Below are 72,089 nucleotides of genomic sequence, written 5' to 3' on the forward strand. Positions count from 1 at the left end.
TGTCTCGTTTGATCAAATTAAGAAGAGGATAGTGTAACAAATGAATAGATACTTCGAGAAGGATCCTAGGAATCCAGTCTCAGTTTCTACAGAGAAGGTGATTACTACCAACACCAGAAGTAATCCTAGGGAAATCATGGTGGAAAATGCTTATTTTTCCACAACAGCACAAGACAACTCTGAATATCTACTGAGTTAGAATGTTAGATTAAAGAAAAAACTTGTTGTAGTAAAGAAATACATGGAACATCTTATGGCAAGCAATCAACGGTTATCATCACAGAGTTTCAACACTACAGAATGACAGTCATCCATGTTGGAATAACAAGGGCCAATGGAGTACACCCTGACACGGGTATATGATGAGATGATACTTATACAACATGTGGTGGCTCCTCTTGTTCCCATCCAGAAGAAAGCACAACAAGTGGAAAAACTCCTTAAAGTAGCAAATAGAGCGGTCATCCAAATTCAAGAGTAGGTTTCCAAGTATCTGCATGCTCCACAACATTTGGAAGAGAAATACAGGAATGCCACAAAAATGGAACGAGTTCAGTTGAGACACCATCTATATAACTACTCGCATCTTGGAGCATAGTCGATTAGTAATACTACTACCTATAATCAACTACATAATCGTTTTGAGCTTGTAATATAGAAGCATGGGATGCTCACAATAGGAACACTTGAAGCGATTAGAGGTAGAGAAGTCATATTCCAGTAGATTAGGAAATATGTTGAACATATCAAATAGGTAAGATAATTGGAAGGCTTGGAGGTTAACAAATAAATTATTCTACAATACACCTTTGCACTAGTCAAATCTCATATGAAATTTTCATGGCTCTTGAATAATGTACAGTCAAGCTCCAAGAACATAGTGACGAAGGTAGTGGAGGTGAAGATGTGGTATATAAGGGAGTTTCTAGTTCATTTTAAAGCAATCTCAATAGAGTTTAGGTCATGATACACTTACAATACAAGTGAAATACATGAGGAATCAAATTATTTATCCATTTGATGAGCATTTGTCCCATGATCAATTTCATCTTATTAGGACACCGTATTATTTGTAATTTTTTTCATCTAACAAATTATATGTAGTGATGTCCAAGGGACATATGTGGAATGTGAATAGTCACATATGGAATGTAGTAAGTCACAAATAGAATAAAAATATTTATAGAAGTCAAAGAGTCACGAGGAAGCTTCGAGGTCATTTTTATTTGTTATAAATAGGTCCTCATCACTCAAAGAGAGGGCATGGATTCTTGGAGTCTTTCCTTGGCTTCTCTTTTAGTGCATAGGAGATAGATCGTACTTTGGAGAAGCAAGTTGTGGCTTCATCTTCCACTACTAGATATAGTGTTTCATACATGTAACAATGTACATGGGATATTTCACCCTTAATCAGAATCACTATGAGATGAAACTTCTTGATATATGTATCATAGATATTGTAGTATTCTTCTTGTTATGTTCATGATATATGTTTCTTTAATTTCATACTAAGTTAATGAGCTAACTAATTTCTTAGCTATGACTATTATTCAATGAGTGTTGTGATGATTTAATGATTGTTGTTTATTATGTGGACAAATCTATAGGTATTCAACAAGTTTTTCTCTTCCTTCCTATTCCCCCTTTAGGATAGTACTCTTACTTTTCCATCGAGAGGCTAATTTTCCATTAACAATCATAAATATTCCCTCGTGCACCTTACATTGGGTGTCTCATAAAGCTCACATACTTGCAGCCCCAAAGAGGTATTGTGTTCTATTGTGCATAGTAGTAACCAAGGCATATCTTTGAAACTTTTCCAACAATGGCAGAACATTAGACCAGATGCGACTCCTACACCAAATAGTGTGTGGTTTAATTGGGACTTTGCATCGGGGATATCCCCTTACAATGTTGGTGGCATCTAGCACTGTCAACATTGTTGGCACTAGGAGAGACAAATGAAAAGATGAGCCTTTAAAGTAAATTTGTGTCTCCTACATCTAATGATTTCATCGCAAATCATAATCCTAAGGTGTTATTTTGAAACTTTAGATCTTTCAATACCCATGGAATTTCTACATAATTTGTCACATTTTAAATTCGATGAAAATGGTACAAAAACCATTCTTGTTTATGTAATTGAGTTTTTCATTTTTTTTTCAAGTGGCGTTTATTATGAAGAAATCCTCACTTGATTGTTTATGCTTACATTTTATGGTCGTGTGAAGAATTGGTGTTATTATCTACCCGTTGCGTCTATATTATCTTTTAAACAATTGGTTAACAAGCTTCGTCATGTCTTCAAAAAATATGAGTATCATGATGTTATTGATGAGATTGATAAACTTAGAATGGAATTGAATGAGTCTCTTGAACATTTCATTGACCGATTCCTAAATCTTTTTTAGGAATTCCCAGATGAGGATGTGGACTAGTAGTTCTTGGATGATAAGTTTCATTTCTTAGTCTAGATGTCAGGAAAATATTTTGAATTAGACTCATATCCTCCTGATCAAGAAGGATTTCAGCATCCTAAGGAAGAATCAGATGTGCCTTTTGTCCCATGTCCTCCTCCTTTCGATGTTTCATATGTTGGACCTCAAATAATCCTTAAACTGGAAGATCAATTTATTTATGAAGAATTAATTTTTCTTTCACATATTTCCGTTGATGGTGATTCGTTTGATCTTACCAATAAACCATATTCAAATCTTGATATCTCATTAGTTCATATTTTACCTGTTAATCAAGTTGAACCCTTGGAAAAGAATGGCCCTGATGATTTCCCTTTCTCTAAAATATACGAGATAGATTATTCAAGTAACACGGATGAATCTTTGTTTGTAGAGGAAGATTTAGATTTGCAAGAATTCCAATGGGAGCCTAATGTGATCATCAAATATTTTCTTTCAGGCATAACTCCTTTTGATTAAGAAGATGACATGCTTATCATTCATGATTTTTGGGGGAATCTCGAAAATCAATCTCATTAACCTCAATTTTTTAAGTCTCAGAATATGCATAATAGCCCTTTTTTGAGTAAATTGATCATGTTTCCATGAAATTCAAAGTCAAGACAAGTGAGTAGGATACTTTAGCATACGGTGATGGTTATCTCAGGTTCCTATGACCTCAATGATATTTTTATTTCAATCAGTTCATGATCCTTTTTGCACAATTTTGTCACTAATTTCATCACATAGGATGTCATCTCTCCCCTGAGGGATGCCCATTTTCTTCACATAATTTTTTTAAACTCCATGGGATAAAGTTTAATTTGATTATTAGCTTCCATCACTACATCCCGCCTCGGGAAAATATTTAAACCTTGATGTGGAAACAAAGAAGGGTTTTAATGAATCTTCTTCATCATCCATCAAATAATATCACTCGCATGAAATCATGGATTGTGGTCAACCTACTAATGTTACTTATGATGTGGATTTTCCTTCAATTAGATTTTACTGTCATAGTTTCCCCAAATGTTGTTTCCATGATCCGATTGGAGATTCTTTAGAAGAATATTTTCAGTTCGGACCCATGTCTTATGGTCTCTACTTGTATGCGCTTCATTGATTCTTGTATTACCATAGGTATGGTAATTATTGCTATTGTGGAATCTTCTATTTGATAGAGTAGTTGAGTTTATTGCACTGTTGTGATTGCACATCTTGTTTCCTTGTGTTAATGTGTATTTTTTATTTTTTTATTCTTTTCACTGAACTACACACTATCTTGGTTTCACACGATCACATCCATCCACCCAAAGGTCTCAAGCTACTTCTATGGTTGCATTGGAAGTTCTAGCAGACATGACCCAACCATTATATGTTGCATTTTTCTAGATACATTGCATTCATGTTTATTGTTTCATCTTCCCTTTTTTTTTTTGGTTCTTGAATAAAGTTGGTTTGAGCTTTGAGATGATGTGGCTAAAAGTTTGTGTAAGGCAATTTATAATACCTTACAACTCTTGCCTTATTTGTTACCCTCTTCTTTTTTTTGGTTTACATCTTTCAAGTCAATCATGGAAAATATGATCCTTCAGCTAGGAAGTTGTACGAAAACCTTGATACCCATATCCATTTAGGATTTTTATTTTTGCACTCGGTCCTATTATGAATAGTGTTCTTTCTTCTCTATCTAAGTAGAGTAAGATAAGGGGAATTTTTTTTGAATCAAAGCATAAGAGGTCTTAAATCTGTCTCTAAAGGAGTAACCTCTTTTGCTCTAAATAAGATGGGATCTCCCTTCCACCCATTGAAAAATAATAAGTTGCTAAGCACAGTCTTATTGAGAAATAATAAAAATAAAATGGTGAAAGAGGAGAAAGGCTTCCTACATAGGTTGGTGAAGCAAGCTACTTTTTCTAGGTACTATCTAAGCTCACTGGAAGTGAAGCAACATTTTTGTTCCTGAAGTGACTCTGTCGGGGCATTGTTGTGAACACCCAACCCAAGGTTTTGGTATGAGCCACATTGTAAAAAGGATGAAAATACTTTGGAATGTTTGAAATAATAGAGAAAATGGGGATTGAGTCATGGGACAGAGATTCCAGAGCTGGGGATTGAGAATTTCTTCTTGGGATGCTATGGTTTCTTGTGGAAAGAAGAAACCTGAACTTCAGGACAATCATTAAAGGTTGGTTGGTGCATGAAGTAAAGTGATTGGTTCCTAAAATTAAATGGGATGAAGAAAAGTACTCAGGCCCATGGCTGCTTGAGAAAAGAAAATGCAAAAAAGAGGACATAATTTATGAAGGGCTGCAACAATAAAGGAATGGGTAGTAGCATTGACAAAAAAAAGGAGGAAGCATTCAAGAAAAGGGGACGAGATCTCTAGAGGGAGGTCATTATTCAGAGGAGGAGAAATTCAGGGGGGCAAACAAACAGGGAAGATAGAGAGGGAAGAGAACTCTTGAACTCATGAAGGAGAGAATTATTCATAGAGGAAGAGGAAAAAAGACTCGAACATGGAGGAGGGAATTATAGAGTGGTATGAGCAAACGAGAGCCCTAAGATGAAAGAGCATTGAGCAGAACTAGAGAGGAAGAACTCAAGTTTAGGAATTAGACCAAGCCAAGGATAAGAAACTAACCTTCAACAATAGCTTCCAGCAAGTAGTGATGAAGAGAAGAGAAGAGAATAGAATATAAGAGAAGAGAAGAGAATAGAAGAGAAGAGAAGAGAAGGTGATTGGTTCTCTTTCCCTAGACGTTGTGGGTTGAGTGCTAGTCACTAGAGCCTTGTAATAGCTTGCGATCCATGGAGGTTGTGGGCTGTGATATGATTCATAGAACCCTATAAGAAATTGGGTCCCTAGAGGCTGTAGGTTGAGACAAGAGGTCTCTGGAGCCCTGTAACAGTCTCGGTCCCTAGAGGTTGTGGGTGGAATGAAATCTCTAGAGCTTTGTATTCCATGGATGCTGTGGGTTGAGCCAAATACTTTGGATCCCTATAATAGCTTGGGAAGAGACCATCCTTAAGCTGAGATAGAGACAAGCGTGAGTCACATCTCCTGGTTACTTCCCTGACTGTTACAGTGGTTTCTGGACTCCCTAGGAGGGGGTGAAACATTTTATGCGCATGAGGGGGTGAGGTTGGTCATCTATGAACTTCCCATGTAGGAAATAAATATATAAACAACCGTGGGAATTGAGGGAGGACGTCCTCTAGAGCCCCTAACATTTATGGCAACTTGAATGTGGTCCCAACAGCAAGAACCCCCCTCCCCCCAAGACTCTAGAATATGGCTCGGGGTTGACAATTGTAAGTAGCAGTGGCTGCAACTGTCTATGGTGGGTTGGAGAGTCGTAGTCCCAGACTAAATTTCCCTACAAATAACAAGATAAGTATTTGTAAATACCGCTTACAAATTAATGGATTATGATGCGTTATCATTTGTAATAGATATAGGTGAAGAGGGACTCTAATTTTATTTTGTGTATATACCTGTGATGTAATTGTGAAGCAATATTTCCCTAATTTGTATGTTGATTATGGCTATGAATATGTATGCGTACATGTGTGTTGTTCTTACATGTAAAAGTGAATAACTTAATAGCCTAAATAATGGTAATCAAAGAGAATCTAAAGTTCTGGAGTGGAATAAGAGGCCCATAATAGTGTTGCCTGAGCTATAGAGTAGAGGTAGAATCTTATTGAAAATGAAATTCTCATCTGTGTTGGAAATAATACAATAGCTAAAATTAATGAAAACAATGATCTATATCAGGCCCAAACCATGAACAGTTAAAAAAAGTGATTTTTGAGACCCTTTGTATTAATATACAATTTATATGAAAGACTCGGTGTTGGCCAGAGTCGGTTACTGTATACATCAGGTATATGTTTACAAGGTCATGTGTCAACACTAAAACAGTATGTGAAGGATTAATGGAGTGTTCCTAGGGTTGGATGTGCCCAATTGTCATATTACCATGGTCTCTAGGTTTTCTCATGCATAAACCTCCATTCTCACCACGTGAACTTTTCCTATAAGGACTACGGGTCCCCACCAATAGCCAAATTCTCTAGCAACCCATGAATCATACCAAGGAGTTGCTTAAATAGTTCATGTGGAATCTGGAATATTTGGCATGTAGAAGAAAATGTGTAAGAATATTGGAAGCTCACGCCAGGCTTCTGGCTAATAAGAGATGCAAGAGTGCCTACGCCGCTATGTGAGGAATTCCCTACCCAAAAGTAGGGAAGGCCCATGGTGTAGCAATCCCTCAATGTAGATATCACCCAAGCTTAGAAAGGGTAATGTCATGGAACGTCTTAGTCTAACTTCGATAGGGTAGTTAGGTCTTGAAGTCTATCCAGAGGCCGAAGAGATCCTAGACACTAAGCCCTAATCGAAATAACCAACTTGAGGAAGTTTTCACGATGGTAGATTGGGTCTCTATGGAGAGCACAAAGATTGCTACCAAAGGACCAGTGAGAAAGCACCAGTGAGAAGAAACATTTTGTTAAAGAATATCATTTTTATATCAGTGACAATCATATGCATGATACACATTTTGTACAACATTACCTTCATAATATTAACAACTCATTGAAAGGTCGTGGAATAAAATTAAATGAACATTGGATATCATCTGATTGATGCGTAGGTCAATTCAAATCTTCATGATCATTATACTGGTTGTTCCGTCTTCATATGAAAACCAACATTAAGCATTGTTGAAATTTCTTTGAGACTGGTCACGGAAAAGGAGAACACAATGGCATAGGGGCACACATAAAACGAGAACTTTGAAGATATCAAATGGACCACTCTACAAATTGACTTGTCTCAGCTGATCAACTTATTCAATGGTGCATTGTTGCACTAAGCCATGAGACAAACCCATCAAGGGAGGTACATAGGTATGTATATATATATATATATATATATATATATATATATATATATATATATATATATATATATATATATATATAGATATGATTTTATTAGCTTTATATCTATATTTTAATTATTATCTATACTTTATATATTAAATATATTCATTAATATGTTATTCAAACTATATAATTTATAATTTTTTAAAATTAAAAATTAATAAAAATTATCATATATTAAAAATATATACAAGTTTATATATATATATATATATATATATATATATATATATATATATCTAAACTTGTATATATTTTTAATATATGATAATTTTTATTAATTTTTAATTTTAAAAAATTATAAATTATATAGTTTGAATAACATATTAATGAATATATTTAATATATAAAGTATAGATAATAATTAAAATATAGATATAAGTAAGCATAAATAATAATTAAAATATAGATATAAAGCTAATAAAATCAAGAAAATGTTGATAACTAATTTCTTGTTAATTATTATCTGAATTTCCACTCTTTTTTTATTGTGGAGATGTTTTTGCTGTAGTTGCACCCATTAACAACATAGAAAATTTCAAGTATTATTTGATGCGGTACACTGAACAAAAGATGAAGTTATTGGAGGACTATGATGATAACAATTTTATATATGAAAGATGGTCTATTATACTGAAAGGATATTTTTTGTAAGAAACTCATCAAAATGAGAGTCATGCTTACTTTCAATACTATCAATCTAATTCCATAAGTTGTGAATAAGTCACTTGGTGTGTGCAATGCACATAAAGTTGAGAGACGTTCAATTAAGAAAAAATCAAAATATTAAAAATGGAGAATGTCGAAATTTTACCATGAACAAATCATTGAGGATGGCATTCCATTAGAATTTCTTTAATTGAACCGACCAACAATATCTTGTCCTTGTATTCATCTTTGAAAAATTGTTCAAGTACATTGTGAGCCTTTCTTTTTGTGCACTCTTAAGTTGCCCATTGTAGCTAGTACTAGGTATTACAAATTTGTTTTCATTAATTTCATGGCTTTGTTGCTAAGTTAAAAGGAAATTGAAATATCCCAAATAATAATATAATTTAAGGATGTAGAAGATCACAATCTTTTCATTTATTATTGATCATACACCTATCATCTTTGCAGTGTATATTTCCTTTTTTATGTCAACATTTTATCTTTTCAAATATTTTTAGTGCTATCTTAGTAGCATTATTTACTTTATTAAAATCACATTACCATCAGTTTCAAATGTTTTGTATCTCTTGTACATATTGATAGCTAAAAAAAATTCATTTTATTGTGTTTTTCCTATACATGCAGTGCATACACCATCTATATGTGCATTGCATAAACTGTGTTATATGCACCTATTAAAACTAGTGATGCATGCTCCACACATAGTATTTAATATTTGAAATTTTCATTTACTTAAAACAAAAGCTAGGCCCATATTGAGATTAATGAAACTTTTGACATTAGTGTAACTTCAATTGATTCAACATTGCAATTTTTAATTCTCGATCTCTAAGATTTCTAAAATTTCATGAAAAATACAATAGTAAGAGAATTTAAGACAAAGAAGGTACTTTAGAATGTATGTTTTTTAATGGAATTGATAGTATGTTTTCTTTGAACAATTTTATATTAAAGTTTAATGTATCAATAGACATTCGTAGTAGCTCTTATATACGCGATGATGATATATTCATTAATGCAAAATGTACTAATAAATGAAAATTTACTTTCATTGCTTCACATTCATGAACTTAAATTAAACATTTTAAGCATCAAACCCATCATCATGCAAAATATTCCATGTTTTGTAATTTGGAATTTTACTATTCATTAAAAAACTTGACAAAACAACTTCACAAAGCCTAAGAATCAACCCAAATCCATATTATCTTCTACTAACATTATACGAATAATCATGCAACATGTACCAACTAAATTGAAATTTACTCTCATTGCTTTATATTCATGAACTTAAATGTAAACCACTTAAGCATCAAACAATGCATCATGAAAAATGTACCATGTTTTATAATGCTATTATATAGTATGTTTGCTTTGAACAAATTATACTAAAATTTAAGTATCAACGCACACCCATAGTATCTCTTCTATACAATATGATGATTTATTAATAAATGCAAAATTTATACCATGTTTCATAATGCAATTTTAAGTTATGCTTGGTTTAGACATCTACACCATGGCAAGATTCATGAATGCAAACTGTACCAACTAAATGAAAATTTACTTTCATTGCTTCATATTCATGAACTTAAATGTAAAACCTTTAAGCATCAAACCATGCATCATGCAAAATGTACCACGTTTTACAATACAATTTTATAGTATGCTTTCTTTGAGCAAATTTATATAAAAAGTTAAGTATCAAACCACATCCATAGTAGCTCTTCTATACAAGATGATGATCTATTTATGAATGCAAAATGTATACCATGTTTTATAATGGAATTTTAAGTTATGATTCTTTTAGACATCTATAGCATGGTAAGATTCATGAATGAAAAATGCACCATGTTTTGTAATTTTCAATTTTATTATTCATTAAACAAATTGACAAAAAAACTTCACAAAACCTAAGAGTCAACTCAAATCCATACTATCTTCTACTAACATTATAAGAATCATCATGCAAAATGTACCAAATAAATGTAAATTTACTGTCATTGCTTGATATTCATGAACTTAAATGTAAAATGTTTAAGAATCAAACCATGCATCATGCAAAATGTACCATGTTTTATAATACAATTTTATAGTATGTCTTCCTTGAACAACTTTATATTAAAATTTAAGTATCAACGCACATCGATAGTAGCTCTTATATACAAGATGATGAACTATTCATGAATGAAAACTGTATACCATGTTTTATAATGAAATTTTATCTTATGGTTGTTTTAGACATCCACACAATGCTAATATTCATGAATACAAAATGTGCCATGTTTTGTAATTCACAATTTTACTATTCATTAAAAAACTTGACAAAATAACTTCACTAAACCTAAGAATGAACCCAAATCTCTATTATTTCCTACTAACATTATAAGAATCATCATGCGAAATGTACAAACTAAGTTCAAATTTACTTTCATTGCTTCATATTCATGAACTTAAATGTAAAACCTTTAAGCATCAAACCATGCATCATGCAATATGTACCATGTTCTATAATGAAATTTTATAGTATGTTTTCTTTGAACAACTTTATATTAAAAGTGAAGTATCAAGCCACATCCATAGTAGCTTTTATATACAAGATGATGACCTATTCATGAATGCAAAATATATACCATGTCTTATAATGCAATTTTAAGTTATGATTGTTTTATAAATATACACCATGATAAGATTCATGAATGCAAAATGTACCATGTTTTGTAATTTTCAATTTTAATATTCATTAAACTACCTTACAAAACGACTTCACAAGACCTAAGAATCAACCCAAATCCATATTCTCTTAGATTATAAGAATCATCATGAAAAGTGTATAAACTCCAAAATTAGAATATTAAAGATCAATTCATAATAAAGAGTTTTATTTAAACTATGTCCAAAATTTATATCCTTATAGTAGAAAATATAATAAAAAGTTTTAAAATAAAAATATGCATCAAAGAGATCAGTTCATAATAAATAATTATACTTTAAATATGTCGAAAATTTATATTATAATAAAAAGGTTGTCAAATGAAAATTTTCATCAAAGAGAATCTCATTGAAATATACAATCTATCAACATCCTTGTGTTATCATCATTCTAATGAGTGCCTTGCACAACATTTTTAATATGCATATATACATAATATTGTGTACTTTTAAATTAAATGTTAATGTATTAAAATTAAATGAGAATTTTATCATCAAAATAAAATTACAGAAGGTTTCAAATTCCATGAAATACCCTGTGGTGTTCTCCCTCCATTTCACCCTCGTGGAAGCCCTGTACAATAGATGTACATGTATATATAAAAAATTAAAAATTGCACATGAAAATTCTTGAACTCGTAATATTAAAAAAAATGTAACAACTTTTTAAAATTATGTAGACAATCTAATCCTCATAGCTGATTCAAGTTACAAACTCCATGCAAGACCTCGTGGTGTTCCCACTACATTACAACCTCATGGATGCCATGTACAATACATATACATGTATATATTAAAAATTTAAAATTTCACATGAAAATGCATAAACTCGAAATATTAAAAAAAATTGTAACAACTTTTGCAAATTGTCTAGACGATCCAATCCTCATAGCTTACTCAACTTCCAAATTCCATGCAATACCTCATGTTTATCTCTCTGCATTGTGCCCTCATGGATGCCCTGTACAATACATGTACATGTATATATTCAAAATTTAAAACTGCACATGAAAATGCATAAACTCGTAATATTAAAAAAATCACAACAAGTTTTTCAAATCGTATAGGTGATCCTATCCATATAGATGAATCCATCACTAACTTCCCCAAAGAATGGAAACCATCTCTACAAACCTAAAATTCAAAAACTTTAAAAATATAAGATAGAGATCTCATTTTTTAATGAAACTTGATTCAATTTATAACAAAACAAAATTGAAATATTCAATACTTCAGAAAAGCCAATATTTGACACATCTCCTAATAGGGAGGAAGAGAGTCAGTTTCTGTCGAAAATTCTAGATGGAATGGAAATATGTTAAAATTTAATTATACGTAATTATTTATTTTACAAATATGTCTTCACAATACCGATATATAAAATTAAATTAATACTATCAACACATTCTTAATAAAAAAATAAAATCTATTAAAATATCTTCATTTGAACTTAAACCTGGCACTATCATATTACCAAAATTTTCATTCAAAAAATGAGTTAACTGAAAATGGTGAACATATGATATATTTGTGTTAGATTATATTTGAAAATTTTCACAAAATGTATCTAAATCAATATTGTTTTTATATGACTAGTGGAATCGGTTACGCGTTGGCTCTCATATTCACATGACACGGAGCCGATAACCGGCGACTTCCCCTATAACCTCCAAATGCAACCACACCGCCTCCAAGAGCGACACATGGGTAAGTCGAGGATTGAAGCTATGACCTGCACAACACCACGAATGCCTTAGAAATGTGTTCACTGGCCAACAAGTCGTGCCCTTGGGGGCATATATTAATCAAACTTAACACATACATTTCATTACAATAAAATATCCAACCCAAAAATTGACACATAGTGGTCCCATTGCCTCTTCCACATGACCAGTTATGTCTTGCCAACCATCATGACAAAACATTATATACGATTTAACCTACTAAATATTCATATTATCTTTCTCGACCTTTGATTTAAATACGAAATTAGCATGGGCATTAGCTTGTTCTCTTTGTTGATTTAGACCGACATCAATTCTAGTCAATGCAGTTTGTGTGTTGTCTATAATGGTATCCCTGGCTTCTTAAGCAATTTGAGAAGTGGCATCCATCTATGACCACAAAGTTACTGTACATGGAGTTTAGCTACCAAAGGAGGTGGTGGTCGAGGAAAATTAGTATCCCTTAATGCACCTTTACGTTCATATGTCCGACCTCTCCGAGTACCATAAAATTAAAAGGGATGGTTAGTATAATCAAGTTTCATACCAAAAGAAAATTATGCATAAAATAATTTTGTAGAATAACGTGGAACCTTGTCATTCAATGGCATATTGCCATACGCTTCAAGGAATCTATCATACAAATGGTGGGCTATTTTAGGGTGCTTAAAATATTGCACCTTGAGCATCTTTCTTTTCATCCCTTCTTTGAAATTAAACATAGTTTTGGCATGTTCTTTTGTAACCCTCCTACTTATCTTGACCCATTTATTGGGTCTCGTCATTATTTCCTTTCTACACCTCATTATTTATAAATACATTAGTTTTTGGCCCAAGGTTCTTGTAAATATCAGGAAATTTACTTAGAGAGTGAAAAACTATTTCTAAGCTTTGACGAATTTCTATAAGGAATTCCAAACTCCCAAGATATTTCTTCAATTTTGAATAATTAGTTGTGCACCTTCGTAACATACACTGTTGGATGTTTGTTTCCCAAGGAATCCCATCAGGAATATGAGATGGACAAGTGGTAGCTGGAGTATGGTCTTCTTCTTTAATTTCGATGCTTCGCCTATGTTGACTTCGGTCATTGTTTTCATCACCTACTTCTATATAATTACATAAATATTAAAAACATGTCAATGTATTTATACACATGCAAAATAGACATGTACAGACAATTTGTTTACATGCATAATTTTCTTTCAACATAATTTTATTATTATATAATTTACCAAAATGAGTAGGATCATGATGATCTGTTTGAGATTCATGACTACCCAGAGATAGTTGAGCACCATCACACCCAAGTACATGAGTTGATTGATTTTTTTTACCACAATGAGAATGTTGAACACCCCCACGTGACGACCTACTAAGAGATGCTTCTAAGAAAATAAAAATTATAAATTACTTAAGTTAAATTAACAAAAATCTATTCAATATGAATGTACATATGATTCTACCTATTTATCATTTAAGTAAATACACATAAACATCTCTCTCTCTCTCTCTCTCTCTCTCTCTCTATATATATATATATATATATATATATATATATATATGTATGTATGTATATGTATGTATATATATGTATGTATATATATGTATGTATATGTATGTATATATGTATATATATATATGTATATATATGTATATATATATATATATATATATATATATATATATATATATATGTATGTATGTATATATATATATATATGTATATATATATGTATGTATATATATATATATATATATATCTATATATATATATATACATACATATATACATACATACATACATACATACATACATACATACATACATACATACATACATACATACATACATATATATATATATATATATATATATATATATATATATATATATATATATCCTAAAATATTTCAAGTTACATCATGCATTTAAAAATCTTTAAAATTACTATTTAAAAAGATCAAGAATTCAAAAAATTAATAAGACAAATAAATGTAACTATCTAATGGTTTCTTCAAAATTATTGGGTGTAAATTCTTCATTTCAAATATACTCAAGACTAAAAACACAAATGTTGAAGTGCACATCTTGAGAATTAAATACAATTTTTTTTTAAAATATGCCAGGTCCTAATAGTTCACCTATTAATTCACCAAGTTGTGAATACGCAGTGGGGGCACACTTAGTATAGTATTGAAAGAAACACATGGCCATTAAAGAAACCACATTGATAACTAAAAGCACACACACATATCAAAGATATCTTACAATGTCCATCAACAAATTTTGATGGAGTGCTTCTTGCCACCAATTCACCTTTCACACTCAAATATTGAATTGACATTACCCCATACAATAGATCACTAGACATCATATTAACATTTTAACAATGACTTATGCTAAATGATTTAAACTGACTAGCAATAATTTTTGTTTCTCCACGCAAATGTTTTCACTTCTCTTTTTTGACTTGGTACATGTCTATTATCTAGTTGCACACAAGTCCAGAATTGGTGAAGACTAAAATTCCATTGGATCCACACTCCCTAGCTATTCCTAAGCCTTCCATATAATATTCTTCATTGTTTGTTTTCCTTCCAGGTACATTCCTTTTCGTTTCTATGAATTTCTTCATTTCAATATTGTATAGCATATAAGTAATCATTGCTTGTCTTGGATTGGGATAACAAGAAAATTCTAACCATAATGTCCATTTTTCAACCATGTTTAATGGGTTTCCTGATCCATGTAAAAAAAAAATTCAATAATATTCCTTTTCGCAAATGCCTTAGATTATGGGAGAAAGGTGAAAAATAAATATCTATCATTATGGAATGATGGAATATTACAATATTTGTTGTGATGAACTACCCCAATGGAATAATAATGGCAGTTTACAAATCAATGCCCTTGGGAAATCATCATAACAAATGGTGTCATGTTGGAATACTTAGGAATATAATCTAAAAGTTTTGATTAGGTTGGTTCATTTCATCAAGAATAAATCTCAACCTCTAATAGTGCACAAATTCCAAACATCATTTTATATTTTAAGTTTCTTTTTTTCCGAGGAAAAAAACCGAACTTTTTTATAAGGAATAAAAAAGTTACAATCAGATGAGTGAACATTCAGCAAAATTCTGCATGAGAAGGAGAACAAACTCCTCTGTGTAAAAACATCAGCACACCTAAATCAGCTATGATTCTCCTGTACCCGGCCTGAACAGCCAAACCAAAAAACCATAATCATGTCTGTCTCAAGGAACCTGGGTCTCCTTTCAAAGGAAAACAACCCATAGTGTATGCACAAAAGCAAAGATCTATACACGCTCTTATAAAAAAACAGAGCAAACAGAAAGAAAGAAACACAGTTCTTCATATGCTGCGAGTATCAGCTAAAATAACAAAGTCCACTGATAAGCTAGAGCATATATGGATGGAGGCAAAAAGCTTTAAGTGTATGGAGGAAGATCCGACACACGGATTTGGTCCTGGTTCTGTTATGTTATTCTCCACGAGCCCACAGCTATTTTATATTTTAAGTTTCATATTACACATATTTTTATATTCTATGTTTCATATTGCAACACATATCGAGCATCTTTCAAATTCAATAGCAAGTATGAGTAACTAGATCCCAAACATGAATAATAATTTAGTGAGACACCATTAAAATCCTAGTTTAGAATGTGCCATTCATTAAATTATTCCTCATTGAACATAAATTTAAAAATATGTATCCTCTTTATTTGAGATATTTTCTCTCTTCAATGGAATATTTATTTATGTTCACATGGAAGTTAAATATCCTTCACAAGAATCCTAGTATTTTATATTTGACAATTGGATATGATGACTAACACAAACACACCCTCATCCTAACATTTTGTGTGATCCTATTTCATGAAGTGAAATAGGATTAATTACATCTCAACTTGGGTGACCACTAATGGATCCAACACCATAAAAAAAGGCCTTTTAATATTATAGATACCACCAAATAAGTTTCTAGGATAACAAATCCCATGATTTCATTTTTTTTCCTTATCACTTTATGCAACAATTACTAATGTAAGCCACTAGAAAATTAGTAAATAAATACCATATATGTATTGTTAACATAGCGTAATATACCTTTCCTTAAATGGTTGTCCATATTATTGTCTCATCACTTATTATTTTCCATCTTCTTTTCCCATCACCAGGTTCACCATATGGATATGAAAAATGATTTTCTATGTGAAGATCTTGATGATGGGATCTGTATGCAGCAACCATAGGGGTATGCCAAATATCCTTTATTATTATGTGAATTAAAGAAATTATTATATGGACTTAAGTGGGTGCATTGATTTTGGTATGAAAAATGGATTCTTAGTGTCTTTCCAATGGTTTCATTAGATGCATATCAGGTTCTAATGTGTATATATTGAACCCATATTTGATTTTCTCCTGTTGATAGTTCTATATATAGAAGATTACTCATTATAGGGAAGGATATCAAGTGAGATATATTACCTCCTAAGGGGTAACTAGTTGAAGAGCCACCCCAAAGGGAGTATGCTATTGAAATAATTGGAATTTATTTACATACATATGATCTTCACTCATCCAAAACACTCACTCATTTTATTTATATATATAGAAGCTTACTCATTATAGGGAAGGATATCAAGTGAGATATATTACCACCTAAGTGGTAATTACTTGAGGAGCCACCCCAAAAGGGTGTATGATATTGAAGTAATTGGAATTTCTTTACTCATATGATCTTCACTCGTCCAACACACCTACTCATTGTTCTTCTCAAACACTCATCCTGGATCAACTACGATGTATCACATTTCTTCTTAGTTCCCAGATAGAAAAATTCAACAATTGGATGGTGTACCATGACTTCATTAATGTAAGTGGATGGTGTTATTGCTTTAGTGAGTGGTGACAATGGTCCTTATCGAAGTAGGTCTTAATGACATTTCATAATCCTTTATTTATTCCTTTGTCTTTTCATACTTCGTAGAACATAATATTTTGATATAAATGCCATATCAAATTCCCAGGTTGAATCAGTAGGTGGATTTTAGAGGTAGTTCTTTGTATTCCCTTTATACATAACACTCTCCACCTTACCCTTTCACCTCCATTCCATTATAGAAAAATGATATGTGCCCCTTCATGCTTGGCTTCTTAAAGGTCATTATTAAAAGGTGTACGTAATAATGAAAGCTTGGAAAACCTAATTGAAATGAAAAGGCCATTATCATCTATAGAATATATAAATGGGAAAAGAGGTGAATATATAATATCAAATTAAATCAGATTGATGATAGATTTGAAATTGGTAAGAGTTGAAATTAGTAAGAAACAAATCTTATGATTTATAATAATTTGGAGTATCATGATGCAACCAACATATAATACGTATGATAAAATAAATATAATAAAATGATAAAGAGTCAAAATCATATTGATTATAGATGGTGGAGAAATGAAAGTCCAATTTTAATTAATATGAAACAATTTATCCCAAATAAAAAAATTAATGCAAAGCAAACAATAACAAATTAGCTTTCACAAGAATAACATTCAAACACATGCTACACTGCATTGATTTTTTATGATGAGAAAAATATTTTTCATCATCAAATAAATCAATTTGTATTGGTCCGCCTCTACGATAAAAATATTAATGTGATCTTTAACCCATTCTAAGGCCTCTAATACTCTAATAGTTATGCCCATGACTCTCCATATCCCTAAGACTGAAATCGTTATTAGTACTTCCATGCCTAATGAGATTCCTTCACTAGTCAATGAAGCTTATACTTATCATGAGAATACCAATCCTTGAAATTATATATATTGCCATGTTCAACAAGTTTGGATTATACCGAAGGTTAGCCTATCAATGGATATTTTGCATCATGCCATGTATGATTTTGTTACAAAAATTGCCACATTTAAAAAGTTTATTCCCACATTCAAATCCATAAAAAACTAATTTGTAAGGGATTTCATCTTCTATATAAGTCATTCAATACTTTTCTATGAGGAAATAAGGGTTGATTGTCGATCATGCCACTAAGTACACTGACATCCATAAATCCTATATTTATCTTCAATATTAAGTCAAAAAACATTTCACTTTTCATATGCATAAGATCATTGGTTTGCTTTCCTAAATCCATGGATTAGATCATCAACCAAGTTTTCTACATATTGGATGTTATTAATGTATATGACAAGTGAATAAGGAAACAATCTAAATTGGAGATTTATTATGGCTTATTACTTAAATAACCAATTGTGTCAATTCATGCTACTGATCCTACCACATTCTATATCTAGTCTTATCGAGTCCTACAATGAAGTCCCATCACCTTCTAGTACCCTAAATTATGTGCTACATGGGATAACCATCACTCAAATCTGGTTGAAAAGGATATGCCCAGATTCAAGCGTAACAACAAGTCAAGGTCCCATTCTTTTATTTTATTTATTCTTGAAAGGGCTCAAGATCCCATTTTTTTATTTCACTTAATCTTGAAAAATATCTTGAAGGACTTTCGATGTTTTTTTTTTAAAGATCTTAGTTTTTATTATATTCAAGGTCCGGTTTTTTTATTTCACTTAATCTTGAAAAATATCTTGAAGGACTTTCAGTGTTTGGTTCAAGATCCTAGTTTTTCTTATATCTGGATATCTTTTCCTTTTTGCTTAATCTCACTAAACTTCCCTCTATGAAGGCATGGTAGTACAAAATAAAATTGTATGGAAATAAACAAATATAATGTTGAATAATCAACAAAAACCCAAAAGTCTTCATTGCATAGTTGTGATGTGGTCAATACTCTAACTATACCAATCTTGAAGCCAAATAAACAAATTTAACATTAAGCGGTCAACAAAAACCCAAAAATATTCATTGCATGGTAGTTGTCCTATGGTCAATGCTTTAATACTCACAACCTTTTAGCCAATGTAAAACTAGAATTCTTACCAATAATTTCACTTATATAATTGACATATATGAGAAATTAGGTTTCACTATCATCCTCTCAATGCTATAATAACCAACATATACGGTATATTGGAGAATGTGGAATCAAGATCAGGCACAAAGAGATAGACCAAAATTACATTATTTAGTTTTTATATCACCTTTATATATGTGTCATCTTGTCTACTTCTTTTTGTTTTTATATACTCTCTCTAATTATCTATAAACCTGTAATATATTTACTATATATTTAAACCATTAACTAATAAGTCACTGAAACCATGTCCATACATAGGAACCAATGTACCAACTAATATGAAAATCTTTGTCTTAAACTTAGTTTTAACATCTCGGTATGTAGCCCAATCTCCTCCTCTAAAATATCTTCATATAGGAGGAAGGACAATATTAAAGGAAAGGTACTCCTTATACTAAAGAAAAGTATCATTTTCTCATGAATATAGTTTCTCTCCCTTGTGTTCATTTGTCCTTTGGGAATCTTAACTGCACTTGTTGTTAACGAAACCATATGTACTCTCTAATGACTATCAAATGCAAAACTAAGAAAAAGTCCCACTTACACAATTCTTATTGATTAGATAATGGTTCAACAATATTTGTTTATATCTATGAAGAATTGTTGCAATGGTTTAGAATGCAAGTACTTTGTAATGAACCTTACTTCTTGATACCTTGTAAGGTGTTTCTATGGATTTTGACTTGTTATGATTTTATTTTTTGAAATGTTCCTTACGATTTTTAACATATAGAAGATGTTTTTCCTTCATTTTTCTTACACTTCTCATTGACATCAACAATCATGTTGGAGAAAAGGCCACTTTGATTGAAGGAAAAATCAAGAAGACTTCACAACCATAGGATCATGAGCAGGTTGATGTAGATGACGAGTATGATGATGGTATTGATGATGTTGACATTTGTGCAGGAGATAAGAGTTCTAATAATAACCACAAACACCGTAGTGATTTGTCATGGAGGAAAATTAATCATTTTCAAAGTAATGATAAAATGAATTTACTTGAGACCCAAAGTAACTCACATAAAGTGAATTTAAGTGGGGGAATAATGAAAAAACTTTTAGACAATAGTTCCAGAAGTGATTTTCATCAGAAATTTTCTTTTCACAATGGCCACACACTAGGTTATAATGAACAACATTTAGAAAATGCTCAAAATACTTTTGGTACGGATATAAAACCAAAAGAATGGCTGGAAAGTGACTTGAAAAAAGAATTTTCTTTATTCATTCATGGTTTACAACTATATATTGAAGATGTTAATCTCAGAGTATTGTCAGAGGGCTCAACAAACATACATAGTGACAATTCTTCTTGGAAAGTGGATGCTCATAAGAGGAACACATATTTGTCACAAAATGTCATAAATGTCCAATAATTTCAGGTGTATGTTGTAAGGTTGTGTGCATGGGCAAGACTTCCATTTCCAAATTGTACCAAAATATCAGTCACAAATAACCTGAAGACGAGGGTTGTTAGAAGCAATGGAAATTGACAATCCTTGCTCCATCTCATGAGGCATATTTGATTTGGAACCTCCCAATAAAATTTTAACATTTTGTGCAATAGGAGGAGAATATGTTGCAATGAAGACTGATCATGACCCCTCTTTTGTTGGTAAAGCCAAGTCATCAAGGAAATTCTTTAACAGTTATGTTAGAGTAAAATATGCAACCCAAAGGGACATTGTTATAATATGAAGGATAGGTAAATATTTAATGTAGAACTATCCAAATTTATTTTTTAGCCCTTATGTCATGACTCATCCATGATTTTAACCATATCTTGAAGAATTTGAGAAATTTTACTTGGCTTCACAGAGAGATATGGTACAAGGCAAATTGCAATTTCATTATGGGAATTTGGTAAGGAAATATACAACTCTTTCTGATTGACTAAAATAGCAGACTGCATGATATTCTTTATGTTCCAATACAAGGTCCACTAAATTCACTACAAAACAATGATTACTCCTTTTTTTGGGTTATTCCTAACTGAATATGTCAAGGAATCCAATATTGTTCAAGGAAAATATGTTCATGCAAATGCTAAAGGTCGAGGAATTTTGTTTATAGGAACCCATGTGAATAAGTATGGAACATTAAAAATGTTCGGTAAGAAAAATGGGGAGAAATTTAAACCATGTGTGGCAATAAGATGAAAACAATATAGGATCAACTTGTAAGATAAAGTAAATGAAAGGCCATAAACCAACACATTTTGTTATCTTTTAGAAATTGAGTACACAATATACAAAATTCTTTGAAACACCAATGAACTTCATTCTAAGCCCAAATAATGCATCCAAGCACTACAAATTGATTACAATAAAGAAGATATATTATCATTTTTGTTGAAAGGTAAATACAATAAAGGCATAGAATATATATATATATATATATATATATATATATATATATATATATATATATATATATATATATCTATATATATATATATATATATATCTATATATATATATATATATATCTATATATATATATATATATATATATATAAAGAGAGAGAGAGAGAGAGAGAGAGAGAGAGAGAGAGAGAGAGAGAGAGAATCTGCAATGTTGATCTTTAAATCACACAATTTCTCCTGTTCCTCACAATGAAGAATGCTTTTGTGAACTATCGATTATTCCAACAGAAATTAACGTGTGTATTGATGTACTATTATGAAGGTTTCTATGTTTCTTCAATTTGGTGGGTTCACAAACAAGTAGTGAGAAGAGAAAAAAACTAGTCAATATCGCCATGATGATTATGCTACGTGTAAGTCTCCTATTAATTACCTAGTTTTTGGTTGTTGTGTGGTTAGCTTGACAAGAGTATGAAAGACAGATAGTATTCCTCTAGCACAGATGAGGTGCACGAACTCCTCCGGTGTCCAACAATCCTGCAAAAACGAAAAAAATCAATAGAAAAAATAAACTAAAAACAAGAACTCAAAAAAACAACAATAAAAAAAAACAATTGACCCTTCACAAATTCGTCCAATGCAACAACAAACCTATCGCAACATTTCCAAAACAACTGCGAATGAATGAAAATACAAGTGTCAAATGAACAACTATAGAAAGGTATGCAATGGTCTCATGACCCACATATACACATATAAGTCTTTTTGACTACAAAAATTTTTGGGCTGAAAAAATTGTTCCGCCGAAAAACTTTGTTTGGTTGAAAAATATAGTCATCGAATTTTTACCCTAGTGACAAAAAAATTGTTGCACGGTTGATGTTAATTTAAATAGCCAATTTTTTGCCAGACGTTAAATTTAACTTTTCGGCTGTAAAATGAAAAACTTTTAAATAGTTCGACCTAAAAAGTACAATTTTGAATTTTCGTGAGCAATTCCAACAAAAGCATAACCCAACTTCACATTTTCACCTAGGTGGTTTTTTCGATTTAAAGTGGCAGTTATGATGCTCATAAGGATGTGGTACAAGGTATGTGTGCAAGGACATGACGACATTTCCTTTTCCTCCTTGAATTGTTTTGGATTGATAATATTTTGTTCCAGTTTCTATATTTTGGAGTGGCATAGAAATTTGTTCTACTCGTTGGTGAGTGACTGGTTATGCCACATTGTTCAAATAATTTTTCCAAAATTTATCAAGGAATTCATTCCACATTTGTTGGTTTTGTGTTTTGTTTTTGTCAAGTATGTTCTATCATTTTACTTTCCTAGGTTCTTGAGGGTAGATTCTCGTTTACTATGTTTTTTTAGGTCCCAATGACTTAGAGAGTCTACAATTATTTGGGTTATTTTTATTTTTCTTCTTTGTGCTCTATTTCAAAAGGGTTTAGTGTTTGAGTTTAGCTTTATGGGATATTTAGTCAAAATTTCACATTCTGGTATGAGTTGGAAACATTAAGCGTTCTTGATATTGTTGGAGCTCCCTGGAATTAAGTCCATGGATTAAGCAGTTTCATTTTTTGTGGTTGGGTTCTGTCATGTTTCGGAGTTGTGCGATGATCGATAATCTTCTCAAATTCACTCTTATGGTGTGGCATTGGGTGATGATTTAGTAGTTCTGACGTTAGGTGTTCAGGTTGTTGTATCTCTTCCTTTTCTCTGGTTTTATAGGTAGACGTTCTTTTAGTCCTTGTTCTCATTTTTCTCAGTGTTCATTGGTTACTATGTTCATGCCTCCTAAAAGGTAATGTGTAGTAGGAGGGGTGGTGAAGGAAATGTAGCAAATAAAAAGAGTCGTCATTTTTCCCGTGACTCTACCTTCTTTAATGTTATTCCTCTAGAAGTTAGTCAAAAAGAAAATAGACAAGGGACTGTCCTTGTCTCTAAAATTCTGAGTTGGTGGGGGAAGATATGAAATGGTTTAATTCACTGGTCTTACACTAGTAAATGGCTACCCTACTACACCTTATTTATAAGGACAACCAAGTGGAGCACTATAATATATTCTCCTCATTGGAGGATATCAACCTTACTCCTCATCAGAGGATATCAAGCGTATGATGTGCAATCAAAGATTCTATTTGGATAATTTGGACTCTCGCTTGACTCATGTGGAAGGCTTCATAGTGAGTGATTCTACCTCTGGAGACCTCACAGATCAATGTGTTGATAGTGGACAAGCTCCTACAATACATTTTTGTGATCAAGATTAACGATGGTTAGTTTCCTGAAGTTTTGTCATAAATTTTTAATATGCATCCTTAAGTCCCTTGCTACTCTACTTATAGGTAGTTCAATGGTGACATTGGTATTGAATTTTGGTATGGGTAGTTTGTTTCTAGTTCGGAGTAGGATGGTTATAGTTCTCATTGTTTTTTTGGTGATATCGTCTCAATGCTTCTCTCTGGAGTGTGATGCTTGTCCTTATTTTTGTGGAAAACTATATGTTTTTTATGCATATGGTTCTTTTCTCTGTTGTTATTGTCTCATGTGCTCTTTGCAAAATAGTTCTTCTTTACTCTATTGTGCTATGAATTATGGATTGGTCTTCCTCTAGTTCGTGAGAGGTGTATTGGTCACAAGGAATGTTGTGAGTCTTTTGATGTTGGAGGCATTCCATAGTTTCAATGTTTACACTTTTGTCATGCTCGAAGTATTGCACATTGTTTCAATGTTTGAAATTTTGGCCATTTATTACTTCCTTTGGTTATTGTACCTCTAGCCCTAGGCGCCTTATGTATACATCGTGGTGGCCAAACGGAGAAAAGGTTTCACATGGTTTCTTTTGAAGTAGTTGTTATGAAAGACTGAGGCAAGGCATGGAGTGTGTGTCATATCGGTCTCTAGTTGTCTCTCCTTTAATTTCATTATAAAGGTTGATTGTTTCTCCTTTCTGATAGTCGTTATCCTACAACTGTCTTGCGTATTAATGTTGAAATTTTCATGTATACACTCATAGTAAGGTTAGTTTTGGAATATATTACAATGATAAGCATTATAGGGGTAAGGGTTTTTTTGTTCTTTTATATTGTTGAGAGAATCTCAATACGCATGATGTACTTTATGTAAACTCTATTTTAATTAAAAATACTAATTATTACCATTCAAAAAAAATTACAAATAAATATTAAAAAAAATTACTAAATAAATTATACACCAATTTAATCATCTTTATTAGGAGTGTATGTATATAATAACAAATATATATAGCAAGTGGTTAGGGCAAGAATAAGGAAGAGAAGATGAATAATGATATTATGAGTGTATGTATATAACAAATATATATAGCAAGTAGTTACGGGAAGAAAACAGGAAGAGAACAAAGAAAACGCCGAATCGAGCTTCAAGAGACGACTTTATTATTTGGTCATTGGGATTCGTTCAATAGAATGACTTGGGCTCCTAAAATTGAATCCGGATAACTTTCCGGACAAGTCTTCTGCACATTGCTGCCTGTAAAACTCCATGTAAAGTCAGATATTGACTTTGAAATTTTGTATCTAGCTTTCGTATTAAAACCACTCTATTTTGTGGCTCGACTTTATAGACTCTTCCGTCCCGTCAACAATCCCCAGCGTCGACTGAGATTAAAAAAAAGGTTTCTATTCTTCATTGTAGAAACGCTGGTTGTGAAACTAAATTGAATTACGAATAGAGTTGTGGCCTTTCTTCTTCTGTGTTGCCTGTCAAGGAGAAGTGTATGAGCTAAACCAGCATTTGAACGACTTGCTGACGTTGAAGTATAACCTTTGACATTTTCAAACCTTATCACTTCATATTAACGGTAACTCTGTAGACTGTACCTAAAACTCCTTCCTCTCCTGCGGGCGGCAAATAATGGAGCTATTAGTTGATTAATAGGTGGGGCCGCATAGGCCACACATCCTATAATATATTTAGTTAAAATGACATATACTGCCCGGCCCATTAACCTACTCATGCGACTGAGAGATTGACTTTGAAATTATGTATTTAACTTTCGTATTAAAACTTTTGACTCACTTTGGTAGCTCCACTTTATAGCCTCCTCCGCCCTGTGACCAATTCCCAACGTTGAATGGCGATAAAAAAGAGGTTGTATCCTTCCATTACATTTACAAAAATAGAAACGCTGTTTCTGAAACTAAATCGGGAGTCCTTTCTTTTTCAGTGTTGCCTGTTAAGGAAAAATGTCTATCTGATTACGATCAGCTAAAGCAGCAGCATTTGAACGACTTGCTGATGTTGACGTATAGCCTTTGACACCTTCAAACTAAATTGAATCACGAATAAAGTTGCCTCTAAAGCCAAAATAAAGATCAGCTACACAGACATTTGAAAAATGTGTACCTAAGAAAGAAGAGCTAAACGAGAATTTGAACGAATGGCCGATGTTAACGTATATCTTTTGACAGCTTCAAACCTTATCACCCCTCAATAACAATAACCCTTTGGGCTGTACCTAAACCTGCCTCAACACAGACCGCATGAACTATAGGCCGTTAACCACCTTCGTATCTTTTTCAATTTTCTACTACTTTTATAACTAATTTTTCTTTCTTTCATAAAATACAATTTTGATATTACACTACTCTTACCATTCAAAAAGTTAAATAGGTTGGTATCTTTCTTTTTGAGCAATGAGGTTAATTTGCAATTCAATAATATTTAGTTTTACAGGTAAGATGTAAATTAAATGTTAAAAAATCATGATCTTAATGAGATACTTCTAACTTAGTTTAGTTCTAGATTTCTTCTTTTATAGATATATTTGATTTTTAAATAAAATTTGAAATTGTTTTTAATTTTAATTTTTTTACCCTAGATGCAGGTGACTGAAGTGATTTTAAACTTGATAGGACTGGGGTGGGGCGAGGCGGCTCGACACCTGCCCACCCAGTACAAGGTGTTAAATATTGGCGATAGGAGTTACGCCTGGCATGCGCGCGAGCAGGTGTATTACATCCCCTCGTCAGGTGATTTGGGCTCATTCTCTCTGCCCACTGCAACGGATCCTCCCTCCACACGCTGCTACTTGCAAGAGATGACGACGTTCATCAATGAAGAAGTTATGAATGTGGTTTTTCGTGACAGGTTGGGCAAGTTTAAGGAGTGGCAATGCCCTGCGCTCAAGCTCACTCCTTGCGAATTGTTTGTTTGGGATCATCCCATCGCCTCTGTTCGAATTCTGGTTCTCTTGGAAGTTTCTGAGCCTTCGATAAGGAAGCTCTGTCTGGCCCTTCAAGGGCAGCTCCTCTGGCACATTTCTTTCCATGGGAGGGCTCTGGGTCTAAGTCTGAAGATTCTTGGGTTGGTTTATTATCTCGTTTTCCCTGTCCTGGCCGCCGGCTCTTATGGAATGCGTCTGAGTAATCCTTTTACTGTCTGCGTCCCTCTGTTCCACAATTCCGCCTTCCATCCGGTCTTCAAGTTGGGAGGGAGGGAGATTGGTCTAGGCAATCCATCTGGTATTCTAAGGCATTCTCCCGGGTCCCCGCGTATTAGTTGTTCTGAGCTCCAGGCGCACTGCAACCTTCCCATTACCCCTTCTTCAATGGCTCGTCTACGTCAGAGAATGGGGTGCCGCAGAGGGCAACCCCGACGCGCTCCAACTGGTTCTTCCTCGGACTCGCCCGCCCCCACCAGTGAACTCTTCACTGGTCGTTATCCGGGAACTCGAAGTGGGCGCGGGAGACGGCAGGCTTCCAGCCATTATCGTGGGCCTCCATCCTCGACAGGCTCAACCATTTTCACATTCAACAGCTCTCTGCATCGGCCTCAGATAACTGCCCACATTTCCGTGTTCTTCTATGAAACAACTCAGCTGGAAGGTTCTGATTCCCATCCGGGGGGCTCGGGAGTAGTTGCTGGTCCTTCCTCTGCAATTCAATTCGGCATTGGAGTGGCGCCGTTGCAGGCTTAGGAAGCCCCAGGATGTAGCACACAGGATGTTGAGATGGTGCCAGCGGATCCCGGACCCTCCAATCAGTTAGCTCCTCCTGTTGATGATGTGCCAGAGTTCAGTTGGTGCCAAATCGTGGAAGAAACGCGTGTTGACTAGTTTGTTCTCGCTGATGTGGGTTTGTCTTTTGGTTTTTGTTATGGTTTATTTCGGGCATGTCGACTATAGTTTTGGTGTAGGAAGGCAGAGGTCTGCCTATGTTTTTTGCTGTTTGGGTTCATGTGGTTATCTAGATAAGCTTCATCCCAATCCCCTGCGTGGGTTCTGCTACTGGTTTCACATCTACTTTCTTGGGAATTTTGGCTCCTTTCAGAGCTTTGCACTGACTACGGTCCTTATGTAAATATTTTTCCTCTTTTTTAATAGATTTAGCCTTACTCAGATAAAAAAAAAAAAAAAAAAAATTTTAATTTTTTAAAATACAAGGTAGTTAATTAATTAAAGAAAATTAAAAGTTCCAAAAAATAAAGTGAACATTATTTCTCATTGTAATTTTTTAAATAATGAAAATAGATAAAGGAGGAGATCATCTAGGAGAACACTGATAATACTAAAAATAATATTACTTCCAAATTTAAGGATAGGCTACGGGATAAGGAGCTAGACAGGAAAAGGAAGGTAATGTATTATAAAGAGGGGATCAACTGCATTAGGGCTATGAAGAAAATGAACATTGCAAAGATTAGAAGTAATTCTCATGAGCTTCAAAGTGAAACAGTTGGTCTATTCTAAAACATTTCGGGATGAAAGAATATGTGACATTTATCATACTAAGAGGGTTGAAGTTGAAAAACATTTTCTTTTGGATTGTCTAGCTCTTACATACATCTGTTTTCATTTCAAACACATTTGCCACACTGCCAATCTTCTTGACTTGCTAAGTGAGTAAGAAAAACTCTAGTAACGTTCCAACACTTCTTTATTTTCTTTCTTGATCATCGAAATAAAATATTAAAGAGTCTGACATCATCTCTATCGAGATCAGATAAACCACATTGATCTTAATGAACATTAATCATTATCATAACTTTATTTGAAAATTATTTAATTATTTAAATAAAATTTAAAATTAATTTTAATTAAATAAATTTTTATTTTTCAAAATAAATAAAATTAAGACAACATATTATATACATATAAATATATAATTATAATTTTTTTTTCTATTTTATTTCCAAAATTCTTGTCACATTGTTAATCTTCTTTATTTGTTAAATTGGTGAGTAAAACTACAATAACTTATAAATGTTTCTTATTTTTTTATTATAAAAATAAAATATTAAAAACTATCGATTCATTATTTTTTTTTATCAAATAAACAACATTAATTTTAATAGACATTAATCATTACAAAATTATTTATAATATATACCATTAATGTTGACCAACATGGTATCTATGGATTCGGTTCGGCTAAATCCCACACGGTTTTTTGTTCCGGTCAATAAATACTTTAAGAATCAGTAAGTGTATTTATTTTTAAAATGTTTAATGTTTTCGATACGCGCTTGGTTGTTTAATTATTATTATTATTTGGTATTGTTTAATTATTATTATTATTTTTTGTATTTTTGTTTTTTAAGATTTTTAGTTAAATTTTAATTTTTGTTATTTAAAAATCTGTTTTAATTATGTATGGACTTAACATTATAAAAAATACACATAAGTATTCAGATTGTGAAAAATTTACAACTCAATTTTTTTTTTAAAATTTCTATTTAATTATAGACAAATTAAACTGAAAAAATTATTAGGAAAACCTCCAAAAACTTATAACAAATAAAATATAACTTTTAATTTTTATGAATTGAATAATTTTTTCGTTTTATAATAGATTATCATATGAAAACTCATATATATATATATATATATATATATATATATATATATATATCACTTAAATTAAGGAGGAGAAGATTTTCAAACACTTTCCTACAACTCAATTGTAACTATTTTGTCTATATTTAATTTTTTTTTATTCATTTTATATCAATGTTGAACAAATACTAATAAATTCCCTTTCATATTGTCAATCAATTTGATATAATGGAGGTGTGGTATGTCAATATGCATCACTACTTAGGGTTAATACTCGCTAATACACATTGTAATGTAATATATTATATAGCCTTCAACCATTGGTCCGTTTGGAGTTTGGGCATGATATTTGTTGATAAAATGACTTTAATACTCTCAAGTCCATCTCCACTAACCACATTGAACTTGCATGAATGGGTTCATAAATTTCAATCTCTTCAACTACATGTGTGAAGTGATTCTCTTGTGGATTGAAAAATCCTCGAAGTACACAATTTTATATTTCACACATTAAAGAAGGAATTTCTTGCCTCTAATACTTGATATCTTTGTTATATATTTGACCCTATGTTAGTCATCGACACATGCCAAAAAATCACATCTTTAGAAATAATAATATAGAGCGCAAGTAAATCAAATGTCGATAAACTACCCAATAACATTTTAATTATAACCTTTACTTGCCTTATGCATATCTTATTAAATGTTACTACCAACTTTATTTCGGAGAGCTATAGATAGAACATACCAGAACAAGGGTGATAGATACATAGAAGCATAGTCCCTGCCTCTTTGTGTGGGGTCTACATTTTTTCATTATTTGAGAACCCTTCATTTTCATAATTGTTTCCACAAGTCGCACCTCTACACAATGAAAGCTACCTTGAGATATATACACTTTGCAATCATTAGAGAAATTCCTCCGAACTGCTAAAGATATGTTTGGAAGAGGTGTATATGGAGGAAAATAGGTGTGTGAAGTAAGGACACATATTTTATTCTGCACTTACTGCTTTCTAGTTGGACTCTAATGTTAGCTCCTTAGATTTTAGTTGAAGCTCTTGTGCTTTCGAGCTCCTGTAGGTCTTATTGGTTGACATCCTGCACTTAGCCTTGTTTCAAGTCTCCTCTCATATGCCAACAAGTATTATAGAAAATTTAATTGCTTTTTGTAACTAATATAGCTTCTTTTGTCTTTCTAGCCTGCCTTGTGTTGCTAGGAAGTGCTAAAGCCTCTTTCAAGGATGTTAGACTAGAATTGTGAGACGTTGAAAGGAGTTTATAATATAGTCACGTGTTAATGCAACTTACGTTTTATCGTACAATTCCTGCATTCAATCTTAATCTTGCTGCATGAATGCATTGTCAGAGTAAGAATGCTACCAAAGTGAAATGAGCACAATATGTCAGATAATAGCTAGAAAGAATCACATAGCCCTACAGGGGAGGGGAAGGTGGAACCATAAATAATGGTGTGTTTCATTATATACCTCATCATCGGATCATAGCTTACGATTATGAACATGTTGTCACAGTGACAACGACCCTCCGAAATTTTTGCCCGAGTCAATTTTGGAGCCTACATAAACCATCGTTTCAATCCCCTTTGTGTTGGCATGTTTTTTTATTTTTTATTTTTGTGTTTTCTCCTAGTGTCGCATCTTCCTAAATTAATCTATCTTAAGTGTTGTCACCTGACCTTAGAAGTGTTTAAGTTATATAGTTCATGCTTAGGTGAACTCATGACTTATCTTGACTTAGAAACTTGCCTTTTCTCTATGGAAACACTGGAAAGACACTCAAAAGCATAGAAAAATCAAACAAAAGCAAGAAAATCACCTTGAAAGGAAAAATTATCAGGTGATTTCTTCCTCTTCTGCAAAATCAAATAAAACAAAACTTAGGACTGTGTTGACACTTTGCAAGAATAAAATTTGGGGTTTAAACAACAAGTTTATCCAATTTCTCTTCGAACATAAATTAGTCTTCATATGTAATAGAACATAATGAACATGACACACATCATCCATAAAGACATAATGAATACGAAGACAAAGGTTTGTTGATGGAGTTCACCCCTGTTGGGCTACATCTTTGGGCCTATTAACATGACTAGACCACTATATATTCAATATCAATGAAGTACATAAAAATTTGTTGTAGGTAAATAAGTGGATATTACCCCTACTAGGTAATGTTCTCCTACAAATAAATCACACAATGCAAACAAATCAAAACATCTCCTTCAAAGATGACATACTTCAACTGAAATGAGCTAAAACAATCATGTGCGTGATTCAATTCCACATTGAAACATATAATCAAAACTTCATGATAAAATAAGTTGAACTTGATTTGAGCCCTACTAGTTATAGCTGTTGTAGTAGCCTTTTGGAAGTGAGAATACCCCTACAAGGTCTTCTCCATGCCCAAAAAAATCTCAGAACTTCTTTCAAACCCTGACTGATCCATACACCTTTAGTATCAACCTACACAAATTCCATGTAGATGTACTCGAATTAGAAAATAGAGCTTACCAATGGATTCATAACATCCAAAAACCCCTAAGCAGCCTCTTTCTGAGTTCAATTTCAATCAAAAATCCAAAACTTATGAGCACTCAAGCTATCTCATGAATTTTTATGTTAACCATCCTACAATTCGACCTGAAACTGGCATGCAAAATTGGCCTACAATCATGTCCGATAGGGGAAATTGTCGGGCTCTTAAAATGTCTTCTAACCCTCGAAATTCTGAAATTTTTGGTCATATGGGGGCATGTGCCTAGGGGATGAGGCTAACTGCCTGCCCCCGTCAACTAGCCCCAAACGGTCTTGACACCTGGTCATGTTAAGGTGTGTTTATAGATTGGAAACCCAGGGCTAGGGCTAAAATTTCTGCGTGCCCAAATTCCTGAAGGGCTTGTCCATGCGAGGGTCAATGTGACCTGGGACTAGCCCCTCGCTGTGTGCCCTTAGGGGTTGGCCTCCTCCACTCCTCTGCAAAGGTTATATGGTGCACCATATGTTTAAGGCATAGGGCCTATACTCTGCCCATCCAATACTCTCTCACCTGCGGTCATGTGTGGCCCATGTGCCCTAGAGCTGGCTTCTGCTCCACACCCTAGGGGTTGGCCCCACTCCAAACTTTGGCTACAGTTCCATTGCACTATGTTAAATGCATTGTGACCATGGCTTGGCGCTAGGGCTAATCCCCGAGCCCTTGCCTCCCTTCATCGGTCATGTGGTCTGGGGTGTGGCCATGGGATAGGGTTTATCCCTGGCCCTTTTCCCAAATAACATTTTCTCATTAGTTTAAATGTATGCCCATAACATATATGGTATGAAGCATGTCTAGTGGTGCATTGGTAATGTGGCTTGATGCTTGGGCAAAGGTCTCATGTTCAAATCCTGTTAGGCCTAGTCCGACTAATAACAAATTTTACTCCAATGTGAGTAGGTGACATGACAACTAGCCATTGGTGCATGTGGCCCTCCACCATTGGTCCAACTTAGAAAACCAAAACCCAATCTGATCACTAGAAAATTTTGACGAACTGGGAGAGGCCAAATGATAGCCTTCCACTGGTCCATAAAAACCCCAAAACAAACAGAGTTAATCATGAAATCTGCTAGTTTTTTACCTGTTTGGGAAATCGATTAGCAGATGATAACTTGAGCTCCTGGAATTGGATAGAGGTGAAATGAATGTCATTGGATTCAGAATGACAGACACTTCGATTTGGCACCAGTTTCAGCAAGTTCTAGGAACTTTAATTTTTGAACATAAATTTGATCACCTGATCACACCTCCCAAATAGGAAGTTTTGGACCCCAAAAGTTTACTTCCCTAGTCAATATAAAGAGGCTGGAACTCAAAAATACCCAAAAACTCAATCCAAACTACAAAATTTTCAATTGGTGCGCTTCAAGCCCCAATCAAGACACTTGAGTTATCATTCTCATGAATACATGTTCTCCTGTTAAGAATTGAGCCAAAATTCTTATCGTTGTTGCAGGAACAATACCGATGTGTGAAATATGAACATTCTCTTGAAGCTCATCTTTTCACATCTCGAAAAACACTACATCTTGAAGTTTAAATAATTGAAGAAAAAATGACTCCATCTTGGAAATAAAAAACAAAATAAATTTGCTTTAACATCTTCAATTTGAGCTTGTACACGAAAAGTACATTCCTAGAAAATTTTCCATGATATGATGACCTTGCCTATAATACATATTCATCTTATACAATCTTGAAAGCAAATATTCAATTCACATAAGTTTCAAAATTGAATACCTGTATCAATGAACATGTGACAATTTGTAGACAACTTTGAATGACAATTTTGTACATTCACAAAAGTCCTTGAACACGTGGACTTATAGCAAGTCAATACATACATCAATGAGACCATATACTTGTTCCACATAGTGACAATAATTTCCACTTTTAAAAAGTACCTAAATAGGTAATGACAACAAGTATTTAAAAAAAAAATTAAAACTTTACAATAAGTGTATCCAAATGTTTGCTCTCCTATGCTTATGGGTTCTCTTCTTGCATCTTCTTGTCTTGAAGGTCACTTAGGATTGTGGAGAGTCCTCTTTGCTACCCTTTTCTTTCCTTGCATTATGCAACATAATCTCTTTACCTTTCTTTGAACAAAGTTATGGATGCAACTTCCAACATCGTTCAGTTTCATGTCTGTGCACTTTGCTGAGCACAAAAGAAACTTTTCTTATCTGGTGATATAGAAGTTCTCTCATGCAAAATAAATTCATTATGCTAGATGCCAAAAATTTGGTTCATTTGTTTAACCATTATCATATGTTCCTCACATACAACCACACAATGGTCAAAATCTCACAAAATGTATAAGGATACTGATTCCACATGTATTCAAAATTTCCATGCATTGAAAAACACTCTTGTGAGTTATACCTGTCTTTAGAGTTGTAGCTTTGATGGTTATCACAAGGTGGTGACATCTTATGCTCAGATGTTTGATGTACCTCAAGCTGTTTAGAGCATTCTCCAAACTCTTTTTGGCTATACCCCAATCCCTCATACTTTGGTCTTTCCTCAACCATAATCGGATTGGTAATACCTTAACCATTTTGACCAAGACCTCCACCTTCATATCCTATCTTGGAAAGAAACTTCATACCTATTCCCTTGGTATGTTTCTCGAATGTTGCAAAAGAGTTGTTATGCATGAAAATGAAATTAGTCGAATTTCAAATACTGATTACCTATTTAAATTTGTCATTCATCTTGTCAACTTTCGATGATGACAATGATGGCCAACTTGTAGATGACTCTAGCCACCCACGCTTGTCCACTAGCATATGGTGTGCTTCTTGAACATGTTTGCAAAAGCACATGCTATATCTTCCACATATGGTCCAAAACCACTATTTTAACCATGACCACACACTGGCCTCACTCTGAGGTTTCCCTTGCTGGTGCAGGAGTAAACATTTATGTAACTTTCTCATCAAGAACTTTCTGCAATACAAAATGCATGTGTCTCTTCTCCTCTTCAACTATCTCCAACACCCATATCAATTCTATGTTCTCCATCCAAAGAGCCAAATTATGTTCCGCCAACTATTGGATATTCTTTTTGTTGCCCATCTTGTAACTTGGTCAATTGGTGCTCTGATACCAAAATGATATGAAATTGGATTAGATGATTTCTTTCTCCTCTCCAAAAACAAATAAAAAAAAAACAAAACTTAGGACCATGTCGACGTTTTGCAAGCATAAAATGGGTCTTGAAACAAGAAGTTTATGCAATGTCTCTTTAAACATAAATTAGCCTTCATATGTAACTGAACATAATGAGCATAACACACATAATCTATGAAGACATAACGAAGAACAAGAAAAATGTTTGTTGATGGAGTTCACCCCTCCTCGGCTACATCTTTGGGCTTGTTAACATGAGTAGACCAATCATATATTTGGCATCAATGAAGTACATAAACATTTGTTGCAGGTAAATAAGTGGCTATCACCGCTACAAGGTAATGTTCTACTACAAAGAACTCACACCACGGAAGAAACTCAAAACATATCCCTCAAAAATGATATACTTCAACTAAAATAAGCTAAAAACATCACGTGCATGTTTCAATTCCACATTGAAACATATAATTAAAACTTCATGATAAGAGAAGTTGAACTTGGGTTGAACCCCACTGGTTATAGTTGCTTTCGTAGCCTTCTAGAAGTGAGAATACCCCTATAAGGTCTTCTCCATGCCCAAAAACTTCGCAAAATTGCTTCCAAACCTTCACTGCTGCATACACCTTTAGTCTAAAAACTACAAAAATACCTTATAGATATGCTCAAATAAGAAAATAGAGGTTATCAGTAGATTCAGAACATCCAAAAACCCCTAAGCAACCTCTTTCTAATCTTAGTTTGGAAAAAAAATCCAAAAGTTATGAGCTCTCAAGCTCTCTCATGAACTTTTATGTTAACCATCCTACAATTGAACCTAAACTTGGCTTGAGTGCCCGACACTTGAAACCAGCACAGAAAAATGGCCTCCAATAATGCCCAATGAGTGAAATTATCGGACACTTAAAATGTCCACTAACCTTCGAAATTCTGAAATTTATGGTCGTATGGGGGCACGTGCCTAGGGGTTGGGGCTAACTGCCCGGCCCAATTGGTCAGCTCCCAAAAGTATTGAAAACTGGGCATGTTATGGAGTGTTTAGTGCTTGGAAACTTGGGACTAGGACCAAAATATATGTGCATTAAAACTACTGGAGGGATCGATCATGTGAGGGTCTATGTGACCTGGGGATGACCCCCGACTACATGCACTTAGGGGCTGGCACCCTCCGCTCCTCCATCAAGGTTATATGGTGTGTCATATGTCTAAGGGATAGGTCCTATAATCCAACCATGCAATACGCTCCCTCCTGCGGTCATGTGTGGCCCCTGTGGCCCGGTGCTAGCTTCCGCTCCGCACCCTATGTGTTGGGCCCTACTCCAAACTTCAACTACGGTTCCCTTACACTATGTTGTGTGGGTTGCGACCATGGCTTGGGGTTGGGGCTAAGCCCTAAGCCCTAGTCTCCCTCTGCTCCTCATGTTGTGTGGGGTGTGGCCATGGGCTAGGGCTTAACCCTGGCCCTTTGCCCCAACAACATTTTCGCATTAGTTTAAATGTATGTCGAGAATGTATATGGTAAGAAACATATGTGGTGGTGCATTTCTAATGTGGCTTGATGCTTGAGAAATGGTCTCATGTTTGAATCCGGTGAGGCCTAGTCCAACTCATAACAAATTTTACTCGATTGTGAGGAGGCCATGCAGTAACTAGCCATTCGCACACGTGGCCCTCCACCATTGGTCCAACTGAAAACAACAACAATCAATTTGATCACTGCAAAATTTTTACCAACATGGAGAGGCCAAGTGGAAACCTACTGCTCTTCCATAAAAACCCAAAAGAGAAGAGTAGCAAACACCTAATTTGCCATTTTTTTTATCTCTTTGGGAAATCGATTAACAGATGATAACTTGAGCTCCTGGGGTCAGATTGAGTTGAAACAAATGTCGTTGGATTCAGAATGATGGACCAACCTCAACACATGTGACATTATCAGATCATGGTGTCGAGCACCTACCAAGTTTCACTATCGCCCATCTATAGTCTATCCAACTAAGATTCTTAGAGACATATATTAGTATCTGATAGCCATGTTTTATCTATTGCATCGACACAAGAAATCTGAGGTGTTTGAAAATAATTTGATATATATATATATTGAATGTGGTGGTAACCCAGGGTAAATCTTTCAAATCAGGAAGATAAACTATCATTTGAATTGCAATGTGATTTCAGGCAGGAAAAAACATCTTTGAAGGCGAACCAGGCACTTGAATTCTACATGTCTGCATTTCTTCTAGATGGAATATGTGCATCATATTATTTATTCACATTTTACTAGAACTAGAATCTCAAGAACAAGTTCCCAGTGTACTTCCACTCCAGAGTGTTATCAGAATCAAACTTCAAAGGCACATATGAGAAATTGGTTGAGCACTTATTTTTAATTATTTTTCAAATGATATTCAAGATCAATCCTCCTTGTATGACAAATCAAGTGAAGGAGTTACTACGAGATATCACTGATTGATTTGCAGCTCCCAAGGGTACATGCATCAAATATTTTGGTTGTCATATATCTCCTCATCTCATGCCGCGATATGTTACTTGTAAGGTGGTCATGCAAGAAGTAGAAAATGAGTTGGGCAGGATTGTCAGGAATTCTTCACAAGAGGAAGAAACCCCCTTGCCCCAACTTCCCATTAAGGATCAGATTATATGAGTTGAAGAGACACAAGGTGAGAGGAGTAGATGTGCAATAGATGGAATGCTTGCACTTCACCACTAGAGAATTTCATGGTTATGATCCCAAGAGAGTGTGCAAGAAACATTTAAAAGGATCGGTTTCAATACGAGGTATTCATCAATGTCCACAATAGAAGATGTGAAGGTAAAGAACTTGTATATTGCAATTAGAAAGACACATCCAAAAGCTTATACCAATTCACCCCAGGACCTATCAGCTCAAGATATGCAAGTAAAGGAGGAAGAATAGATAACCCCTCAAGCAAGGAATGTAGGTCCTAAGAAGAGGATGAGATATGATTCATCAGGAGAGAGAAGTAGGAAGTTGAAAGCTGATTCTTTGAACATAGGATCTATTTAAGAACAATAGGAGATGATAGAATCAAAAGAATAAGAGGATAAGAGGAAGAAGAATGAGTTGCTAGCAAAGCAAGAAGTAGAAGAAAAACATAAGAGAAGGATAGAAGAAGAAGAACAAAGGAAGTCCCAGGAGGAAGAAGTAGCATAGAGGCTAGAAGAACAATAGTTAACTCAAGACATAGAAGAGGAATAGTTGAAGGAAGAAGATACCATGCAGCCAGTGGAGGATGAACTAGATACTCTAGAAGAACATCCCCTCACAGGTGCTAATCCCACACTTGGGGAGAACATGGTTACTGATCAAATGAGAAAATGACCTATTACCCGTTTCTTGAGGTAGAAAAAAATCACCCGATTTTGAAAAGTGGTGATGCACAATACACCTTTCTTTTTTAGCATATTTTTGGCACTTTAAATTTTCTTATGTATCAAGTATGAACATTTTTTTTAAACATTACTGATTTTCATCTTGATTTTGAAAAGTGTCGATGCAGCATCAACACATTTTTTAAAGAGTTTATTTTTGACAATTTAATTTTTTTTATGTATCAAGTATGAACACTTTTTTTAAATGTTAATGATTTTCATCTTGATTTTGAATAGTGTTGATGTAGCATCAACCCTTTTTGTTTAGATGGCTTATTTTTTACATTTTAAATTTTCCAATGTATTAAGTGTCGATATTTTTTATAAATGTTTGTTATTTTCATGTTTGTAATAAACCATAAAAAAAAAAATTTAAAAACATGACAAAAAAACTCAAATAATAAAAAAAAATATTTAAAAAAACCAAAAACACACCCATATAAATGTAAAGTTAAAACAAATTAAATTGTAAAATTAAACAAAGAATAAATAAAATAAAACTACAAAAAAAACATATAATTTAAAGAAAAAAATTGAAAATTAAAAAAAAAAAAAAAAAAAACACACACACAACTATCAGGAATTTTTTAAGCTTAAAAACGTAAAATATACCCACATAAAAATAATAATAATAAATAAAAGCTTAAACAAATATATATATATATATATATATATATATATATATATATATATATATATATATATAAGAGGATTAAATTTAAAAAAGTTAAATTAAAAAACTAAAAAAAAATCATAAAACTTATAAAATAAAAAAAAAAAAAATGAAAATTGAAAAATACCAAAAATTAAAGATATTTAAATTAAAAATAAATAGAATCAAAACCAAACATTTAAAAATAAAATTGAAAAAAAAAAACAAAATATAAAATAAAAGAACAAAATAATTCAAAAAAAAGTTTAAAAAAAAACACAAAAATATCATAAAAATTATAAAATGAAAATAAAAAAAGTTAAAACAAAAAAATGAAAAAAAAAATTGAAAATTGAAAAATACCAAAAATTAAAAGGCACGAAAAATCAAATCAAAAGGAAACAATTAAAAAAAAATAAAAAATAAAAATTAAAAGGAAAAAAAATATATATCTAAAACAAAAAGCATTATTAAAAAATAAAATAAAAAAGAGTTAAAAATAAAAAATAAAAATTTAATAAAAAAATATTTCGGGCCACACATGGGCAGGGTTGGCTGCGACTGTGGGCGGGGAGGTGGGGTGCATGCAGCCACCTCCTCGCTGGCCCCTGTGGCCAACCCTGCCCACGGGTGGCCTGAATTTTTTTTATTTTTATTTTTATTTTTTATTTTTTCCTTTTTTAACTTTTTTTTAATTTTCTTTTTAATTTTTTTTAATTGATTTATTTTTATTCGGTTTTTTTTTAATTTTTAATTTTTTTAATTTTTTCAATTGTTCTTTTATTTTAATTTTTACTTGTTTTGTTTTGATTATTTTTTTAATTGTTCTTTATTTTTTTAATTTATTTTATTTTTAGTTATGTAATTTTTTTTGTTAATTTAATTTAATTTTTTTTTTGTTAAATTATGTCTTCTTTTTATTGTTGTTATTTTATGATATTTTCTATTTAATTTTTTAATTTTTTTTAATATTTTGTCAAATTTTTTATATTTATAAGTTAATTTTATTAATTTTTACATTTTTTTTTACTTCTTTTTGGTCTTTTTGTTTTTTAAGGATATATATATATATATATATATATGTCATGTTTTTAAAATCATTGTGTATAAGTATAAATAATAACTAAAATATAGATATAAATTTATTAAATCAAGAAAATGTGGATAACTAATTTCTTGTTAATTATTATCTAAATTTACACTTTTTTTATTGTCCATGATATGTTTTTGTTGTAGTGACACCATTAACAACATATAAAATGTCAAATATTATTTGATGTGGTGCACTGAACAAAAGATGAATTTATTGGAGGACTATGATGATAACAATTTTATATATGAAAGAAGGTGTGTTATATTGAAAGAATATTTTTTTCCAAGAAAATCATCAAAATGAGAGTCATGTTTACTTTTAATACTATGAACCCGATGCCACAAGTTGTCAATAAGTCACTTGGTGTGTGCAGTGCGCATAAAGTTGATATATGTTCAATTAAGAAAAAATTGAAATTGATAAAATGGAGAATGCCAAAAGCTGACCGTGAATGGATAATTGAGGATGGAATTCCATTAGAATTTCTTAATTAAACTAGCCAACAATATCTTGTCCTTGTATTCATCTTTGAGAAAGAGTTCAAGTACTTTGTCAGCCTTTATTTTTGTGCACGCTTAAGTTGTTCATTCTAGCTAGTACTAGGTATTACAAAATTGTTTTCATTAATCTGGTAGCTTTGTTGTTAAGTTAAAAGGAAATTCAAATATCCAAAATAATAATATAATGTATGGATATAGTAGACCACAATATTTTTGTTTATTATTGATTATACACCTATCATATTTGCACTGCATTCTTCTTTTTTAGGTCATCATTTTATCTTTTCAAATATTTTTAGTGCTATCTCAGTAACATTATTTACTTTATCAGAATCCCATTAGCATCAATTTCAAATGTGTTGTATCTCTTGTACATCTTGATAGCTCAAAAAAATGCATTTTATTGTGTTTTTCCTATACATGTGGTGCATACACCATTTATATGGGCATTGCATAAACTCCATTATATGAGCCTATCAAAATTAGCAATGCATGGTCCACACATAGTATTTAATAATTGAAAATTTCATTTACTTTAAAACAAAAGTTAGGCCGATATTGAGATTAGTGCAACTTTTTAGATTAATGTGACTTCAGTTGATTCAACGTTGCAACTTTTAATTTTCGATTTTAAGCTTTCTAAAATTTCAGGAAAAATACAATAGTAAGAGAATGGAAGGCAAAGAAGGTACTTTAGAATGTGTGTTTTTAATGCAATTTTATAGTATGTTTGTTTTGAACAATTTTATATTAAAATTAAAGTATCAATAGACATCCATAGTAGATCTTACATACAATATTATAATCTATTCATGAATGCGAAATGTACCATGTTTTTTAATTTCTGATTTTTCTATTCATTAAACAACTTGACAAAACAACTTCAAAAAACCTAATAATCAACCCAAATCCATTTTATCAGCTACTAACATTATTAGAATCATCATGAAAAATGTACCAATAAATGAAAATTTACTTTCGTTGCTTAATTTTCATGAACTTAAATTAAAAAATTTAAGCATCAAACCAATCATCATGCAAAATGTACCATGATTTATAATGAAATTTTATAGTATGTTTTATTTGAACAACTTTATATTAAAATTTCAGTATCAACCCACATCCATAGTAGCTCTTTTATACAAGATTATTATATATTCATGAATAAAAAAGGTATACCATGTTTTATAATGCAATTTTAAGATATGATTGTTTTAGACATCTACACCATGGTAATATTCATGAATGAAAAATGTACCATGTTTTGTAATTTGTAATTTTACTATTCATTGAACAGCATGACAAAACAGCTTCACAAAGACTAAGAATCAACCCAAATCCATATTATCTTCTACTAACATTATAAGAATCATTATGAAAAATGTCCAAACTAAATGCAACTTTACTTTCATTGCTTCATACTCATGAACTTAAATGTAAAACACTTAAGCATCAAACAAAGCATCATGAAAAATGTACCTTGTTTTATAATGCAATTATATAGTACTATGTTTGCTTTGAACAAATTTATACTAAAATTTAATTGTCAACCCACACCCATAGTAGCTCTTCTATACAATATGATAATCTATTAATAAATGAAAAATGTATACCATGTTTTATAATGCAATTTTAAGTTATGATTGTTTTAGACATCTGACGCAGGGTTACCCCTGCTTTACCCATAATATGCATATAGACCTATGCATAAACCATTTTCTTCCCAGGAATTTATATGACCTTCCAGTCAAAGGTTCATTATAAATAACAATGGTTTAAGGCCCCCTTAATTAGAATTCATGTGGAATGATTTATTTATTAACCACATAGTCTAGCCCTTCCAATCCTTTCTATTAGGACTTAATACATCCTCATAAACCTTTATTAATTCCTATGGCTGCACATATATCCAAACCCTACTTTATAACTTTGGGTTATAATTGGAAAACCATTAAAACCCTTCTATTGGCGCTTTAATCCATTACAATTCTCCTATAAGAGAATACACATAAAAACATACATAACATACCTTTTTCCACCTTTCCTCAGCCTTTGCACATTTCCCAAGAATTTCCTTTATCGCAATCGCTCATCGCAGTTTACCATGCTCATATGACTCCTATCACCACTTTTGCATCTGATATGTGACTATCGGAATCGTTTAACACCACTTTTACATTAAAATTCTGGGACCCCACTTTAACCATAATACATAGAATTACATTGAAATTCCACTCCGAAACACATAAGCATATCTCAAATATTATACATCCACATTCATATATAGTCAGTTTCACCCTTCCATATCAAACCTTCCACTGCGCTCCTCCTCCTCTGATCTCCGATCGTCGATGCCTCCGATCTATCGCTATCGGCTATTGCTTGATCCTTTCACTTAACTCTTCCACTTTAAAACTCCCATCCAACATGTATTTCAGACCTGATGGGGTTCTAGGTTACATTTGATAAGGTCTTGGGTTCAGCTATGCATCACATGTTGCAATCGCACTTCACTTCCTCCCTTTGAAAGATTGTGACGCGATCCAGATTTTTCCACTCTTGCAATTTAATCCTGGTCGTTGATCTATGAGATATAACAGTTGCTGTGCATTGACACTTTACTCCTTCGCTACTCTGTTTACTTATGTTCTTACGCTATTCATTCAGTGTTCCACTATGTTTTCATGTTTCTTTAGGATTTTGGTCCCTCGGTTGTTCCGTTGCGCACTTCCTCATGAGCTTTGACTTTGATCCCTCTATGGATTCAACAATCCATTATGATCCTCCTCTTCATGTATTTCTCTGTGTATTTGCTGAACTTTTCCTGCAACTCTTTGTTACATAGAATGTGCTAATTCATTCATTCATCATTCAATATTCGGTAACACACTTATACAAATTGGAATTTGAATCTCTATGCATTTATATATCAACAAACAATTACATAATGAGACTCTCTGTCTCTCCTTGGCTTGCTCTTCTAATTTAGTGGCCTCTGTTCATTATCTGCCCGTAGGCTTACAAACACTAGCTAAACGTCTAACTCTCTCTCTCTCTCTCTTTCTCTATCTCAAGGATAATTTTAGGGGCGAATGCTCGCCCTTTGGCAAAATTAAGGGGTTTTAAATTTTTAGTGGGCGAATATTTTGTATCATAGTACATTTCTACAAATCACCTCAAATAGCCCACCTTATTTTAAGGGAGAGGGTAAAAAAGGTAAATTTAGCCCTTGAAATTAGGACTTACAACCTTCCATTCGCCCATTTTCAAGAATAGGTTTTATTTAAGTGAATCCATTCGCCCATTTTCAAGAATAGGTTTTATTTAAGTGAATCCTATGGGCCAAATACCATATTTATAAAAGAGGTATGGTAAATTAATAAAAATATAAATAAATGAGAGGTATGGTAAATAAATAAATTTTTTTTTATATTTACTCCATAAGTCACCTTATATACATGTAACGTTGTAAACAAATAAAAATATAAGTAAAGTGGAGGTATGGTAAATAAATAAAACGTCTTTTTATACTTACTCAAATGGTATGGTAAATAAATAAAAATATAAATAAACTAGACGTATCGTAAATAAATAAAACCTCTTTTTATATTTAGTCCATAACCCTCGTTCTATTTATGAAGGCTCAAGAAAGAGGTTTTATTTAAGTGAATCCTATGGGCCAAATACCATATTTGTAAAAGAGGTATGGTAAATTAATAAAAATATAAATAAACGAGAGGTATGGTAAACAAATAAAACATTTTTTTATATTTACTCCATAAGTCACCTTATATTTACGAACACTCAAAAAATAGGTTATATTTAGGTGAAACCTATGGCCAAAATACTATGGGACAAATACCATGGACTAGATTGTTATTAATACCATGCAAAAAACCATTATTAACCCTAATATTAGAATTAATAAAAATAAAAATGGCACATGGTATTGACCCATGGTATTCACCAAAATGGCACATGGTATTGACCCATGGTATTCACCTGGAATGTAGCCTATTTAAATGGGGGAATTAAACCAGCATGTAGCCTATGCTAAGATTCACTAGGACTTTACAAAGTTTTATTATTTAGTGAAAGACTCGCCAAGATCTTACAAGATTTTATAATTGAGTAAAATATTCGCCATGCCTGGTAAGAGATTCGCCAAAAAATTATATATACATATTATATTATTGATAAAATCGCCTTCCATTTTTCCTATATACCATGGAGATTCGCCCATTTATTATATTTATAAATTTAGGGGGGGTTCTTAAAATTTTCCCTGCTCTATCTACCTGTCTCTATTCCTTTTAGGCTTACATTTATACAGAAAGGGATTCTAAAACCCATTCCTAGTTTAGATCCATAAGCTTCTCAACAAAATCCTAAAATCTCTTTCTCATCCCTAAGGATTCTCTCAAATCCACAAAATCATGAACTGACTCCTAATCTAAGATTTACAATCAATTCTCAATCCTCTCATCACTCAACTATCCTAAATCTCTCATGTTCTCCTACATTCGAGAACATTTACAATTATGCCTCACAATATTCAATTAATTCCTATTCTCATTAAAATCACTCAAAACATTAAATAATTACATTAATTCAATACTTAGGAAACCAACTTCCTTGAAACACAAGACCCCCTATGTCTACTAGAATACAATGATAATGTTGAGTTGAATGCTCCTGCATCAACATCAACACTATGGTAAGATTCATGATTGCAAAATGTACCATGTTTTGTAATTTGCAATTTTACTTTAATTAAACTGCTTGATAAAAAAACTTCACAAAACCTAAGAATCGACCCAAATCCATATTTCTACTAAAATTATAAAAATCATCAAGCAAAATTTACCAACTAAATGCAAATTTACTCTCATTGCTTCATAGCCATGAACTTAAATATAAAACCTTTAAGCATCAAACCATGCATCATGTGAAATGTACCATGTTTTATAGTGCAATCCTATAGTAGGTTTTCTTTGAAATTTTTTATATAAAAAAGTTAAGTATCAACCCACATCCATATTAGCTCTTCTATAGAAGATGATGATCTATTCATGAATGTAAAATGTATACCATGTTTTATAATGAAATTTTAATTTATGATTTTTTTAGATATTTATACCATGGTAAGATTCATGAATGAAAAATGTACCATGTTTTTAAACTTGCAATTTTACTATTCATTAAACAAATTGACAAAAAAACTTCAGAAAACCTAAGAGTCAACCAAAATCTATATTATCTTCTACTAACATTATAAGAATCATCATGCAAAATGTACCAAATAAATGCAAATTTACATTCATTGCTTCATATTCATGAAGTTAAATGTAAAACCTTTAAGCATCAAACCATGCATCATGCAAAATGTACAATCATTGTCTTATAATGCAATTTTATAGTATGTTTTGCCTTGAAAAGATTTATATTAAAATTTAAGTATCAACACACATCAATAGTAGCTCTTATATACAAGATGATGAACTATTCATGAATGCAAAATGTATACCATGTTTTATAATGCCATTTATCTTATTATTTTTTTAGACATCTACACCATGGTAAGATTCACGAATACAAAATGTACCATGTTCTGTAATTTGAAATTTTACTACTCATTAAGCAACTTGAAAAAACCTAAGAATAAACCCAAGTCCCTATTATTTCCTACTAACATTATAAACATCACGAGAAATTTACAAAGTAAATTCAAATTTACTTTCATTGCTTCATATTCATGAAATTAAATGTAAAACCTTTAAGCATCAAACCATGAATCATGCAATATGTACCATGTTTTATACTGCAATTTTATAGTATATTTTCTTTGAACAAATTTAAACTTAAGTATCAAGTCGCATCCAAAGTAGCACTTATATACAAGATCATGAAATATTCATGAATGAAAAATATATACCATGTTTTATAATGCAATTTTGAGTTATGATTGTTTTATAAATCTACACCATGATAAGATTCATGAATGCAAAATGTACTATGTTTTGTAATTTTCGATTTTACTATTCTGTAAACTACCCTACAAAAGAACTTCACAAGACCTAATAATAAACCCAAATCCATATTCTCTTCTACTAACATTATAAGAATCATCATGAAAAATGTATAAACTCCAAAATTAGCATATTAAAGATCAATTCATAATAAAGAGTTTTAGTTAAAATATGTCCAAAATTTATATGATTATAAAATAAAATATAATAAAAAGTTGTCAAATAAATTTATGCATCAAAGAGATCAATTCATAATAAAGAGTTTTACTTTAAATATGTCCAAAATTTATATTATGATAAAAATAAATATAATAAAAATGTTGTCACATGAAAATTTGCATCAAAGAGAATCTCATTGAAATATACTATCTATCAACATCCTCGTGATATCTTCATCCTCATGGGTGCCCTTCATAGCATGTGTAATATGAATATATACATACGATTGTGTACTTTTAAATTAAATGTTAATGTATTAAAATTAAATGAGAATTTTATCATCAAAATAAAATTACAAAAAGTTTCAAATTCCATGCAATACCCTATGGTGTTCTCCCTCCATGTATCCCTCATGGAAGTGATATAAATAAATGTACATGTATATATTAAAAATTTAAAATTGCACATGAAAGTGCATGAACTTGTAATATTAAAATAATTGTAACAAATTCTTAAACTTTGGTAGACAATCCAATCCCCGTAGCTAACTCAAGTTCTAAACCCCACGAAATACCTCGTGGTGTTTCCACTGCATTACACCCCCATGGATGCGTTGCATAATACATGTACATGTATATATTAAAAATTTAAAATTTCACATGAAAATGAAAAAACTTGCAATATTAAAAGAAATTGTAACAACTTTTGCAAATTGTCTAGATGATCCAATCCCTGTAGCTGACTCAAGTTCCAAATTCAATGAAATACCTCATGGTTATCCATCTAGATTGTGCCCTCATGGATTCCATGTACAATACATGTACACGTATATATTAAAAATTTAAAACTGCACATGAAAATGCATAAACTCACAATATTAAAAAATTTGTAACAAAATTTTCAAATCATATAGGCACTCCTATCCCAATAGATGACTCAATCACCAACTTCCTTGGAGAAGGTAAATTGTCTCCACAAACCTAAAATTCAAAAATTTTAAAACTATAACATATAGATCTCATTTTTTAATGAAACATGCTTCAACTTATAACAAACCAAAATTGAAACATTGAATACTTGTGACAAACCAATATTTGACACATCTCCTAATAGGGAGGAAGAGAGTCATGTTGTGATGAAAATTCTAGATGGAGTGGAAATATGTTAACATTTAATTATACGTAATTATTTCTTTTACAAATATGTCTTCACAATACCGATATATAAAATTAAATTAATAATATCAACACATTATTTAAGAAAAAACTAAAATCTATCAAAATATCTTCATTTGAACCTGAAGTTGGCACCGTCATATTACCAAAATTTTCATTCAACAGATGAGTTAACTGCAAACTGTGAACATATGATATATTCGTGTTAGATTATATTTGAATTTTTTTACAAAATGTATGTGAATCAATTATAATTATTATTATTAATTTTTTTATGACTAGTGAAATTGGTTATGCGTCGACTCTCATACTCACGTGACATGGGGATGATCCCTGATGACTACCCCTATAACCTCCATATGTAACTACACCGCCCCCAAGAACAACACATAGGTAAGTATAGGTTTGAACCTGTGACCTACACAACACCATGAATGCCTTAGCAATGCATTCATTGGTCGACAAGTCAGATCCTTGGGTGTATATATCAATCAAAATTAACACATACATTACATTACATTAAAATATCCACCCTAAAAATTAACACATATTGATCCCATTACCTCTTCCTCATGACCAATTACGTCTTGCCAACTATCATGATGAGCCTTTGAATATGATTTAACCTATTCAATATTCATATTATCTATCTCCATCTTTGATTTAAATACAAAATTAGCTCATGCTCTTTGTCGATTTAGACCGACATCAATCCAAGTCAATGTAGTGTGTATCTTTTCTATAATGGAATCCCTTGCTTTTGGACCAATTTGGGAAGTGGCATCCATCTCTGACTGCAAAGTTAGCAGACATGGAGGTTGAGGTACCAAAGGAGGCAGAGGACGATGAAAATTAGCATCCCATAATGCACCTTTATGTTCATATGTCCAACCTCTACGAGTACCATGAAATTCAGATGGATGGTCAGTATAATCAGGTTTCATACCAAAAACGAATTATGCATAAAATAATTTTTCAAAATAATGTTGAACCTTGCCATTCCATGCAACTTTCTATACACTACAAGGAACCTATCATACAAATGGTGGGCTATTTTAGGGTTCTTGAAATATTGCACTTTGAGCATCTTTCTTTTCCTCCTTTGAAATTAAACATAGATTTGGTATGTTATTTTGTAACCCTCCTACTTATCTTGACCCATTTATTGGGACTCATCATTGTTTCCTTTCTACACCTCATCATATCTATGAATCCATTAGTTGTTTGCCCAAGGTTCTTGTAAATATCAAGAAATTTACTTAGAGAGTGAAAAACTATTTCTAAGCTTTGACAAATCTCTGCAGGGAATTCCAAACTCCCAAGATATTTCTTCAATTTTTAATAATTAGTTGTGCACCTTTGCTACGTACACTATTGGATGTTTATTTCCCAAGGAAGCTCATCAAGAATATTAGATGGATAGGTGGTAGCTGGCAAATGGTCTTCTTCTCGAATTTCCCTGCTTCTCCTATGTTGACTTTGGTCAATGTTTTCACCCCCTTCTTCAATATAATTACATAAATATTAAAACATTTCAATGTATTAATACAAATGAAAAATATACATACACATACTATTTATTTACATGCACAATTTTCTTTTAACAAAAATAAAGAAAAAAATAAAAATAAAATTATATAATTTACAAAAATGAGGAGGATCATGGTGATCTAATTGAGATTCACGACCACCCAGAGATGGTTGAGCACCATCATGCCCAAGTAAATGAGTTGATTGATATTTTTTGCCACAGTGAGAATGTTGAGCACCCTCACATGATGACCTAGTGAGAGATGCTTCTAAAAAAATAGAAATTATAAATTAATTAAGTTAAATTGACAAATATTCAATATGAATATACATATGATTCTACATATTTATAATTTATGTAAATACACATAAACATATATATACCATACCATGATGATGTGAACGATAGTCCTCCATTGATTGATCTGATACTCTCATTGACCTATCGAGAGAGGCTCCTAAAAAAGATGAGATTTATTATAAATTAATAAAGTTAAATTGGAAAAAATAATTCAATATGTATGTAAACATGATTCTATGAATATCATTTAAGTTTGCACATAACCATATATATACCATGATGATTATGTAATGGATGATGACCCTCCCCTGATTCATATGATACTATCCTTGATCCACGACCAATCTCATCGGTATGCATAGAAAGTCATCCTCTAGTCGATTTTCGAGACTAAGTTGATTCTCTATCTTGTTTATGCCTCAAAAAATCAAGTGGTGACTACTCATGTGATGATCCAAACCCTTAATCCATATATACATATATACATACATTTACATCATGCATTTAAAAATATTTAAAATTACTATTCAAAAAGATCAAGATTTAAAATTATTAGTAAGACAAATAAATGTAGCTCTCTTATGGTTTCTCCAAAATTATTTGGTATAAATTATTCATTTGAAATATACTCAAGACTAAAAACACAAATGTTGAAGTGCACATCTTGAGAATTAAATACAATTTTTTTTAAACATGTCAGTTCCTGGTAGTTCACCTAATAATTCACCAAGTTGTGAATACGCAGTGCGGGCACACTTTGTCACTAAAGAAATCACATTTATAACTAAAAGACACGCACATATCAGAGATATATGACAATTCCCAACAATAACTTTTGAGGGAGTGCTTCTTGACACCAATTCATCTTTCACAAAAAAATATTGAATTGATATTGCCCCATACAATACATCACTAGACCTCCCATTAACATTTTAACAATGAAATGCTAAATGATTTAAATTGACTAGCAATATTTTTTTCTTCTCTACCAGTTGTTTTCAGTTCCCTTTTTTGACATGTCTTTCATATGGTTGCACAGAAGTTTAGAATTGGTGAAGACTTCAATTCCGTTGGATCCATACTCCCTAGTTGTTCCTAAACCTTCTATCAGTGCAATATAATATGTTTCATTGCTTTTTTTCCTTCCAGGTCCATTCCTTTTGCTTTGGAGAAATTTCTTCATTGAAATATTGTATAGAACATAAGTAATCACTTCTTGTCTTGGATTGGGAGAAGAAGAAAATTCTAAGCATAATGTCCTTTTTTTAACCATGTTTAATATGTTTTCTGATCCCTATAAAAAACAAATTCAATAAAATGAATAATATATTCATTTTTACAAATGCCTTAGATTATGGGAAAATGGTGAAAAATAAATATCTATTGTGATGGAATATTACAAGATTTGTTGTGATGAATTGCCTCGATGGAACAATAATGGCAGTTTACAAATCAATGCCCTTGGGAAATTGTCTTAACAAATGAACTCATGTTATAATACTTAGGAATATAATCCAAAACGTTTAATTAGGTTGGTTAATTTCATCAAGAATAAATCCAACATCTAATATTGCACAAATTCCAAACATCATTTTATATTTTAAGTTTCATATTGAACATCATTTTATAGTCTTAGTTTCATATTGTAACACATATCGAGCATCCTTCCAATTCAATAACAAGTATGAGTAACTATATCCCAAACACGAATAAGAATTTAATGAGATGTCATTAAAATCATAGTTTAGAATGCATTATTCATTAAATTATTCCTCATTGAACATAAATTTAAAAATATGTATCCTCTTTATCTGAGATATTTTCTCCCCTCAACAAAATATTTATTTATCTCCACATGGAAGTTAAATATCCTTCACAAGAAGCATAGAATTTTATATTTGATGCTTAGATATGATGACTAACACAAACACACCCTCATCCTAACATTTTGTGTGATCCCTATTTCATGAAGTGAAATAGGATTAATTATATCTCAACTTGGGTAACTACTCGTGGATCCAAAGCCACAAAAAAAGGCCTTTTAATATTATAAATACCACCAAATAATTTTCTAGGATAACCAATCCCATGATGTCAATTTTTGTCCTTCCCACCTTACAAAATGATTACTAATGTAAGCCACTACAAAATTATTAAATAAATACCATGTATGTATTATTAACATAGTGTAATATACCTTTCCTTAAATGGTTGTCCATATTCTTGTTCCATCACTTATGATTGTCCATATTATTTTCCCATCACTAGGTTCACCACATGAATCTCAAAAACGTTTTTCTATGTGGAGATCTTGGTGATGGGATCTATATGGAGCAACCATAGGGGTATCACAAATACCCTTTATTATTATGTGAATTGAAGAAATCATTACATGGGCTTAAGTGGGTGCATTGAGTTTGGTATGCGAAATGGATTCTTACCTTCTTTTTGAAGGTTTCCTTAGATGCATATAAGATCCTAATGTGTATATGTTGAAGAACATTTGATTTTCTCATGTTGATAGTTCTATATATAGAATCTTACTCATTATAAGGAAGGATATCAAGTGAGATATATTACCTCCTAAGGGGTGACTACTTGAAGAGCCACCCCAAAGGGTGTATGCTATTGGAATAATTGGAATTTATTTACTTGCATGTGATCTTCACTCATCCAAAACTCTCACTCATTTTATATATATATATATATATATATATATATATATATATATATATATATATATATATATATATATATATATATATATATATATATATACACACACCCCTATAGATATATATATAGGTTTTTCTCATTATATGGAAGGATATCAAGTGAGATATATTACCTCCTAAGGGGTAACTACTTGAAGAGCCACCCCAAAGGGTGTATGCTATTGAAATAATTGGAATTCCTTTACTTACATATGATCTTCACTCTTCCAAAACACTCACTCATTTTTCTTCTCAAACACTCATCCAGGCTCAACTATGATGTATCACATGTCTTCTCACTTCTTAGATAGCAGAATGCAACTATTTGATGGTGTACCATGACTTAATTAATCTAGGTGGATGGTGTTATGGCTTTAGTGAGTGGTGACAATGGTCCTTATCAAAGTGGGACTTTATGACACTTCATAATCCTCTATTTTATTCTTTTGCCTTGCCATACTTTGTAGAACATAATTTTCTCATATAAATGAAATATCAAATTGCCAGGTTGTATCACTAGGTGGATTTTAGAGGTAGTGATCCATATCGCCTTCATACATAACACTCTCCACCTTACCCTTTCACCTCCATTCCATTATTGAAAAATGATATGTCCCCCTTCATGCTTGGCTTCTTAAAAGTCATTATTAAAAGGTCTACATAATAACGAAAGCATGAAAAAACCTAATTGAAATGAAAAGACCATGATCATATATAGAATATTTAAAGGGGAAAAGCCTTGAATATATAATATCAAATTGAATCAGATTGATGATAGAGTTGAAATCAGTAAGAGTTGAAATCTAAGAAATAAATATTATGATTTATAATAATTTGAAGTAGTATGATGCAACCAACATATAGTAGGTTTGATCAAATAAATATAATAAAATTATTGGCATTATGATGCACGTGTTGTCATTGATGAAAACTCACTTGTAACAGAACAAGTATATGGTAACTAGATGAATCTACAGGTCATATCAGAGCTGACAAAATTATGGAATAGAATGATGGTCAAAGGTTTACAGCTCAGAATTAGAAGTTTGATACAGGGAGATTCTTGGTGTTGTCATTGATGGCAACCTACCTGATGAGTTCTCCTTGATGACAACCTATTTGATGAATGTACTACTTGGTAAAGGTATAAATAGGATGTGACAGAATGTATGGCAGTAGTGTTTACAAATGTCACAAAATGTAGGGTAGTTCAAAGGAATCAGTTCAGAAATAATAAAGGGAAACTCAATGTAACATGTCTATTAAGAGGTAACAGAGTAATGGAATAGAAGAATAGGATGATGGGACAAAGGATTACTGATTAGAATCAAGAAAGTAATGAAAGAGAATGTTTTAAGTTGTATACATTGTTTACCCTAGTCCAAATAGTGTATACACGCATGTACACATAATAAAAGGAGTGTATACATATACACACGGTTTCATAGAAAGAAAATTGTGTATGGGATGAAAATTAAGGTTAATTAAGATTAAAGAATACCAAGGGTCCATACCATGGTATTAGCCCATAATATCGAGTGGAATAACATTTACTTGATCCCGTCTAAGAATACCATAGGTTGTAAGTGTTGTTTTGGTACATGGTATTGACAAAGGCTCTAAGTATATAAGGAAGAGAAGATCAAAGGACTATGTGTGCAAATGAAAGGGTTTTTCATGAATACATCCATCTGAAGTATATTTGATGTTGTAAGGGATATGGTTATGATATAGATCTGAAATATCTTGTGCACCCTTGGATACAATGTTCGATCAGGATCATGAGACCTGAAATGACTTATCATTATATGACCTGATAATGGATAGGCTAGCTCTGAGTGCTAATACATGTTTTATCCTTTATATTCTATGATATGGGTATTTGTGAAGTCTTGAAAAGCTGTGAGATTTATAAGCTATTATTTTTAGATCTATATGCAAGATCGCCTCGGTGAAGGCGCATATACAAGTGGATTTGACACTTCTAAGTAGCGTATGTAGAGGAAGGGCCCGTTGTTCGGAAATGACTCATATATCTGATCAGTGCTACTATTTTACTACTATTTGTCAATGATGTATTCATTAGATATAAAGTAAAACTGATTGTATAAGGAGATTGAGTCCGGTTGACTAATTTATTGAGTAAGAAGGGTGATCTTTGCTGCTATCTATTTTGAACTCTATAATATGATAGTAGATCTTCAGAATGTCTTTGGTTAGCATATTTTTTGGCTCATAAGTTTTATGATTCAGTGTCTGTAGAGGTATACGTAGGTTGTGGTATAGAAAGTGGTGTATACACGTAGGTTGGTCTCATTGAAGTAGTGTATACATTCTGATATATGATTTTTGAGGTTGTACTTGATACTGGTTGTTGATGCAGTGTTTTGGGTTTAGTTATGTCCTCTAGTGACAGTGATCTAACTATTCAAATTGATTGATTGACTTTTTCTTCAGAGTTGATTGGGTTTCAGTGATTGATTGATGCACTTGTTTTTAATGGTTGCACTATAATGGTGATTGATTTTGTGCTTCAATGTTACTGATGGGTTTAGTATGAAAGTTTGATGAAACATGGCCTACATATAGTGTTGATGTATACCAAGAGTATCCATCTGAAAATTTATGAAACTTGGTGCCTAGAGGAAGAGTGAAGGTGGTAGCCTTTTATTGGTTGTCGCATACATACTGGTAAACATATCAGCCAGTACAAGAGCTAGGGGCTTAGAGCTTCCTTCCAGTAGCAGCTGGAGAACGAGTGAAGGTTGTAGCCTTCAGTAGCCCACCACTTATGTACTGGTAAACTTATTAGTCGATACAAGAGCTAAGGGGTTGGAGCTCCCTTCCAGTAGAAGCTGGAAAATGAGTGAAGGTTGTAGCCTTCAGCAGGTAGATGCATGTGTACTAGAAAATGTTTTCACCAGTACAAAACTTGTCAATACTTTCTTTATTAAAAGAAGACAGAGATAACAAAAACAGGTGGTTTTCTCCTACATTGGGTTTCCACCTTAAATCTTGGTTTTCATGTGTGTTTCTTATGTGTGATGGATAATTTTGTTAAATATTACAGCACGTGGCTATTGTTTATCTAATGTTTAATAAAGTACAGATGCACTAGCTGAAGACAAAGATATGATGAATTAACTGAATCATAAGTTCACTGGATATACACTATTTTTCTTAAAAACATACATGTACACACGTAGGTTACTTTTAGTAAAGTCGTGTATAGAAATTTGAATGTGAAATGTAACAATTTATATATTTGGAAATACTGATTCACCCCTGCCTCTTAGTATTTTTCCCAACAATTGGTATCAGAGGAGGTCCTTTGGCAGAAGATTGATCGCTTGAAGGAGATCCATTCTAAAAATGGGAAGGAAGCAAAAGAAGAAAGAACCTCAGAAGAAGAAGACATCTCAAAGGAGTAGTGATAGCGGGAGAGACAATTGGCTATTAGGTGGAAGAAATTATTTAGATTCAAAATCACTTTAGATTGAAGATGAAAAATGAAAAGAACTATGAGGTACAAATTTTTGGTCCTCTGGTGATACATTTCTTTGTTGATGCAATATTGAAGACAATGAATGTGACAGTGAAACAACCGAATTTGCTCTTATTAGTGAAAGTGAAAGAAATCTAATAGAAGTAGAAGAAAAAAGGCTCACAGATAAAATTAGAGATCAACAAGATCTATTTGAAAAAAGGATGTGTACCTTCAAAGAAGAGGTTACCAGGGTAAAAAATCAATTGGAGGAAGGTAACAAAATAAGGAAGTAGTAAAAGGAAAAGGAAGATCAATGTCAAAGGTTGCAGGATGAAGTAACATCATTGAGAAATTAAGTGAATGAAAATGATACAAAAACCAAGGAACTAAACGAAATAACCAACTACTGTGAAGGTTTTGAAGCTCTGGTCGTCTCTCTAAAAGAAGATCTTGGAAATTCAAATAAGAAGAATGAGGAACTACTTCAAGCATTTGAAGAATAATAAAATGAGGTTCTCAAATTAAAACAACAAGTGGAATAAGGAAGAAAAGTTGAAGAAATCATGAAGAAGCAGCATCTGGAAAAGGAAGAGAAATATCAGGTTGAGGTAAATATCCTAAAAGGTAAATTAGAAGAAAAGGATAAACTTTTATGATTTCAATATAGTACTAAGATTTTGGATAATATTATTACTAGTCAAAGGTCTTCTGTCATCAAATTTGCTCTTGGTTTTCATGAAACTGTTAAAGGTGAATCTAGCTCACAAACTGAGGTAAGGAATTATAATGCAAAATCTGAAATGCTCAACAAGGAGATAAGAGGTCAACCCCATCCACAACCTGGGAAAGAATGTCTTCAAATAAAATCATTTACTCCTAACTATGGAAGTGTTAATTGATTATTTCCGCTAATGAATAATGTTGAATGTTCTATTTGTGATAATTTTGGACATGTTGCAGCTAGGTGCAGAAGTAGAATGTTTCAAGCTAATAACCATCTCACATAAATATCATCAACTTCTAGGTACTTTAAGGGATATTGTTTTTCTTGCAATATGGTTATTTGCAAATCCATTGATTTCTATAGAAGGAATATGAAACATATAATATGTTATGCCTATAACAAGTTTGGGCATGTAGAAAAGAATGCAGGAATAAGTCTATGGATCACCGTAGGCAATATGGTAAGCAATCAAATAAGTACTTTAATATCAGAAAATCTGAAAAAGATGAATCCACCAAGAATCAAGAAAAGGAAGATCAAATAAGGTGTGATCTTTCTCTCTGATCATTCAAAGACGAGGATGAAAATAGATGTGCTCATCACATGACTAGAGACAAGAGAAAAATGGAGACTCTGATCATTCTTGGAACTGATGTTTTAGCAAAAGCTCTAGGACAAGGTACAATCATAACACACTTAGGGGAAACTGAAAGTATGAAATTTCAGTGTTCCAATTTTCATATGCAGATATTTTGAAGACAAGTCACACATATTCGCGAGTTAGAAACTGTACAGTCACGTATATGTTGGTTTGATGAAGAAGCAGTGGGACATACTCATAAAAAGGGTATGATATGGTTCAAACAATTATCAGTTGTCTTTTTTGTTTTCATGGTTGATGACTATAGTCTGTGGATGTTATTTAGAAGTGATTTTGACCCTCATAAATTGTTGATGACTTGATGTATAACTAGTTGATGATGATGCCTTGATGATTCTTTCTAATATATGCAATGATCATATCTAATAGTGAATAGTTGGCACAGGTCCAGGGGGAGAATATGCTATGCTTCTAATAACTCATTGTTGGCAATATGTTTAGAAGTATTTAGTACATAATGATTCTCATCAATGGTGAGGATACTTATGTTGTTGAAGTGTTTAAATGATACATCATGCTATGTTGCGATCATGGGTTGCCTATGATGAAATCTCATATGATACTTATATTGCTCAAGAGCCACATAGTTATTATTCAAATCGGATTTATGGATGATTCAAATGATTATTTTGATGATGCATATAGTACATATGTTATGTTTCTTACATGGTGATATTCATAAAGTTCAAGGAAAAGAACAAAGCTTGAGTACACAAATTCATTATTTGATGATGATAAGTGTCACTCATTTCTTTTATGTTGTTTTCATCATGCCTTCAAAGATACATAAATTTCATATGGTTTAGGATTCCTATAGTTCTTGGCTCTCACATGGTTGAGGATTGTTGCTTTTCATGGTATCAAGAAAGTTTGACAAATGAGTTTTTCATGAAGACATGGCTATTTGGAGACTTGGCTTAGTTAGTCACATAATGATGATGAATTCTTACTTTATGATGACAGGTTTGGCTCTCACATATGTTTATCACGTCTGATGATTATCAGATGTGGGATGTTGGAAGACTCCCTTGTAATGATACATGGTTGATATATTGAGGATTGTTGTGAAAATAACATGCAGTTCCTGCTACGATGATTTGATGATGATGTTGTGGTCATGAATGATCACTATGGTAGTTTCACATACACATGATATTGGTGCAGGGTATGGGTAACACCCACACATACCCACAGTATGCACTAATACAATAATGAATCCACAACTGTCTCAGGTATTTAACTCTACAATGGAGTTAAATCTTCAGAACATAAATGGTCAAGTGGCCCTCTTACATAGTTCCTTTGTAACGGAACTTCAATCACCCCACTTAAAACCCTCCATCGGGACTCTATCCACTCTTATAACCTTCACATAAGACTTTAACAAAGCCTTCCATTAAATCTCTGTATTCAGGACTTAAAAACCCTGCTTCACGTTTATTTAAGCCTCTAGTCACACACACACACACACACACACACACACATATATATATATATATATAACCAATCCTCTCGACCTTGGTTAATATATATATTAACATAAAAATACTCTATTGGCGCTCTTCATTAGAAAATCCCTGTATAAAGGGAAAATGCTCAAAACACAACTTTCTCCGCCACTACACGGGTTTTGCATAGACCCCGAGGTTATACCTCATTCGCAGTCAGTTGTCGACTTATTCAACGGTCACACATATATGCTCGTATCCCCTCCTCTTCTGATATGCGATTATCAGAGGATTAACATATAACTTTAACGCAACATAAGTTTACATAGGAACCCCACTCAAAATACATATATCAGACTTCAAAAGCTATACAATTGCCGCTATAACCTTGTCAGGTCTGCTCTTTAGTCACCACTCCTCCGATACGTTGAACCTCGCCAGCGCCGATACGCTATTTGCGATCAAATCTTGACCATCGATCTGATCTGTGATCTGACGGTTGAGATTAGGTTGCGCTATCACATATCACTCAACCTCAATTTCGGCTCCTTCCTTTTCTACACACCAATCCGATAACTTTTCGAACCCGTTGGGGAAATAAACTAGTCCCTAAAATATTTCAAGTCCAGCACTTCACCCTGACTTTGGTTTTCACCATTTCTTAATGTAATTTGGGTTTTTACATTCGTGGGAGTTAAACTATGTAATGACCCTGCCGATGCGATAGTTTTCCTTCCCAATTTGATCTCAGTCATTGATCTTCACAGATCCAATGGTTGCTGACCATCAATTCTTTAACTCTCTGCTCATCCCTTTACTTAGAATTTACGCCATTTTCAATGGTTTTTGTGCCTCCTTGGGTTCTTTAAAGGTTTCAGCCTTATGCTCATTCACAGTTCGCTCTTCCTCCTGAACTTAAACTCCTCATACTCCTTTGATCTTTGTCCTTCTTGCACGGCTCCAATGGATTCAATGATCCATTTCGATTCATCTGAATCGTACCCTCCCTCCGCGTCCTTCAGAATTCTGTTTGTACCTGTACAGAGCCTACGAATTCACTGTAATCACATATAGAATACTTTAATATTCTGACATAGTCAGGAAATAACTCTTCCTATATTAATATAAAAATCAATGATTACATTTGAGACTCTTCGGTCTCGCACACACACACACACACACACATGCCTGATTTTCTATTAGTAGCCTCCTTCTATTGAACACGCAGGTTCACTTATTTATAAGAATGCATTGGATTGGATCATTTGAGGATCCGATCACCCCTCTAACAAAAGCCCTAAAGCTCTCTGCATGCATACATATGTGGTAGATAAGTCTCCTTGAGACTTTATCCATTCCATCTTTTCGTCCATTTTAAAATAGAAGAGTATTCTTATCAACTTCCCATTTAATGCCTAAAAGCTCTCTCTTGTTCCTAGAATCATGGAACTATTTAAGAGTTGGATTTGACTTCTACCACTCATGTTCTCATTTATTTATTTTTGAGAGATTCTACATATTCTCCCATTATCTAATTAAATCACACTTAAAGGCCTAAACATTGCCTTAACTTGATACTTAGGAAAACTATTTCCTAAAATGCATGACCCCCTATGTCTACTATTTACAATGATTTTCCTTTAGCTGAATGATCTTGCATCAGATATGATGTGAATGGTTTTTGTATTACTACTTGGAGATATGATATATGATTAGTTGATTCATGGAAGGCTATGTTAAGGATTTTTCTGCTAAGGAAATGAAGAAAGTCAATCTTGATAAGATCAAGAGGATGCTTTGATATCTATATACTGAATACTTTGTCTCAGGTTGATGATATTAAAGTTACATTGTCTTATCTTGTGAATTAATGATGGACATATATAGGATGATATTCTTCATGTTGCTGACAGATGCTTATGGTGCAGATCATATATGTTCTATGATAATTGCTGATAACTATCATAGTCTTCTTTAGGCCTTTGGTATTTGTTATAAATGTCATCTATATCATTTGATGTAAAGGTCATGTAAAGACCTATGATGTAATAATTGTCATATTTAGTCATGTATGGACTTTTGAGATCATGTCAACTATGTAATCACACTTGGTTGGGTGGTTGAGTCAAATTTATATCCCCACTTGGTTGGAAGATTGATTTATGTATGAGTCACTGGTGATAGGAAGGTCATACCTACATAGTTGAGTTATAGACTCATGTTATTATTTTGAAAAATATTTCTACAAACCTTGTATGTTCTCAGGGGGAGCATGGATAGTATAGTGCATCTCAGCATGTACTAAGGGAGAGTTTGATTAGAGAATTCAACATGTGCCTAGGGGGAGCATGATCAATGTCAATATTCAATAATTTAGATATGGAAGTCTTCATTTAACATTGGTCAACCCTTTTCCCTTGATGTCAAAGGGGGAGAGTAGCTTGGTGTTTGAAGAGTGGTGTTTGGAGAGTAGCTTGATGTTTTGATTTTATTTATAGGTTGTGGTGACCAAACACCAAAGTGGTTGCCATCAAGTCCAAAGGGGGAGATTGTTGGCATTATGATGCATGTGTTGTCCTTGATGGAAACTCACTTGTAACAGAACAAGTATATGGTAACTAGATGAATCTGCAGGTCATATGAGAGATGAAAAAATGATGGAACATAATGATGGTCAAAGGTTTACAACTCAGAATCATAAGTTTGATACATGGAGATTGTTGGTGGTGTCCTTGATAGCAACCTACCTGATGAGTTGTCCTTGATGACAACCTATTTGATGAATGGACTAAGTGATAAAGGTATAAACAATATGTGACAAAATGCATGGTAGTAATGTTTACAAATGTGACAAAATGCAAGGCAGTTCAGAGGAATCAATTTAGAAATGATAAAGGGAAACTCAATGTAACAGGTCCATTTAGAGGTAACAAAGTAATGGTCAGAAGAACATGATGACGGGACAACGGATTACTGATCAAAATCAATAATGTAAGGAAAGAGAATGGTTTAAGTTGTATATGTTCTTTACCCTAATCCAAGTAACGCATTCACGTGGGTACACAAAATAAAAGGAGTGTATACGTATGCACACAAGTTAAAAAAAAACGTGTATGGGATGAAAAGTAAGGTTAATTAAGATTAAAGAATACCAAGGGTCCATGCCATGGTATTAGCCCACAATATTGAGTGGAATAATGATTACTTGATCCCATCTAAGAATACCATAGGTTGTGTTAGCCTCTACATTTCCCAGGCCGAGGAAGAGATCAAAAGAGGTAACCTCAAACCACTTGCAGTCCAGCAGCTAGCCCTGTTGAACCAACAAGGGATCTCTCTAAGGATTTCTCATTGAATAACTGGAAAAGAAATGTATTTTAGGCTTGATGTATAAGTCTTGTTTGAGTATTTGGAAATTTAGGGTTTTTTAGGTTGTTGGACCAAAGATGAGAGAAAGCAATTAGCTCAAAGTGTTAAAGGTTTGTAGTAACAAGCATAAAAAGGAGAAAGAAAACAATGTTTTGTGGTGAATTGAAGATTTTGGTCAATGTAGTGTAGAGGTCTAAAATATTAAGAGATCATAATGATCATGTTTTAGCATGAATTCATTAGTCTAGAAGAAAAGATACATAAACATGATTTTCCACATAAACAAAGCTTTGAATCAAAGAATTCTACCTATATGATTGTAAGGAAAATAACAAGAACAAAGAAAATCATGTTAATAGAGATGAATTCATCAATAAAAAACTGATATAGAAGGTAAACAACACCAAAAAATCACTGAACATGTATTCCTAAAAAATAGTTGCAACTGCTCCTTGATTAACTGTATGAAAGCATAGGAATACAAGTCTCTCCTCTGAATTCCAACCCTTCTCTCTAAATTAGAAACGGTATATATAGACTCAATGAAACACTTTCCCCACCTTCAGGAGTCGAATTCCTAAGTGATGGAACTGTTTCCACGATTATCTCAACCAACAAGAGAGAGTGAGAAGGTCAAACACACACTCTTCTCTTGGACTTTGATTTGAGTTTTGCTTCTTTTATGAGGCCTAATTAGGCATAAAAATAAGCTATCATGCCTATTTATTTATGATGAAATCATATAAAACTTGAACTACTGAAGTTACATCATGAGTTTAACTTTGACCAAGTCAAACTAAAAACCTGAGAAATTACATAGTGAAAATTTTAAATAAAAACTCAGAAATTTGTCATAAGCATAGTTCCAACTTTGAGGCCAATTTTAGGTGTGTTCCAAACGTCCAATTTTAAATATGAGAGAATGGTCAACTAGCCTTTTCTGTCTAATTTCTAGAAAATCTTGAATTTTTGAAAAATACCCATGGTAAGGCCTTCAAATATTTATTCTCCCAAGGTGACTCGTTCAGTGTAGCGTCCATCTGAAAAAGGAGGCAGAAAGGTGATTTCTTGAGGATTTTTTCCTTTTCTACCTGTTAGAAGCTCAAATTTTTGAGTGAAAATAGTAAAAATTGCATGTGGAAGTCATTATGAATCCAAATATCGAAGCCACTTTCCATTTGGAGGTCTCCACACTAAGCTCAACATCTAGGTAATGTGTTTATAACTTGCACTGTGTTTTTTAAAACAGTAAAAAAAACATCAAAATTTGAAAACGACAAAAATTGTTGAGTGAAGCTATAATATGATATGCTATGCCATGAGGGAGGCCTCATAAAGTAAATCAAGCTTCTCCTTGTCATTTTGTTTTGTTAGGGTTTTCGTCGTCTTCTGTGACATTCCTTTCTTCCTCCATCATGTTTTTTTTACTTTAGAAACCCTAGGGGAAAGGTGAAGGGAAAGGGAGTGGGACAACTTTGTTAGGGAGTTGGCATAGGTTAGGGGAAATTTAGGGAAGTGGGAAGGGAATGTTAGGAATTAGGGGAAAGTTGAATTCCAAGGATTGAGTTAGGGGAAGCCGTTCAAAACAGCAAAACACAGGCCTAGCCTAGAAAAGTGTAAAATTGTAGCAATAGGCTAGGGTTTGTGGGAAAATGGTGATGTTGAGGGATAGGACTAATTGAAAGTGTTTAGGAAGGTATATTAAGGATAGGGGAAGGTTTATGAGCACCGTGATACAATTTTTGTTGATATTTTTACCATTGAGGTCATGAAACCGAGAAAAATGTCCTCAAAACCCTAGGAGAGGGAAATGAGATTTCTAAGCAAAACTGTGAGACAAATATGGTAAACACAAGGCCACTTACTTGGATTTTATGTAATGCAACCTGAAGTTGATGATGAAAGCTTCTGAAATGATGATTTGGGAACCCTAAAACCTAATGGAGACCTTGGAAACCCTAAAACCTAAAGGGAACCTTGGCTGAATGAAATCATGATAAAAATGAATATGATGATGAAGACAACTCATGACTGAAGTACAGTCAGTACAAAGGTGATATGAGCTAGCAAGGAATAAAAATTGTTTGAAAGGATTGGAGACAAACATGAGACTACATCCAGTGACAAAATTTTTGCATGATGACCTAATGGAATGATAAAAATTTGACTATGGGACCCTAACAAGACATGATAAGAGCCCATTTGATCACTTGTGACAGGATGCAAAGACTAACACTAATAGGTTGTAAGTGTTGTTTTGGTGCATGGTATTGAAAAAGGATCTAATTATATAAGGAGGAGAAGATCAAAGGGTTAAGTGTTCAAGTGAAAGGGTTTTTCACGAATAATTCTATCTGAAGTATATTTTGTGTTGTAAGGGCTATGGTTATGATATAGATCTGAAATATCTTGTGCACCCTTGGATACAATGTTGGATCAGGATAATGAGACCTGAAATGACTTATCATTTTATGACCTCATAATGGATAGACTAGATCTGAGTGCTAATACATGTTTTATCCTTTATATGGTATGATCTTGGTATTTCTGAAGTCTTGAAAAGTTGTGAAAGTTATAAGTCATTATTTGCATATCTATACGCAAGTTCACCTCAGCAAAGGTGCGTATACATGCGGATTTGGCACTTCCAAGTAGCGTATGTAAACTAAGGGCCTATTGTTCATAAATCACTAATCTATCTTATTAGTGCTATTGTTTTACTATTGTTTGTCAATGATTTCTTCATTAGATATGAAGTAAAACTGATTGTATAAGGAGAATGAGTCTAGTTGACTAATTGATTGAGTAAGAAGGGTGATATTTACTGCTATCTGTTTTGAACTTTATAATATGACAATAGATCTTCAGAATGTCTTTAGTTAGGACAGTTTTTGGCTCAAAATTTTTATGATTCAATATCTGTAGAGGTATACGAAGGTTGGGTTACTGAAAGTGACGTATACATGCAGGTTGTCCTCATTGAAGTAGCATATATATTACGATATATGATTTTTGTGGTTGGAGTTGATTTTGGTTGTTGATGCAGTGTTCTGGGTTCAGCTCCGTCTTCTGGTGATAGTGATTTGACTGTTCAGATTGATTGTTGACATTTGCTTCAGAGCTGATTGGGTTTTAGTGATTGGTTGATGCAGTTGTATTTGATGGTTGTACTACAGGGGTGACTGAGTTTTTTCTTCAATGTTACTGATGGGTCCAGTATGAAATTTTGATGAAACATGGCCTACATATTGTGTTGATGTATACCAGGAGCATCCAGGCTAAAAAGTTATGAAACGTGGTACTTGGAGGAAGAGTGAAGGTGGTAGACTTCTGTAGGCCAGCACCTATGTACTAGTAAACATATCAACCAATACAAGAGCTAGGGGGTTGGATCTCCCTTCCAGTAGCAGCTAGAGAACGAGTGCAGGTTTCATCATTCAGTAGGTAGCACCTATCTACTAGTAAACTTATCAGCAAGTAAAAGTGCTAGGCGGTTGGATCTCCCTTCCAGTAGAAGCCGGAAAACGAGTGAAGGTTTTAGCCTTTAGCAGGTAGATGCCTGCGTAGTGGAAAAAGTTTGCACCATTATAAAACTTGTAAATACTTTTTATATTAAAATAAGACAGAGACAACAACAGCAGGTGGTTTTCTCCCGCTTTGGGTTTCCACCTTAAATCTTGGTGTTCATGTGTGTTGGTTCTGTGTGATGGTTTGTTTTGTTATTACAGCACACGATTACTATTTATCTAATGTTTAATAAAGTACAGATGCATTGGCTGAAGACAAACATATGATGAATTAACTAAATCATATGTTTACTAGATATATGTTGTTTGTCTTATGAATAGTCGCGTACACATGTAGGTTACTTTTAGTAAAGTCACGTATAGAAATTTTAATGTGAAATGTAAAAAGTTATTGATTTGGAAATACAAATTCACCCCCCAACCCCCCTCTTAGTATAAAGAGTAAAAATCAGATTAATTATATATGGTGGAGAAATAAAAGTCCAATTTTAATTAATACCCAACCTTTCTTCCCAAATAAAAAAATTAATGCAAAGAAAACAATAACAATTTAGTTTGTAGAAGAATAACATTGAAACACATGCTACACTACATTGATTTTTGATGATGATAAAAACACTTTTTCGTCATCAAATAAATGGATTTGTATTGGTTCGCCTCTATGATAGAAAAATTAATGCGATTTTCAAAGAAATATCCATATCCCTAAGACTAAAATCAGTATTAGTACTTCCATGCCTAATGAGATTCCTTCAATATTCAATGAAGCTTATACTTATCATGAGAATACCAATCCTTGAAATTAGATATATTTTCATGTTTAACAAGTTTGGATTATACCAAAGGTTAGCCTATCAATGGATATTTTCCATCATGCCATGTATGATTTTGTTGCAAAATTTGCCACATTTAAAAATTTTATGCCCACATTCAAATCAATAAACAACTAATTTGTAAAGGCTTTCATATTATATATAAGTCATTGCATACTTTTCTATGAGGCAGTAAGGGTTGATTGTCGATCATGCCACTAAGTACACTCACATCCATAAATCCTATATGTATCTTCAATATTAAGTCAAAAAAACATTTCAGTTTTCATATGCATAAGATCATTGGCTTGCTTGCCTAGATCCATGGATTAGATCATCAACAAATATTTCTACATATTGGATGTTATTAATGGGTAGGACAATGAAATAAAGAAAAAATCTAAATTGGAGAGTTATTATGGATTATCACTTAAATAACCAATTGTGTCAATTCATGCTAGTGATCCTACCACCTTCTATATTTACTCTTATTTAGTCGTACAATGAAGTGACATCACTTTCTAGTACCCTAAATTGTGTGCTACATGGGATAACCATCACTTACATCTGGTTGAAAATGCAACTACCAAGATTCAAGCATAACAACAAGTCAAGGTCCCATTTTTTGGTTCTATTTATTCTTGAAGGGACTCAAGTTCCAATTTTTTTATTTCACTTAATATTGAAAAATTCTTTAAGAACTCTTGGTGTTTGGTTTAAAGATCTAATTTTTTCTTATATTCAAGGTAGGATTTTTTTATTTCACTTAACCTTGAAAAATATCTTGAAGGACTTTGGGTGTTTGGTTCAAAGATCCTTGTTTTTCTTATATCTAGATATATTTTTGATTTTGGTTAATCTCACTAAACTTCCCTCTGTGAAGGCATGGTAGTACAAAATAAAATTAAATGGAAATAAAATATATAATGTTAAATACTAATAAAAACCCAAAAGGCTTCATTGCATAGTTGCGCTATGGTCAATACTTTAACAATCCCAATCTTGAAGCCAAATAAACAAATTTAACATTAAGCGATCAATAAAAACCCAAAAAGATTCATTGCATGGTAATTTTCCTATGGTCAATGCCTTAATACTCACAACCTTGTAGCCTATGTTAAACTACAATTCTTAACGTTAATTTCACTTATATAATTGACATATATGAGAAATTAGGTTTCACTACCATCCTCTCAAGGGTGCAATAACCAACATATGAGGTATGTTGGAGAATGTCGAATCAAGATGGGGCACAAATAGATAGACCAAAATTACATTATTTAGTTTTTATATCACCTTTATATATGTGTCATCTTATCTAATTCTTTTTCTTTTTATATTCTCTCTCTAATTATCTATAAACCTATAATATATTTACTATATATTTAAACCATTAATTAATAAGTCACTAGAAGCATGTACATACATAGGAAACAATATACTAACTAATATGAAAATATTTGTCTTAAACTTACTTCTAACATGTCTGTATGTAGCCCAATGTCCTCCTCTAAATTATCTTAATATAGGAGGAAGGACAATGTTAAAGGAAAGGTACTCCTTATACTATAGCAAAGTATCACTTTCTCATAAATGTAGTTTCTCTACGTAGTGTCCATTTTTCGTTTGGGAATATTACAACTGCACATTTTTTAATGAAACCATATGTACTCTATAATGAATATCAAATGAATAATTCAGAAAATGTTCCACTTATAAAATTCTCATTGATTAGACAGTGGTTCAACAATATTTGTTTATATCTATGGAGAATTTTTGCAATGGTCTAGATTGTGATTACTTTGTAATGAACCTGTTAGGTCCCTATAATACTAGTGTATTCCCTTATTAGTATTGTCATTGTATCCCCTTATTGTTTTTTTTGTGATCATGTTGTTCCCATATTGATATTATTATTCCCCATAGAAGCCCAGTATTGTTATTTTTGTGCCTTTACATTATTATTGTTATGTCGGCTCTGATTATATTGTGACCCCTTAGACTCCTATATATAGAAAGGAGGCCTTGTCATTTGTATCATCCAATAATTGTTCATTTGTGTAATGTAAAGGAGGTTTCCCCCTTGAAGCGGTTGATTTTGAAGTCGTTTATCTATCTATTATTCTATTTTGTGAGTTGGTTGCATAACATTTGGTATGAGAGGTTTAGATTCTAGGGTTTCGCTGTCCAAATAGTTCATCATGGAATTTTCACTATAATGTTTTTTCTACGACGTTTAGAGGACGACATTAAAACCCATTTGTGCCGAAATCTTTATGAACCATGGCTCCAAATTCAGATCTTGTCTCACTATAATTTCGGAGATATGATCCAAGTAAATTAGGGTTTTTGCAGGCTCCCGAATTACATCCCAAACAGGAAACCTTGGGAAAATCATCATAACTTTCTCTTTGAGAATTAGATTTAAATTTCATAAGAGGTTACATAAATAGAATAGACATTAGTTTACTTTGTACCCTTTTCAGGTTTGAAGGTCAAAATAGTGACATGTGGCAGGTCGTACAAGTCCGCTCTACTGAAGTAGTCTATAATCAGGTCATCATGGGAGATTTGGCATAAATCTTTCTTGAAGAATCAAATATTGATAAGAATGGTGGGGTTAGAAAGATGACTCAGAGTGATACCACAATATACAAGTTTATACCTTGGAGATCTGAAATAGAGATACAACAAATTCAATATCAAACTCCTACAAAGCAAAAAAAGGTGTGTAGTGTTTACTAAAAATTTGCATAAGTTTGGTTTGAAAAATTAGTTTGAAGTGATTCAAAGGGAATAATGAGGCAAAATTATCATTAATTGATTCCTCGAAGAAAGAAAATGGAAACACCTAGTAAGCAACCTGAAATATCTACCATGACTCATGAAGAAGAGGAAGAAATACAACATGATATATCAAAATTAAGAGATCAAGTGCAAAAATTTTCACTCTCACAAAAGGTAATCGAAGCTAAGATGGATGGTTTAAAGAAAGGCATGGAAGCTAATATGAATGGTGTGGAAGCTAATATGGATGGTGTGGAGGCTATGATGGATGGTATAGAAGCCAAACGTAAAGGCAACATGGAAGATTTGAAGATAGTTTTGACAAAGTTACTACAAGAAATTCTTACTAATGGCGAAAGGGTAGTAAAGGAAACTCATGATGAGAAATGAAGAAATGTTAATCATGATTTCATAGAATCTAATGTTGGATTGAAGACCCACCATGCTCCAAATATCGATATTAGGAAGTTTGATGGAAAGGATCCCATAACATAGATACTTCAGATGGAGCAGTATTTTGATCTCCATAATGCCCAAAACACACAAAAGGTATGCATTGAAACTTTATATTTGGAACCAAATCAGTTTGTATGGTATCGATGGATTTTCTCTCCTAAAGAAATTGTCACTTGGGAATTTTTTACAGAAGAAATGATAAAACATGATGAGGATACAAAAAGCAACACCTTTTTGAGCCAATTAATAAATCTCAAACGAAAGGGTTCAATGACGGAGCACATTGAGGACTTTCAAAAATTGAATATAAGGGTAAAAGACATTCTAGAGGAGCATATGATTGATGTGTTGATAGGGACTTTAAAGGGTAACATCCAACATAAGGTTTTCCTTTGGGAACCTGATTCATTGGAGAAGGCATTCAAGTTGGCAAGAAATATTGAAAACAAACTATGGCAACACGGAAGCCTACCACTCACAACTATAAAGATGGAATTGTTGTTTTACCTAGCCTTCCACAACCTACAATGTTGACACCACAAAAATAGGAAGAAAAAAGTGAAAAAGGGCTTTGTTACAGTTGTGATATAAAATACACTAAAGGTCATAAGTGTGCCGAGAAGAAATTATTTTACATAGATTGTGAAGAGGAGGAAGAAAAGGGACAAGAAACATCAAAAGAAGAGGATCTATGCTAGGAACAAACCCTAGAGAAAGAAGAAATGAATCCAACCATATCTTGTAATGCATTGGCCAGAATTACCACTCCTCTAACTCTTAAGATAGAAGGACATATTAAGAAGAAAAAGGTAATAGTTTTGATTGATTCAGTTAGTACCCATAATTTTATTCATTGTAAGATAGCCATGGAATTGAATTGCTTCCTATATCCAGCACCAGATTGTCAAGTGATGGTTGCAAATGGAAGAACCATAAATTGCTCTGGAAAGTGCCATAATATCAAGCTATCCATGGGAGAATATGTATTGAATAGTCCAATACATTCCATTCCAATGGGTGGTGTTGATGTTGTACTAGGAGTCCAATAACTACAATCTTTGTGTATGATAGCTTTTAACTTTCAAGAACTTTTCTTGAAATTATTTTCAGAAGGAAAGGAAATTGAATTAAGGGGTGTCGTAGGGAAAAAGAGAAAGATAATTAGATCTAACAGCATGACAAATCCTCTAAAGAATGAACAACATGGTGTAATTTTACAATTATGTTCACTAGATGTTCCCACATCAAAATCATCTATTTCTCAAGATCTCCAAAAAGTATTGGACAATCATTCGAAGGTATTTGAGAATCCCAGAGGCCTCCCACCTATTTGTGATCATTATCATGCTATTCATTTGATTTCAGGAAATGTTCATCGAAACATTAGGCCTTATAGATATCCCTATGCCCAAAAGAGTGAAAGTGAACGTATGGTTGCAAAAATGCTAGAGGCTGGTATAATTCAACCTAGTCAAAGTTCTTTCTTTGCTCCAGTAGTATTGGTGCACAAGAAGGACATATCATGGCGCATGTGTCCAGATTATAGGGAGCTCAACAAGCTCACTATTAAAGATAAATTTCCCATTCTTGTCATTGATGAATTGCATGGATCAATTTACTTCATCAAGTTGGATCTTCATTCATGATATCATCAAATCCGAATGAAGACTGTAGACATTCCAAAAACAACATTTATAGCTCATGAGGGTCATTATGAATTTTTTATCATGCCTTTTGGCCTTACTAATGCACCTTCTACATTTCAAGGTTTGATGAATTCCATTTTGAAATCCTTCCTTAGAAAAAT

Source organism: Pinus tabuliformis, chromosome 9, assembly GCF_031772625.1.
Source record: "Pinus tabuliformis cultivar Carrire ecotype Pingquan chromosome 9, CPIR1, whole genome shotgun sequence".
NCBI lineage: Eukaryota > Viridiplantae > Streptophyta > Pinopsida > Pinales > Pinaceae > Pinus > Pinus tabuliformis.